The sequence below is a fragment of the Miscanthus floridulus genome, chromosome 11, assembly GCF_019320115.1.
Source record: "Miscanthus floridulus cultivar M001 chromosome 11, ASM1932011v1, whole genome shotgun sequence".
NCBI classification, from domain to species: domain Eukaryota; kingdom Viridiplantae; phylum Streptophyta; class Magnoliopsida; order Poales; family Poaceae; genus Miscanthus; species Miscanthus floridulus.
The window spans coordinates 57,665,030-57,736,837 of NC_089590.1; the positions used below are offsets into that span (position 1 = coordinate 57,665,030).

Below are 71,808 nucleotides of genomic sequence, written 5' to 3' on the forward strand. Positions count from 1 at the left end.
TTGAATCTTTGACACATACATGAAGCATTAAATATAGATAAAAAATAAAACTAATTACACAGTTTAGACGAAATTCACGAGACAAATCTTTTAAACCTAATTAGTCCATGATTGAACACTAATTGTTAAATAACAACGAAAATTGCTACAGTAACATTTTACAAAAATTTTCCCCATCTAAACACTACATGAAAGGAAACGCCCACTGCCACACTGCTTAGATATTTTGCAAAAATTTTCGCCATCTAAACACTACCTGAAAGGAAACGCGCACTGCCACACTGCTTAGATATTCATCTCGCTACTTCAATAGTCAAACCTTTTTTTAAGTTTAACTTTAAATATAAAAAATAATATCAACATTGTATCTTCAAATAAATTTATTATAAAAGTATACTCTATGCTCATTCTAATGATAGTTATTATGTATAAAAAAATTTAGTACATTTTTATAAAAATTTGATCAAACTTTAAAAATTTAACTCATCGGAAAATTTTTTAAAAAATATATTTATTTTAGGACAGATGGAGCACTACTCAACCATTGACAGGAACAGACAGCTCAGGACTACGCATACATATTCCCTCGCGCCTGCATCTCAGAAACGAGAATCTTCGTCATCCGTCAGACTGAAAACCAGCTCCGGAGGGCATAAATTAATACAGAGCAGAATCCTGGTAACTGGAAGTTGTGCAGGTCAAAGCTTGTCCTCTAAAAAACGGCACAATGATTCACTAAAATGAGATGTAACAGAGCTATGGGAACAGCAACCTATTTCTACTGCCAAAATGGCACAACGCCAATCAGTTCTCAAGGGAGAGCATCAGTGCACTACGAAGGTACTTCGGATTCTCAGCAGCAACGAATGTTTCAAAGTACACAGCTAGATTGGCAACTAGGGAGGTATTTTCACTTGGTGCGGAAGCTCAAGCCATGAGAATGTAGCAAAAACTCAGACAACGTAGCGGTAGGTGATGTATCTTCCAGCAGTCTCACTGGCTCGGGTGATCTTCACGACCTGCCCACGCTTCATCCCATAGTATCTTGCTATCGGGTCTGTAATCTGAATCCGGGGGAGCTGCATCATAGATAGTTTCATATCATCAGAACACAAAGCATCAGCAGGAATAGTGATACGAGTAGGAATCTATGGCGCAAGGAATCTGTTTCTTTTTCTGATCACAGAGCAGAGCCTTGTTATTAGAAATGTAAAGCTCGATGAAAGTAAGACAGTGCAACTAGGTGAAAGGGGTGTCTGACACTAGCCAAACTCAACTGCGAACATCATGAAATTAGAAAACCAGTTGCCTAGAGAAAAGAAAAATCCCCAAGCAAATGAGATCACTTGCAGGGGCAGAACCAGGACTACAAGGTACTGGCTGTTAATTAAGGTACATCACTTTGGTTAAAAACTAAGCTACAGCATATGATTTTATTTGATAGAAGGGTCTGTAACGAAAACATTGGACCATGAGAGGGCAGAGGCAGGGCCATCGCTACTGCAAGTCACCCCTAGTTTCACCTGAAAGCATAACTTGTTTTCCAATTACACTAGTACTAATAACATCTGAAAGCATAATTTTCCAATTACAAATTTGCATAACTTGTTTAAACTAACTCTGAGTTTAAAAATATATTTCTGCCTCAATAGATTTTTTACTACCACAGTTAGTGCCTCCCATTCTCACCTATTTTAGCACTGTAGTGCTTCAGATAACATCTTGCATACATAGTTTATCACTCTACTTAAAGTCTGAAATTATACACAACTCTTGTTATAGAGTAGTTAACGGTCCTAATCTGCAATGAAATTAACTGCAGTAACAAAACCAATAAGGCTAGCTATGGTCTGACTTATTCTCTTCACAATTTGGGTAAACAAATAGGAAGCCAAACTGAAAAATGTGCATGCCATAAGTCTATTCTTATGTCACAAGGCTAACTAAACGTTCAAACTTATATAGCAGACCAGTGCTTTCAATCTCTACTCATACTTTACCATAACACATGACATGTTCTTTTTGCTGTTTAGATGATAACTACTACAGATTGTCAATTTGGCCTGAACACATTCACATTGCCAGTTCTCAATGAGGTAGGTAACTAAAAAATCAAATGGACATTTATGCGTTTCGTCAGTTCCCAATGAGGTAGCTAAAATCAAATGGACATTCAAGCTAACAGGCTACAGCATGCAAACAAGCTGAAAATGGCTTAATACTCAGCAACTTATTGCTTCAGGAAAATCATGGGAGGGCAATTACTTCCCAATATGCAGACCCAGGCATAGTTTTATGCAATCACTGTACATAAAACCTTAACCGAAAGAATTGAACACAAAACAAATTTTAGAATCATTATGCTCCAATAGACACAAACAGCCAGGCTACTCTGAGGAAAGAATAGGCAAAATTATTCGACCTGGGTTTCCTTCACGGTGTACCGCTCTAGAAGAGTCTTCTTGTCTGCTGGTGTCAGGACCACGTGCTCTGGCACTAGGACATGGTTCTTAATGTTGACAAGAAGCTCAGCTTCCTGGACAGCATCACAATAAGAGTCAGCCACAGTTTTCGCAAGGAGCAGCGCACATACTGACATAGAGATATACCAATGCAATGAGGTAAAGAGAAATTAGAGAGTGGACCTGGAAGACCTCGAGGTGGTATTTCTGGGAGACCTCCTGAACGGCGCTGCGTGCGAACGCGCTGAGCGCCTGCTGCACGACGAGTATGCCAGCGAAGACGTTCTCCTGCTTCATCTTCTCGACGTAGCTCCTGATCGTCTTCACCCCGGGCTTTGCCTCATTGGGGTAGAACACGTAGATCTGCAGGGGTAACGCACGGCTAGGGTTACGCCGAGGCGGCGGCGGCGGCGTATGGGGGAGCAGCGGAACAGGGGAGGGACCTGGTCGGAGGAGCCGTTCGACAACTTCACGGCGCTCATGGCGAGGTCTTCGCGGCGGACGGGGTTGCCGTAGCGATCGATGAACACGTTCCTTGGGAGATTGATTTCTTCCTCGTCGACCTTGTATCCGCGGTCGCGCAGCATCTCAAACACCGTGCGGCGGATGCGGAAGAGACGGCTCGTCTCCTCATCCGAGGACGCCATCCCCCTCTGCTTCCTCTCCTTTCAGCTAGTTCCCGGTGGAAATAGAAGGGGAGTTTAGGGCGATGGAGCGGCGCCGGCGCGGACGAAGGCGGGAGCTGCGCGCGGGCGACGGCAGGTAGGGTTTGCCCGTTTGGGGTTTATAGCGGAAGGAAGAAAGAGTACGCGGCGGCACCGAATGACGAGGAGTGGTCTGTCGCATGCGTTCTTGGCTGGGCCTGTGCGGTCCTTTGGGTTTGACGACCCGGTCTCCGGCCCCTGTGGTCGCTGAACGGACTGATTTGGCGTCCATAGTGTCTGAAAATGGGCCTCATCATCCGATGGGCCGATTACTGAGGGTGCCATGGCCTGCGACCCCATCGATGCAGACGAGCTGGCAACTGTCGATGTGCAAACTGCTGTCGGCAGCCCACCTCCTTCAAAACTTCATATGGAAGGGTCGCCTAAAAAAAAAAACTTCATATGGAAGGGATACCTTTGTACGACGACGACACTTCGCATCAGGCATCCGTTTGCCCACCGCAAAGGCGGACCCCATCCGTGGAGAAAGCGGCGCCACCCCCGTCGCCAACTCGCCATGGCGACCGACCACCGCGCGTCGCTCCTCCCCTTCGCCGCCGCCCTCCTTGTGCTGCTCCTCGCTGGCGGCGCCGCGGCGGACGACGCCTCCAGCGACGACGACGCGGGGACTTCGCGGACGCCCGGCTGCTCGAACAAGTTCCAGCTGGTAATGGCTTTGCCCCTGCCCCTTGCTTACTCGATTCGCGGCCCTTCCTCATTAATTAGGTCACTGCCGGTAGTAGTTGGTTTTGGAGTTCCCGGAGTCCTGTAGTTGGTAGGTAGAGGTGCGATGCTGAGATCTGGCTGATGATCGGGTCGTGTAGAGGGATTTGCGGATGTAATAAGGCCTGTCTGCAGGCATATGACTAATTTTTAGCCAGCTATTTTTTTAGCTCTAGCCCATCCAAACATGGGGCTAATAGGTGGGCTATTTTTTTTAAAAGAGTTTTACCTCTGCTTTTAAGAAAGCATAGTAACCGATACAAGAATGGGGATACAAGTTTAGCCAGTAACAAAAGAACAAAGTGCTGAGCCTAGTACAGAATCTAAATTTCGAAGATGTCTGTAGACTCCAACAAGCTAGGCTTAAAATTCTTCATCCAGCTCATGATATCATCCTTCACATGCAAAACCCGCTGCCTCCTTTAGTAAGACGCCCCACTTCTGCTGTAAGGATAGCGCAACATATATCACATCAGTCAGAGCTTTTGGAAACCTTTGCTCAATAGCCATCTTGTTCCTAGTAGTCCAAATTGCCCAAGCAAAACCTGCAAATAGAAACATGATCAATCTAATGGGCAAGGGCCCCTTGCCCTACAGCCAAGTCTCAGATAAATGCTTCAACGATTTTGGACAGAATTTCCAGTGAAAGACTTCCCTCAAAACCCCCCAGATCCAGTGAAATGGATCATGTTAGGTGGTTGTTGCTTGGGCAAAAAACTAGTTTTTTTTTGAAATATTCATATATATTTAAGTAAAATTGGAACATCTTTTCAGTTTTCTAAACTTGTTTTGTCCTTTCGTATTCAATAACAAGAAACTCAGTACATGCCATATTTCTTATACTTTTTACTTCACTTTTAAAACAATCAAAAGTCCACACCGCTTTGAAATGTACCACTTGGTCTGTTATTCTATTTTTGTCGAAAATAGCCCTGATCCTGTTTCCCCTCAAATACCCAAAATACCCTTTTCTCTTTCTTATGTTCCAGCTTTTCTCCAGGTTAAGGTGAAGAATTGGGTGAATGGGACTGAAGGTACAACTGTTGTTGGCCTAAGTGCAAAATTTGGAGCTCCCTTGCCAAGAGATATTCATGAAGCAAAAAAATCATTTGCTGTCCTCGCAAATCCAATTGACTGTTGCTCCAACTTGACATCAAAGGTTTCACTTTAACACCATCAGTAGTAGGCTTTTTATTTCCCATGGTCGTGCTATCAGCATAATCCTAATAAAGAAAGCATGTATTCCATAAGTTTGTTCTAAGTTAATCCTTGTCACTGTAGTTAACAAGTTCAGTTGCTATAGCAACACGTGGGGAATGTGCTTTCACGGAAAAAGCAAATACTGCTCAGGCTGGTGGTGCGACCGGTTTACTAGTTATCAATGATAATGAAGGTATAACAAGAATGTGTCATGTATTTTCATTTTTCTGTCCAAATAGTTTGATATTCCAAATATACATGCAAGTTTTTTTTTTGCAAAAAGTAATCTGTATCATGTTTCTAGAGCTTTACAAGATGGTTTGCGGTGAGAATGACACTTCCATTAACGTGACAATACCTGTTGTCATGATACCACAGTCAGCAGGAAAGAAGTTGAAGAACTTCTTGCATCATGGAGCAAGTGGCAAGTTATTCTTAAATTGTCATTCCTTTTGTTGTAAAGTATAGCATGATTTTTTTTTCCTTCTATGTCGCTCTAGTGGCGGTGTTCAGTACTACCTCCATCCCAAAAAGGATGCAATTCTAGGTCTGGTCAATGTCAAATTATCTTAAGTTTGACTAAGTTTATAGAAAATATTAACATGTATGAATCCAATTAGGTATACTATAAAAATATGTTTAATGACGAATCTAATGATATTTAGTATGATAGATATTAGTATATTTTTATATAATAATTTTGGTCAAACTTCAAATCATTTGGTTTAACACTACTCTAGAATTGCATCCTTTTTGGGGCGGAGGGAGCAATTTCGTATCTAAACAATTGCTATGTGCTTTTTGTAATCATTCCATAGGTAATTGTCTTTTGCATAAGATATATATTGCCAACTGACAGAACAAAAAATAATGTTTCTTGAACTCATTGTGTGCCAGGCAAACCTGAGATATGATTTAGTAATCATGTTATAAGGTAGTACTTGTGATGAGACATCAACTTAAATTAGATAATGCTAACATGTACAGTATTGCAAGAAATTTGTATTTTATCTTTTTAAGTAAGATAGTTGTCTGTAGTTTGATGCTATTAATATCAGGTTTGACTCTTGTGTCCTGTTCATCTGTGATCATCCACTGATCTTTTAAAAAGGTAAATTTCTATAGAGCATAAGAGAAATATGCACTACGTGGGTAGCTCCTAGCGCCTAGTTGTTGATAAGGTGGGGACTTGTGCTAGGTGTCTTGGTGACCAATCATTAAAAGGGCAAAAAATATTCACAGATGAGCCCAGACTCCTTATTGGGACTACACGCTGATTATAACCAACCAGTGTTATCAAGTCATCCAATTAATCATGATTAGTCCTCCTAATCGCTACCTTGGACTCGACTAAGTGCTACGACCCGATTTTTTTTTTCTCGAACACGCAGGAGAGCTGCGTATCATTATATATTAAGAAGAAAAGGGGGTGTAAAACCCCATAACCCAAAGACAACAACACCACACACACCACACCACACTCAAGAAACCACTGCTCGCCTATTACATAAAAAAAGACTTGACCTCGACCGAGAAAGAGAGTCCTAGTTTGCACTTGGAACTAGAGCGAGGAGATGAGAAATTCCTCTAGCCCCAGCCAGACTACATAGAAGTATCTCCTCTCTAATGAGCAACAAAACACCATTCAGGTTGGGGGTAATCCCATCAAACACGTAGCGATTGTGATGATTCCAGATTGACCAAGCCACCAAAATTATGATAGAATTGAGACCTTTTTTAATCTGACCATCCACTCTAGAAACTGAACTTTCCCACCAGTCATTAAAGGAGGTGTCGTCAGGCTGAGGGGATTGGGGCTGCAAACCAAAACTCTGCAGGATGATGAACCACACTTCCTGAGTGAAAACACAAGATACTAGCAAGTGGTCGATTGTCTCCTCAGCTTGGTCACAGAGTGGACAGCATTCAGGGTGAGGCAGCCCCCTCTTGGCGAGGCGATCAGCTGTCCAACATTTGTTATGGGCAACCAACCACATGAAGAATTTACACTTGCCAGGTGCCCAATTCTTTCCCATGGTCTGAACTGAATTGCACCAATGAACAGCCCCTCATATGCAGATTTTGCAGAGTATTTTCCTGAAGACGAAAGTTGCCAAGTATGTGAGTCCTCGACCTCTGGCTGCAGTACAAAATCTGAAAGAAGGTCCCATAGGAAGAGGTATTCAGTCAACACAGCCACTGTAAATGCTCCCCGCCGTATATCAGAAATCCATCTCATTTCAGTAAGGGCTTCAAACACAGTCCTTTTCTTTGCTCTGTTGGACACTGTCCTGAATAGGTGAGGCACTAGTAGAGCCAAACTTTGACCATGCAACCATTTATCGGTCCAGAAAAACGTGTTCTTCCCATTCCCAACTGAAAGGATCTAGGATGTCGCCTAGAGGGGGGGGGGGGGTGAATAGGCGTTTATGAAAAATCAACACCTTTAAAAGCGGAAACGATTAGTAATAGGAGTTTTCAAAATGGAAACTCCAAATCAAAGTAATACAACCCCTCACAAGTTAGCCACAAAGTATATAAAAGATACTAGATAAACCTAGGGAGCCAAACAACGGCAACCAAAGAGTTGAATCAAAATGCACTAGTCAGTTAATGTCGGAAGTCCCGACAGTTTGGGTCAGAACTTCCGACGTGTCAGAAGTCCCGACGTTTGGGTCAGAACTTCCGACGTGTCAGAAGTCCTGACAGTTTGGGTCAGAACTTCCAACGCAAACTGTCAGCACTTCCGACCCCTACGGGAAATGAACTACAAGTGCTAAAATGAACTTTGTGATGCCGATAACTTACAAACCCACTTCCTAGTGGTAAGGTAAGGTGTTGGGTCACTCTCTTGACGTTGATAAGCCACCACTCCGTAGATCGAGGCCCAAACCCTAAGAAATAGCTAGAGAGAGGAAGATAACCAAATACATGTAAATTCGAGCAAATCACAACAACAACAAGCACGCGGGAGACAAGAATTTATCCCGAGGTTCGGCAGCCCCACAAAGGAGCTCCTACGTCCTCGTTGTTGAGGTGACCACTTAGGTCGGAGTCTCTTCCACCTCCTTGCCTCACTCAAGGATACCACAAAGGTCACTTGAGTTTCTTCACTAGAAATCAAGGGTAATACAAACTTCCCAAGGCTCTTCCACAAGATGGAAGCTCTTGGGCAACGCCTAGCCGGCTAGGGGAAAATCCCCAAGAGTAACAAATGCAAATCAAACCGGCTTGACGAAGAAATCAAGTGCTCAAGCTTGCTCAAAGTGTTTTTCTCACTCAATCCACTCCCTAATCACTCAAACCCTTTAGGAATTGAAGTTGGGAGCAAAGGAGTGAAGAGAGGGGAGCCTAGAATGCTTGGGGGCTGTTTTGGCCGAGTGTTCGTTGCAATGAAATGAGTGGGCAACGGTTAGAATGGAGAAGACGGGTATATATACTCCAAGGCAAAATCTAACCGTTCAGATCTACGTCGGGAGTTCCGATGCAGATCTCGGGACTTCCGACGTATGAAGAAAACACTGTTCATGCGAGGTCAAAAGTCCACTCGAGACAGCCAACGTCGGAACTTCCGACGAACGTCGGGACTTCCGACGGTCGGAACTTTCGACGAACGTCGGGACTTCCGACGTGCACAGCCAGCAGGTCAGTAGAACCATCGATGCCGGGACTCCCGGCTTGGGTCGGGACTTCCGACTGTCGGGAGTTCCGACTCACGTCGGGACTTCCGACGTCCACAGTCACCGCACAGGCAGTGACTGGGAGTCAGCACTTCCGGCAAGAGTCATGACTTCCGACTGTCGGGAGTTCCGGCTTACGTCGGGACTTTCGACATCGACAGTCACAGAAAATTATTCTTTGTGCTCGTGAAGTGCTAGAGTGTCTCTCTTTTGATTTAATTATTATGCTTGAGCACTCTATCTTCCTCAGACCACCTAAACTTGCATCCCTCTTAATAGTACGGCATACCTATTAACTCAAGATCAAAAGAAAAACGAAATTAAACCTTTTGAGTTGATCTTCTTTAAATTGATGCCGTGTCTTTCAATCTTCATCAAGTGAGGGTGCCAACATGTCAATATTGATCTTTTCACTTGAGCATAGCCATCTTGAGCATGTGACTTGATTCCATTCATCAAATATGAATAACTCCAAATGCATCAAGTCACTTTAATCAACTTGTCCAATATAGATTTGATCCTTCACATTAATATGACCATCTTAGCTTGATTAGTACCTCAACTAAATGGAAGTACTTTCTTCTTCACCCTAGCTAGGTTCTTCGGCCGCCAAGCCGTCGCTTGCCCTTCACCCTTGCTTAGTACCTCGAAGCCTTTCCTTGATATCTTCACCATCTCAAGCCATTAAGTCACATCTTGTGTTGAATCATTCATTCATATGTATTATTATCTTTTTCATTTCAATTTAGCAAGCTTCAAATATGAGACCATTCCATATGCAATCCCTCATGTCTCATTAACTAATACTCACGAGCTTGCTTTCACATAGTATATGGAAATCCCACAATAAACAAGCATTTGCATGAATTCCATTTGCATTGTTGTCTTGTGCTTGAACTAGATTGTTTATACAACAACACTTCATTTTGGCTTTCATTAAGTACCTGTGAGATAACCTATTACCTGTCCACACTTAGCAAACGGGTTAGTTCTTTAATCACGTTGTCATTCAATCATCCAAAACCCACTAAAGGGCTAGATGCACTTTCAATCTCCCCCTTTTTGGTGATTGATGACAACTTGATTAAAGCTTACAAAATGATATAAACATTTAAACTTTTGGGTTCAATGATTTATGAGAGGCTCCCCCTTAATATGTGCTTATGATTAGAATTCGCAAAATGACCTCAAATGTCAATTGCACATACTAAAACATATAGGAGACTCCCCCTAAATCATTGCATTCGTGGGGTGCATGTGTGTGTGACAAAGTTAAACCGTGATGCATATGACAAGATATATCACACAAGAATAAATATAAAGGCATCACATCAAATATTTTCATTCTAGCATGCATAGTCCTTATGAAAATAAATATAACACATGTAATTCACACATAGCACTCATTACACATTTTCTCAAGTCCAGAAACCACCGATATATAAAAAAGATCATGTCTCAAGAGATACATAGATAAAGCATAAGTGAGTCTCATCTCTCACATGATACAATCTATCTCAAATCCAAGATACATCAATGAAGCTCAAAAACAAGAACCGATAGCCTGCAGTACATATCTTCAGGTACAAAGATAAGCAAATGAAACTATCCTGAAGCTTTAATCAGTCTCTCTCCCCCTTTGTCATCTATCACCACAAAGGTCCAACAATGACATACTAAGGACAAAGGGGCTACAAGCTGTCACACAAAGCACAAAGGGTGCTTAAGGTTCAAACTTTGTACTAATCTCTCCCTTTGTATTAAACTCTCCCCCTTTGTCATCTTAAAGAGGTTGTACTTGTCACTTGTTTGCAATTCAAAATAGTGGTAGTCTATGAATAAAAAAAAAATTCATTTATAATGCATGATCCTATAAGCATGTACTATATGCACTAACCGCATACTAGTAAGGGATGAAAAATGATCATGCACAATACAATGATACCTTTGCTATATTGGAGAGGAAGATAGTCATATAGATTTCAATTCATTTCTCCAATAGCACCATGAAGTCCAATTATAAGCTTGGTGAAGACCAATAGATACCAATTCTTTGAATTCCTATTCTTCACCCATATGAATTGAGAATCACTAATGATCAAGTGCACTCTTCTTGTTGTGGTTGGCTTGCTTCTTCTTTGATCATTGCTTGCTTGAGAGAACTAAAAGATGCACCACTTGTAATACCACTTAAAATTTCATGACTTGTTCTCTTTTGGGTGTTGCTTGCTTTCTAGACCAATCTCTTGATTTTCTTCAACCAAGTACCTCAAATGTCCCTTTAGATTACCACTTTGATTTTAGCCATCCAAGCCTAGGATAAAGTGACCTCTCTCCAAAGAACCATCATTGATACTCACTTGAAATAACTTAAAAGAAAATCACTTGATCCACTTGAAAGATTTTGTTTGATTGATCCATATTGTTGGACTTAATTTGATGAATAACTTTGAATCTTTCTTTAAGTCCTTTTCTTTCTACTTGTTTAAGTCCTTTTCTTTCTATCAAAAGATCTCCAATTATCACTAGAACTTAAACTCCATCTTCATCTTCATCTTGGTCTTGATCTCTAGCTTGAGTACCAAATGTGTACCAGATACACTCTTCAAACAAATTGTCTTGTACTCATCATTTGTCATGCTTCTATCTCAAACCAAAACCAAAACATAGGTACCTCAATCACTTATAGATATGATTCTAATTTGAGGACCTTTGAATCTAAGTGACTTTTGATCAATCCAATAATTGTCACTTTCCTGGCAGATTCTGTACTCTTCAAAGAATAAATCATATCTCCCAAAGTACATATCCAAAAACCACAAAATTTGGTGAAGATGTGACACACTAAGCCTTCTAGTAGCTGTAAAAATTTTAGCTTCTTTTGACTTCTATATTGCTACCAGATTTCATATCTTTCCACACTGCTACATGCTGAAAACTGCTGCACTATAGCTGACAAGATCTACTCCAAATCCGAAGTATCACTTATCCAAATCTCATGAAATTTGCACAGCAACTAATACCATAAGTGTAGAGCATGCAGACCAAGTTTCAAGCCAATACAAATAGATTTCATGTCAATGATCACTGCTAGCTCAGATTTTCAATATTGGACAGATTTCAATAATTGAGCTATTTTTCTCCAAATTGAACCAAACTTGAAATCAACTTGTTTGAATACTCTCACAAGACATATGTCCATTCAAACCACTTACTAGAAGAAATCTTATGAACATATCCAATCAAACCAACTTCAAACTTGATTACTTAAGCATTTAATCCATTCAAACATCTCATAGCAAGCAACATATGCATATATATATCCAATTCAATTAACTCATATGCACCCAAATAAACTATCAACAAGAGATATACCTTGATAGCTTATGATCATCTTTGCAAGCTGCAACTCCACTTATTTGCAGGCCTTCAAATACATCAATAAATTCCCACAACTTGAATATGACACTTGTATGTTGATAGCATATGGACTTCAATCAATTTTGACTTGGCATTGGGATAGAATTGCACTAGGTTTTAATACTTGACTCAACATAAGATGAACAATAATAATTTCATTGAATCAAGTCTCCAATGCCATGGTACCTACAAACGATCATCCACTTTTCGATGGTACCCCAAACTAGTTTGGGTCCTCTCATGTTAGATGCAACATATTTAGGCATAGCCTTAATATGAATAGCGGAATTTTTGCAATACTAACCAATAAGGTACAATAACAAACCTTCCTAGGCATAATATTTGCATCAATTGAAATAGGCTTAGGATTCTCACTTAGGGGACATGAATTAGCCAAGAATTGATTTTCTCTTTTACGAATATTTGGCAAATTTATGATTTTCAAAAACTTGAGAGAGAATTTAGACGGACATAGGGATTTTTATGGACTTGAGAGAACCATGTCACATGTGACTAGGCAAATAATCAACCAAGGGTAGCAATAATCACAATATGACATGACTAGGTCACAAAGACCCAAAACCACATGATTTTCAAAAAACCACACCACCTACACATGCTAGTTAGGGATTTTGAAAAAACATCTATCCTATATCACATAAATGCACACACTAACATATAAAGGGCCTTAGATGCACTTACAATGCATGTATGTAAATACATACCTTTGCCTTGAGCCCACAATATCACCACTGAGATAATACATGGCATGACAACATCATGTTGACCTCACTTGTCAAATAATCATACCATATATGAAATCAATTTTCATCCAAAGGACTACAAATAATACTAGATAGATTTGTTAGTCCACAATATCACCACTGAGATAATACATGGCATGACAACATCATGTTGACCTCACTTGTCAAATAATCATACCATATATGAAATCAATTTTCATCCAAAGGACTACAAATAATACTAGATAGATTTGTTAGTCCACAATGGTGCAAAATAGAAACTAAGCTCCCCCTAAATAAGTACCACAAGTAATTTGAATGACTTTCAACAAGCACTTTATTCTTTTAAGAATTTGGGAGTCAATTTTCTATTTTGATCAACACAAAGTAATTTGCCATATTTAAATTTCATTGAGACATACTCACAACCCACTTAGGTTTGATAGATCACAAGCTTCTGAGCAAATTAAGGATATATGAAATCGTATGGATCAAACCTCAATTACATCCCAATTAGTGCTCTGGTTCCTGCCATACCAGACACGTCCGGTAGACATACCGGACACGTCCGGCATGTGAAGAACATAAACACTTTTCCTTTCTGCCCTGGCCATACCGGACATGTCTGGTAGGCATAGGACAGAAACAATTGAAGCGCTGCTTGTGATTCTTCGTTTTAGCTCTAGTACTTCTTGTATGCCTGCATCTGAACAAATGCATTGCTCTACTAGAGAGCCATTAAAAGCATCACATGGCAAATATGATAATGATTAAATAAAACTAATTAGTCACTTCCAATTATTTCACAAATATGCTTATTTGTGAGCCATTGAGCACTAAACACAAAGTGGCTATCCTATAAGGTCTTTAGATACTTGTTACCAATGGTAGAGATGAAGTAAACGATATGGTCATTGATTTATCTTCGGGTCAACCATATATGAGATTATGATAAGAATTGATTGATAGATTGAGTGAATATTTTCAATTTACTTGCTCAACCACCCCGAAGCTTTCATCTCACCACCAAGTACCTACATTATCAACCTAAGCACATTTTGGTACCCAACTCTTGTTGGGTCCTTTTGGGTTAGTCAACAAGTGCTTAGGCACCCAAATGGCCTTAGTACTAGTTTGTGGTGAACACATCACCTTGCTAGTGCTAACTCCTTTTGTGGTCTTCCTAAGCATATTATTATAAACAAATGTGTTCGGCTTAGGGATGTTACCATTTGGGCAATCATAGCTTAGATGCCCCTTTCTTTTACAAGCATAGCATATGCGACCTTTGTTTGCTTTATGCTTGTTTTGCTTGTATGGACATCTATCAACCTTGTGGCCCATCTCATTGCATCCATAGCATCTTCTTGTTGCAACTTGGGCTACCTTTCTTGACTCTTGATATATTGGGCATTTCTTGGTAGGATGCCCCAATTTCTTGCTCATGAGACAAGCGCTTTGTCCATCACTCTTCACTTGCTTGGCCTCCTTGATTGAAGCCTTTTGAGTGGCGGCTTCAACCTTGTCGGCCCAATTCTTATGTGGACACGTAGCCCACTCATGTCCATACAATCCACAACCATAGCACATACTTTTTCCATGTTTCTTGCTCTTAGTTGTGTTGGCCTTGCTTGAAATGTGATTCCTTTGTTGGGTTTTGAAGGAAGCAAGGTTTGAACCCTTCTCAAGCTTCTTCACCATGTTATCACGGTTATCTTGAGAAGGTTGTGCTTTCTCCTTACCCTTCAATCGAATCACATCTTTCTTTAATCTTTTCACCTCTTCTTTGAGCTCTATGTTTTCTATAAATTTTTGCTCAATCGAAGATTGGCTTGCTTGAGAAGCACACTCATTAGCACAAGAAATATTCAATTGAGATTGTGTACAAGTGAGTGTGTGAGTAGGAGGTTGAGATGATTTTACCGTTGTAATCACAACCTCATGAGCCACCTCAAGCATGATGCTTGATTCTACTAATTCTTCATGAGAGCACTTGAGATGAACATAGTTTGCTTATAGCACATTATATTTGCTTGAGAGTTCATCTAATTTTGCCTTGAGCTCAAAGTTTTCCTTCTCTAGTTGTGAAACACTAGAAGAGGAGTTAGTAACTAAAGCATGCTCAATTGATAATTTTTCATACCTCTCATTTATGCCCTTTAGCTCTTGCAATTTGGAGATGAGAAACTTTTCTTGATTTTGAAGAGATTGCTCTTGTTTCTCATTCTCTTCCTCTAGCTCATCATTCTTCTCAACTAGCTTCATGAGAATGAGCTTGTCTTTGTTGCTTAGATGATCAAGAGTGTAGCTATCTTCAATTTCAATATCACTCTCTTCTTGATCATCTACTCGTGCTATCTCCTTGGCTTGATCTTTCTTGCTAGCCTTCTTCTTGCTTTTCTTGGCCATGAGACACAAGTGATGAGTATCATGAGATACTGAGGTTGACTCATCACTTGGCCGCCACCGGGCTTGAGCCTCATCATCACAGACTGTCTGCTGTCCGACTGCCTCGGCCATACCGAACGTGTCTGGTAGGGATACCGGACACGTCCGGCATGCGCTTGCAGACATCGCAGTCACCTCGGCTTGCACCTCTTGCTCCGGCTCGGCGCTCTTGAGATCTTGTGAGGCTTCTTCGCTGCATGAAGACATAATGGACATATTTTCCATTGACTCGACCTCAAGTGCATCATCGCATTTGGATTTTCCATATAACTCAATGAGTTTGGTCCAAATGAGATGAGCACTCTCCGGAGGTGGTTGTCCATTGAATATTGCCTCATCTTGAACCTTTGCACTCAATGTACTCAAAATGATATTAATAGCTTGAGCATTGAGTTGCACGCATATTTCTTCCTCTTTTGATAAATTCTTATAGTTGCTCCAATCAACTATAGGAAGAGGTATGCTTGCAGACACAATATGCTCAACAAGAGGACTAATCTTTCTAAAAGCATTGAGTACATGAATTGACCAAGGTAGAAAGTTTGAACCATTATTTTGGAGAAGCATCGGCTCCAACTCGATAGGCGTCGACATCCTGTTCTCACGGCGGTGAAGCTTTAGGTGAGAACCTCGCTTTGATACCAATTGAAAGGATCTAGGATGTCGCCTAGAGGGGGGTGAATAGGCGTTTATGAAAAATCAACACCTTTAAAAGCGGAAACGATTAGTAATAGGAGTTTCCAAAATGGAAACTCCAAATCAAAGTAATACAACCCCTCACAAGTTAGCCACAAAGTATATAAAAGATACTAGATAAACCTAGGGAGCCAAACAACGGCAACCAAAGAGTTGAATCAAAATGCACTAGTCAGTTAATGTCGGAAGTCCCGACAGTTTGGGTCAGAACTTCCGACGTGTCAGAAGTCCCGACGTTTGGGTCAGAACTTCCGACGTGTCAGAAGTCCTGACAGTTTGGGTCAGAACTTCCAACGCAAACTGTCAGCACTTCCGACCCCTACGGGAAATGAACTACAAGTGCTAAAATGAACTTTGTGATGCCGATAACTTACAAACCCACTTCCTAGTGGTAAGGTAAGGTGTTGGGTCACTCTCTTGACGTTGATAAGCCACCACTCCGTAGATCGAGGCCCAAACCCTAAGAAATAGCTAGAGAGAGGAAGATAACCAAATACATGTAAATTCGAGCAAATCACAACAACAACAAGCACGCGGGAGACAAGAATTTATCCCGAGGTTCGGCAGCCCCACAAAGGAGCTCCTACGTCCTCGTTGTTGAGGTGACCACTTAGGTCGGAGTCTCTTCCACCTCCTTGCCTCACTCAAGGATACCACAAAGGTCACTTGAGTTTCTTCACTAGAAATCAAGGGTAATACAAACTTCCCAAGGCTCTTCCACAAGATGGAAGCTCTTGGGCAACGCCTAGCCGGCTAGGGGAAAATCCCCAAGAGTAACAAATGCAAATCAAACCGGCTTGACGAAGAAATCAAGTGCTCAAGCTTGCTCAAAGTGTTTTTCTCACTCAATCCACTCCCTAATCACTCAAACCCTTTAGGAATTGAAGTTGGGAGCAAAGGAGTGAAGAGAGGGGAGCCTAGAATGCTTGGGGGCTGTTTTGGCCGAGTGTTCGTTGCAATGAAATGAGTGGGCAACGGTTAGAATGGAGAAGACGGGTATATATACTCCAAGGCAAAATCTAACCGTTCAGATCTACGTCGGGAGTTCCGACGCAGATCTCGGGACTTCCGACGTATGAAGAAAACACTGTTCATGCGAGGTCAAAAGTCCACTCGAGACAGCCAACGTCGGAACTTCCGACGGTCGGAACTTTCGACGAACGTCGGGACTTCCGACGTGCACAGCCAGCAAGTCAGTAGAACCATCGATGCCGGGACTCCCGGCTTGGGTCGGGACTTCCGACTGTCGGGAGTTCCGACTCACGTCGGGACTTCCGACGTCCACAGTCACCGCACAGGCAGTGACTGGGAGTCAGCACTTCCGGCAAGAGTCATGACTTCCGACTGTCGGGAGTTCCGGCTTACGTCGGGACTTCCGACACCGACAGTCACAGAAAATTATTCTTTGTGCTCGTGAAGTGCTAGAGTGTCTCTCTTTTGATTTAATTATTATGCTTGAGCACTCTATCTTCCTCAGACCACCTAAACTTGCATCCCTCTTAATAGTACGGCATACCTATTAACTCAAGATCAAAAGAAAAACGAAATTAAACCTTTTGAGTTGATCTTCTTTAAATTGATGCCGTGTCTTTCAATCTTCATCAAGTGAGGGTGCCAACATGTCAATATTGATCTTTTCACTTGAGCATAGCCATCTTGAGCATGTGACTTGATTCCATTCATCAAATATGAATAACTCCAAATGCATCAAGTCACTTTAATCAACTTGTCCAATATAGATTTGATCCTTCACATTAATATGACCATCTTAGCTTGATTAGTACCTCAACTAAATGGAAGTACTTTCTTCTTCACCCTAGCTAGGTTCTTCGGCCGCCAAGCCGTCGCTTGCCCTTCACCCTTGCTTAGTACCTCGAAGCCTTTCCTTGATATCTTCACCATCTCAAGCCATTAAGTCACATCTTGTGTTGAATCATTCATTCATATGTATTATTATCTTTTTCATTTCAATTTAGCAAGTTTCAAATATGAGACCATTCCATATGCAATCCCTCATGTCTCATTAACTAATACTCACGAGCTTGCTTTCACATAGTATATGGAAATCCCACAATAAACAAGCATTTGCATGAATTCCATTTGCATTGTTGTCTTGTGCTTGAACTAGATTGTTTATACAACAACACTTCATTTTGGCTTTCATTAAGTACCTGTGAGATAACCTATTACCTGTCCACACTTAGCAAACGGGTTAGTTCTTTAATCACGTTGTCATTCAATCATCCAAAACCCACTAAAGGGCTAGATGCACTTTCACCAACTTCTGAGATGATGGCCATAGAGAAGAAAGCCTTGACTGAAGGGTGAACTTGGATGGGGAAGGCTGCCCATGGACGATCTGGTTCTGTTTTTTTAAGCCAAAGGCAACGCATCCGTAATGCCCATCCCAAATTCTGAAGATGTGAGATACCAAGCCCTCCAAGTTCAGTTGGCCGAGTAACTTTAGGCCAAGCCACCAAACAATGACCACCGTTAGCTTCTTTTCTTCCTCTCCAAAGAAATCCCCTTCGAACTTTATCAATAGCTTTAAGAGCCCAAGGTGGGAGGTCTATGGCCATCGCCAAATAAACTAGCATGGATGTGAGCACAAACTGAACAAGAATTCTTCGCCCAGCCTTTGTGAACAGATCAGCTTTCCATCCAGGGAGCTGATCCGCTATTCTATCAATAATCGGCTGAATTTGAGATCTTGTCAGCTTACGCAAGGAAAGGGGAACTCCGAGATATTTGCATGGGAAATCCAAGGACTGGCAGGGAAGACATTCTTGTATTACCTCATTGTCAGATTCTGTACACTGAATGGGAAAAACATTACTCTTCTGTATATTTGTTTTCAGACCAGAAGCCTCATCAAAGAGATCAAGTAGGTCCAGTGTAACACCAATGTCGCTGGCAGAGGGGCGTAGAAAAATAACCACATCATCAGCATACAAGGAGATTCGATGTTGCAAAGCTCGGCTGGCGAGGGATTGTAGCAGACCCTCATCAGATGCTTTTTTCACCATGTAGCATAGAATATCCATAACCAGTATGAAGAGCATCGGGGACAGTGGATCACCTTGCCGAAGCCCGCGTCGATGCAAAATCTCGAATAATTTTCTGGTCGTCCGATTAGTCGGACAACTATGTGGTGAACGACCAAAAACATAAAGGGGCTGGGCTGGGCAGCTGATGAGCTGCATCTGGAATGGCTTGGGCCACTTGGTCTTATTTGTTTCAGCCCAATTTGGAATCCTAGTTGGAGCCACCACCTGAACCCTCGGTCCCTCACCCTAAGCAGCTCAGGGCCTGTTTGGTAGAGCTCTTCTTGCTCTAGATTCTATGGGGAAGCTGATTCTCTGAGGGAAGTGATTCTTTGACTGAAAATGTTTCTCTATTGTTCTCTCTAGAAATGTTTCTCTGTTGAAATAGTCACCTGGCAAGAATAGGTGAAACTTTGGCTATTGATCCAGATTCTCCTTGAAATGAACTATAATCACTGCGAAACACCCATTTGGGTGATTCTCATTCCTAGTTCAAAACAAAGAAACATTTCTTGGTGTTTCACGGAGAATCGCTACATTAGAGAATCCAAAACGTTTCTGTCATCCAAATGCACCCTTAACAATGTTGTCCCTAGTGTGTCCTTGGTAGTGTAGACTGTAGAGGGTGCAGAGGGACCTAAGGTAGGGGCACCTGGCGTAGAACTGGGGCTCATGGGCTCCAGACTCTAGGGTTGGTGTTCTTGCGCCTCAGTTGTTTCCTTTGTTCAATTGTGTCTTAGTCTAGGTTGTGTTGTGTCGTGTGTGTGGCATTGTACATTTAGTACTCTCTCTTAATGATTTGACATGCACCTGTTATGTATCTTTTGAGAAAAAAAACTGATATATTTTTAAAATGGGACTGATCTAAGATGGAGCCAGATTTTAGTGGTGCCCTAGAAGATGAACCATGTTTTTCTGCTGTCTTCTGGTAAAACTGGAAATTACTTTTATCATTCCTCTTTTTTAATGAATAGTTGGTCACTACTTTTTATTGTATTCGCTCATCCTGCACAATTGAGTTTGCCCAATAATATTTGTTTATGGGTATGAAGCTCTCAAGTGATTTCTGTTACTTCCAAAATTGACACAGCTGTTTGTGGCAGGTGGTCCTGTAGAAATAGTGACTAGCCTAAGTTATATGTTCCTTTTGACTTAACTATCCTACACCAGAGTATGCATGATAATGAGAAATGTTTTCTATCGTTGCAGTGGAAGTACAGCTATATTCACCAAATCGACCAACTGTGGACCTTTCAGCATGCTTCTTATGGATAATGGCTGTAGGCACCATAGTCTGTGCTTCACTCTGGACTGAATTTGTTACATGCGAGCAGGTTGATGAGCGTTATAATCAGCTGACCAGAAAGGTTTGGACTTGTGCCTACCCAAAGTGAATGGACTTTGATGTTTGTATTTTTATATGCACTCAAACGCATTCATTCCCATTCAATGTTTTCAGGTCGTCTAGTCGAACCTAGTCGCTATAGGACCGACCAGGCGACTAATCGTGATTAGTCGTCGACCAGGCCAATTAGTCGAGCCTAGTCGACCCTGGTCGTCCATATAATCGTCCTATGCATCAGGACATATACATACTATATATATACCTATATGTACTATATAGTGTACACAATATAGCAAGCATCAAGACTACATTAGTGTTTAGCAAGTGACTTACTTGTGGGAGTTGTTTTCTTGCCTTTTCTTCACTGTCCAACTGTCCCAAACTCCATTCCTTTGCTGACTTGTTGCTGGAAGCCTGCAATACCAAAGAACACCATAATTAGCAACACTAATGTAGTCTTGATCTTGAGTTATTGACACATATCAATAGCAGCACTGCTGCAGTAGCAAATATCTAGCATTTAGCAGACCATGGCAGCCACACGGGCAGCATATTACATAACCAAATTAGTTTAGTACAGATAAGCAAATTAGTTTAGTACAGATAAGCAAAAGTGTTCAACACAAAGTTGCAAACATCAACACACAATAGTCCAACAAAAGTAGGCAACTAGTAGCCATCTAATAAAGCAAATCATCATTGAAATGGAAGCCTCCATGTCCATCTGCAGTTGCTGTTGGTGGTGGTGCAGATTCTTCATCCTCATCCATAGGTGTTGCTGAATCAGATTCTACTTGCTGATCTTGTTCTTCATCATCTATTTCATCAAGATCTTGAGCCACTGTGTTCCTTGGACGCTTCCTAGCATAAGTATGCCTCACAGGGGCAGGAATAGCAGTACGAGCAGCAGCAGCCCTAGGCAAGTTACGGCCCTCTAGACCCTGAGTTGCACCAATAGCATCATCCACATTAGCCCAAGTAATAGCATTGGCAGCACCTTCATGAACTGGTTCACAATTGTCATTGACCCATTCATTTTCCCAATGAAATTCATCAAGCAAGAGTGGATTTGATCGCTTTCCTTTGGAACCCAGCTCTCTAATGTTTTTAAATCTGTTTTCCATCTTGCGGTTGTAGCTGACATATACCAACTTATTTAACCTTTTGTGCTCTAACCGGTTTCTCTTTTTTGTATGGATCTACACAAAAGATTGCAGAATTAGATACCATACTCAATTACTTAGCACAACAATAGCTGTAGCATAGCACTTACAGTAGAAAATTCACTCCAATTACGCTCGCATCCAGATGCAGAACAACAAAGGCTAACAATCCTTTTTGCTAAACATTGAAGTTCATATGTCAGGCCACCATATGCACCCCACCAAAGAACTGCAAATTCCATTCCAAAGTATAGAAATCCATTATTAGTTCATTGCTGATATCTTTCAGAAAAGGTAAGGAAATAATTATACAAAATTTCAGATTGGAGAACTTACTAGGATTTTTTCTATCTCTGTCTCTTATTGCTCCTGGCTTTGAGAAGGATTGGCCTTCAGACCTCTCATAGTCATCTGCTTGCTTGCTTATCTTGTTTTGGTCCTCATCATCACTCACCATCTTCCACATAACTTGATTAAACATAATTCTCAGCTTTGTGGCTTGTCTCCTATCTTTTTCCCTTATGGCAAAGTACTTGCTTGGATTCAAGTATAGGGCTGCTCCATACAACTGCTGCTCCATTTGGTTTTCCCATCTCTTGTCAAAATATTCTAGTACCTCTTTGAGTAAATTTGGTTTGTCTTTCAAAGAATCCTTGATTGCAGCCTTTGCATGATCCATGGCTGCCATAATCTCAGGAGCCGCAGGTGTCTCATCTCCATCTGCAATCCTAAGAGCAACAAGAAGTGGCTGTGTAGCTCTTATGCATAATTCCACTTTATTCCAAAATGGCATTGAAAGGATAATGTTCTCAACTTGCCGGCCTTCTGTAGTGCTAGAGAAATTGGTAGCTTGCCATTCCTCACTAACCACTAAATTCCTCAATCCAGTCTTGTTCTTATGCATGCTTGCTAATGTGAGAAATGAAGTGGCAAAGCGAGTTATAGCTGGCCTCACAAGATCTCCTCCAATCTTATCTCGCATGAGATCTAGAATCCTCCCATGCTTGTACATGAACCTACACACCTTCTTTGCCATGTTGATGCAAGTGTTGAATTCCTTGATCTTCCCAATGTCCTCTAATAACAAATCCAAGCAATGGGCAGCACATGGTGTCCAAAATAGATGTGGGATCCTCTCCATTAAAAGCCTCCCTGCAGCCTTGAAGTTGGCTCCATTGTCAGTGACAATCTGTACCACATGTTCCTTCCCAACCTTATCTATTTGCTTCTCCAACAAATCAGCCAACAATGGTCCATTTGCTATCTCACTTGAAGCATCAACAGACCCTAGAAAGAAAGTCCCTGCTGGACTGTTAGCAAGGAAATTGATGAGATGGCGATGGCTTGTGTCAGTCCACCCATCGGACATTATGGTGCAGCCATATTCCTTCCAAGCCTCCTCATGCTTCTTCCTCAACTCTGATGTCCTGTTCACAGCCTTTTCAAGCAGTGGTACCCTTATATCATGATATGATGGTGAGCGGTACCCAGGGCCGTATTGTCCAATTGACTCAATCAAAACTTCCCAGCTTCTAGAATTAATGACTTTCAATGGAATGCGATTCTCATAGAAGAAATCTGCAACATGATCATCAACAACTACTTTGGCCTCCTTACTTTTCTTTGTGCAATGCTCAAGTGTAGGTTGACTATGCTTGGATTTGTGCCTCTCTTCAACTACTTCTTCCGGTGACTTGCAAAGCATTGAGCTCACTGATCTGGACATTTTTTGAGTGGCTGGTTTTGGTGCAGCAGTGACAGTGAAAGAAGAGATGGCAGCCTGAGCAATCCTCTTCTTTTGCTTGACTTTTGTTCCAGAGCTTGGTTCTGGTACAGCTGCTGGTTCTTCTGCAGCAGTAGCATCATCTTGTTGCTCTTCATCTTCACCTAATGTAGGATTCAAAGCTAGAATAGTTCTTGAGTTCTTTTTCAGGTAATCAGCCATCTCCTTCTTAACTACTTCTGGAGCACTAGGACATCCAACTGCATCTCCATACCCCCCGGCAAGGTGCTGCTTGAATCTTTTTATTCCAGAGGGGACAATCTTTTTGCAAAATATGCACTGCACAAAATCCTTCTTCGAAGCATCTGGCCACCACCCATACTTCCATCCTGGATCTTGTGATTTTGCCTTCCTCTTGGTGTCAACAGCTTGGGCAGCAAGCTCTGGAGGTAGCTTTGCAATAGCCCTCTCAACTAGTGTTGCAACATCTGGACTAGCTGAGGAAGCCGTGGCAGCTGCACCTGACCCAGATGATGAATGTAGAACACCTCCGTCAAGGTCAGGCATCGGCATTATCACTTCCACGTTTGCACGTCGTTGCTCCACAGCTGTACAAGCACAAGGCTGATAGTTAGCAGCATTACTAGCAGAGCCAGAGAGGATGCAGCCATGTAGGTCAGGAGAGCAGATGGGGAGGGAAAATGGACATACAGTCGTCAGAGCAGCTCATCACCAACGAGCAGAGGGCCGGCACCTTCAGGCCTTCAAATCAGAGGAATGCAGCTCTAACTCTGAGCCCCTGACCCCTGAGAGAACATGAAGCATCCAAATCAGAGGAGCAGAGATGAGAGGGCAGAGGAGCAGGGGATGAGGGAAGGACCTGAACGGCAGGGAGGCAGCTGCGGCGGGAATAGATCACCACCTGCTGGAGCAGAGGGCGGCGGGAGGAGATGGCAGGCGGCGGGAGCAGACACCTGAGCAGAGGGCTGAGCAACCAGGCACCTGCAGGAACAGAGGGCGGGCGGGCGCAGAGCCGCAGATGGCCAGCCACCGCAGAGCAGAGGGCGAGCGGACTGGCGCAGATGGCCGCCGGCGGGAGCAGGATGCAGAGGGCTGGGCGTCTGGCCACCGCGGGAGCAGAGGGCGGGCGGGACCGCCGGAGCAGAGGGCCGCCGGCAGGAGCAGGCTGCAGGGGCGCCGGCCACCGGCGGAGCAGAGGGCGGGCGCGACTCGCGAGTCGCGAGCACAGGGCCGGCGGCGGCTGTTAATTTCCCGTGAAATTTTTGTCGCTACCAGCCAAAACCCCTTATCCCTCCCACGCTCGCGCGCGCCCGTGACCCGCGCGCCCGTGACCCCGCGCGCGCGCGCTCACGCAGCTGCGTTTTCGCGCTCTGGCGCGCTCGCCCAGTGGCCCGCGCGCGGCAGCCAAAAAAAACAGCCAAACTAGTCGTCCCACCCCTAATCGGACGACTAATCGCGATTAGGCGACGATTAGTCGGACGACCAGGCCCCTAATCGAGCTAATCGGGTCGAGGTCCCTAATCGAGCACCCAGGACCGATTAGGACGATTAATCGCGATTAATCGCGATTAATCGGACGACTTGAAATCATTGTTCCCATTGCTTCAGGCCATTGAACATCTATAAGTTAATATCAAAGGGACATTAGTACGATCTTAGGTGAAGGAGCTTGAATTCAGTATTTTGCATGAGTGGGTTGTATGCAAGGTACATAATGTTATACCTACCACTAGGTATGGTATGGACAAATCCATGCTTGTCCATGTCCATGTCCAAATCCATGTCATCATGATCCATTCGTACCCTCCCCAATATTGCCCATTCCCATTGGGTAATAATCAATCTTATACATATTCATTGCTTTGAGTTGAACTACTGGCTTCTATTACTATTTTATACATATACGTACATGTGAGCTCCACGTCAAAGCTGACCCTTGGAATGAAAACCTCGCGTTCACACCTTAAAATTTTAGTGAAATTGATTGAATACTGTAACTTTGTGCAGATTTACAAGACTAGATCTATATGTGGGACCCATGTACCCTAAAATTAAAAACCTCATGTTCACACTTAAAAATGATCAAAACTGATTGTTTTTATTTTTGAGATGCCTCGGTATGATAGCAGGCTACTTTGTATAGACTCGTGCGACTATATTCAAATGTGGGCCCAACGTCAAAAGCTTGACCCTAAAATAAAAAAACCCGCTCACACCTTAAAATTTTCATGAAATTGACTCAAATTTGTTGGAGATGACTTGTTATAATGGGTGGCTACTTCATGCAGATGTGTGGCTAGATATATATGTGGACCCCACATCAAAAGCTTTTGTACACACATTAAAATTTGAGTGAGATTAAATAAAATTTGTTGCAGATGATTCAATATAGCAGTCTGGTTCTTTGTACAGATTAATGCAGCAATGGGTCCCACATTAGAAACCCAAAAGTGAAACGAACTGTGTATTATTTGATCCACCCATTTCTACTAATAGATTATTACTTGAGCTGAAGACTTACCCATGGATAATTCACACCCCATGGCCCATACCTTATCTTTTCTATTGGATTAAAAAAATTTACCCATACCCTACCCAAATGAGATGGGTAAGGGTTTGAATATGGATAATGGGTACCCAGCAACATGTATAATTGATGTGCTGCTAGTCAAATGGATCATGTAGGAATGGGCTAAATAAGACATACAAACCAGAAGCCATGCAACATGGTTTACTCTTGTGCTTTCATCTGAACAAGTTGCCCTGAGCAATGACATTGTGACTCCAGACGACGTTGTTATGAATTTTGGATTTCGATGTGAACCAATTGTATTCTTGTCATCATCACTTGGTACTTTTTCGTAAACCCCTGTATTTTTGCAGGCGAACAGACAAAAACTGAAAAACATATCTTGTTCTCAACCATGTATTTTGTGCTTACAAATGCTCCTTGTGTAACCACTGCATATGCCCTCTCATGACAAATTTATCCCTTCATATTAAACAGGATGGACCTGATACGGGAACAAACTACAGAGAAGATAAAGAGATCTTCGAGATCAGCGCCAAGGGTGCTATCGTTTTTATTATAGTAGCTTCAGTTTTCCTCCTCCTTTTGTTCTACTTCATGTCATCTTGGTTCGTTTGGGTGCTAATTGTACTATTCTGCATTGGTGGTATTGAGGTATTCCCTCCTTTCAGGCACATAAATTCCTATCTTTGACTCTTTGTACTAGTGCATGTTGATATGTATTTTTCCCTTTTGTTGGGGAGTTCAGCTCTGAGTTTAATGGTGATATTTTCTTGCAGGGTATGCATGTTTGCTTTGTCACACTTCTAGCTAGGTACCAAATATATCAATTTTGATAAAGCAATTCAGTCAATGCTCCCTTTATTTTTATACCATCATCCTATATACTTCATATAACAGGATTTTTAAGGACTGTGGACGAAAGACAGTACAACTCCCTTTTTTGGGAGAGATCTTGCTCTTATCTGTTGGAATTGTACCATTTTGTGTGGTGTTTGCAATTCTCTGGGCTGTGTATCGCCATGCTTCATTTGCTTGGATAGGCCAAGACGTTCTTGTAAGAAAATCTTAACTTACAACCTTTCTTGTGTTCTGTTCCTTTGTTCTGTTCTTTTCTCCTGGTGCTGCATGATAGTTTCCATACTTCTCTTCGGTGGCATGCATGGTTATTAAGGCGTTGCCTAGGCGATAAGGCATGCTGGAAATCTGGGCGTCCCTGTCACCATGGCCAAAAGTCAGCGAAAGAGAGGAAGGGAGAACAGAGGAAGAACGAGAGGGTAGAGGGCAAGCAAGGCCAAGAACCTGCAGCTGCTGCCGTCCTCGCTGTCTCTGGCGCCGGGGGCCAGCGCAGCACTTGCTGCAGTCAGCTGCAGCACAGCCGATCTGGAAGGGGACTACAGAAATGGTTGATTTGAGGGTGTAGAGCAGTGAGGAAGAAGCAGGAGGGAGAAGTTTTGGGCGGCGGTGTATCTGGAGAATGAGAGAGAGAAGCAAGCTGCACCAATGGAGGGAGGGAGCACTCACATGAGGCAGAGGGTGTCTGATGTATCCATGTATGTCACGACAGGGGAGGGTAACGTGGGCTGGCTGATGGGCTTGGGCGCCCTTCTTACTCCTTTTTTCCCCCTTTTTTTCTCAGCCACCCTGTTGTTTTGCAATTTGTTAAATTGGTATGGTGTCGCCTTTCCTCGCCTTATCACCGCCTAGGCGATTGAAAGGGGGTGGCTCACCACAGCTTGCCTTACCGCCTTAATAACTGTGGTGGCATGTGATGGACTGCAATGTACCATAAAGCAAAAGTTCATATTCAAATGGTGGAACGATATAAGATAGACGTTTTTTCTCAAACACCAGAGTCGTAAATAACGTATTGTCAGTTCTAAGGCCAATGGTAATCCATTTCTTGAATTGCCAGTTTAGTCAGATATGATATGATGAATTGATGAGGTTTTCATGTATAATTTTCATCATGCCAATGAGGTGGCTCCTTTCAAAATATTTTGTGTTCGAAGAACCTTGCCGCACGTATATATAAGAATGGGTTTGCATTTTCTACAAAATCCTATTATCCCCAAAGGTCAAATTACTTGATTGGTCACTACTGTATGAAACTATCATGTGCAATAAACATAAGCATGATGTTGTAATTCTAATGTGAATCTATATGAATCAGTTAGAGATTGCAGGTTGCTTAGGCATGTTGGTACAACATAACTTCCTTTCAAATGGCCCGCTGTGGGTGTCTATATGTACCTTTTGCCATGGAATACAACTCATATGTTGAGTTTCAAACATGGTATTCGTGTTGAAGACAAAATTCTAGCTTCTAACTCAAAATCTGCTGCCTTGATCCACCTTTGGTGTAATTTGCAAACCTCTTACTAAGAAATCCCAATATAATCTGTACATTAGATATGGAGATGCAAAGCAAAATGTTTCCACATTTGCTTGAATTAGGATGTAATACCTTATTTCAAAGCTGGATATCATGCATGTGTGAAAACTTAAGAGTATGTTATTTGAGTATTTTAAACTGTTGGATAGTTTGTCTAAAGAGGATGATCTCATTTGTGCTTACCCTCTATGGTTGGACCAGTTTAATAATTTTCATATTAAATGCTTGCTATTTTCAATTTGAAATCATACTGCTTTGACCATTGCAAAACTAACTACATGTTATTGGTCATGTTTTCTGCTTATTTCTCCCAGGGTATCTGCTTGATGATAACTGTGCTTCAGATGGCACGCTTACCAAATATCAAGGTATTGGCATGTCTATTGGCAACAGTTTGCTGATTTTTATCAAGTAAGAATTTTAGTGATCTTATCTGCACCATAAAAACCTCGAACTGTATTTTGGCAGGTTGCATCAGCACTTCTTAGTGCTGCATTTGTGTATGACATCTTTTGGGTGTTCATTTCACCTCTTATATTCAATGAAAGCGTCATGATTGCAGTAAGTGTATTGATCAATTCTTTCAATGAAGCTTCTCTAAATGGTGATTCTTTAGTACCACAGGTTGATATATAACATAGCTTTTGTGGTTAATTGATCAAATTGTCTTGCAATTTGCAACAAGATGGGAAGGCCTGTTCCTGTCAATCTCAGATGTTTAGGGTTTAGGGTACATTGCAGAAAGTACTCCAAAGTCCAAATGATAAAATATCATGTTCCTGTGTTAGTTCTTATTCACCATGGTCCATGGATTGCGATGTACAATCAAGCAAAAGTCCTTATTCTCAATTTGAAGTAAATGTTTTAGAGTTTCGACATCAATTATGAAAAAAGCCTGTCTTTGAGACAGCCTCAAAATCATATTTTATGAATTAAACTAGCATATAATTAGAGAATGTGTTTTTCAAATGTGTGCATAGGACATTGTCCAAAATGTAATCTGTCAACAATTTGGGAGTTGATATAATACAGTGTAGTGAAATTGCACTTCAGCAAAAACATGCACAATGGCACACTTTTAATGGCAGCATTAGATGCACCGGCCGCCTTATCTAGTTGTTTTTCCACCAAAGGTGATTTACTGGGGTTTGGAGCCCATTGGTGTCTCAAGTCAAATCTTCGCTTAGCGCAGAACTTGACCCGATGGTCATAGTTGAAACAGTAATAGCATCTCAATTTATTTGTGCAATCCCGGATAACGTGGCCATCACCCAAGCATTTATAACAGACACGACTATAAAGTCTAGGTCGGTAGTTTAAGTGTCCACCTTGATCTGAGACTCCCCCTAGTAAACAGACAGGCGACGCCGTGCTGGAGATGCTCACAGCCTTGGTGTTAATGAGAAGATCTCCTTTGAGATTTTGAAAGACCCTCTTGACTGAAATATCCATGTTGACATGATGACCACCAAGAATCCCCTTAGGAGTTGAATCTGAATGATGCTTGAGGCATGAAGGGATGGGGGAGGGTCCAGCCCAATCATTTTGTGAAGGTTGAGAGGAGCCAATCACAGATGGAGAACTATCAACAATAGGACAGAACATGATTCCAATCTTTATCACTGAGTGAAGTTCCTTGGGCTTGGATTTGAAAATGGGCGAATCTTGAACAAGCTTCTCATGGAAAACATAAAACAACCATTTTTGATGAATTCTTCTTCATGTTATGCTTGCCAATAATAGGTGACCAGCTTGCCTCTTCTTCGAGTTCCCATTTCTTTCTTTCTTTCTTTGACCCCATCTTCACCACCATCTCTCCATAAGTGAAAATAAACATCCAAATGATCTGTGGTGATTCTTTTTTTTAAAACAAAGGACTGTGGGGGAGATCCCCACAGTAGATTTTATAAATAATTTAAGCAACAGTCAAGATTACAAACCTGTTTTAACTGAAAGCATCTAGCCAAAAGCAAAAGGAAGACCTAAGGTCCTCCCTGAGTCTTAACAGATTGCAAATTACATTGATGCTTGAAATTTACAAGCCATAGAGAAGGAGTTGGGTCTCGACGCTGAAAAATCTTGTCGTTTCTAAGTTTCCAGAGCTCCCATGCTGCAATTAGGGATGCTTCGACGAAGAAGTCCAAAGCATGCACCTCATTGGCCCTCATCAATCTTTCAGCTAGTGGCAGGGAGACGTCCCAGGAGAAATTAATTGAGGTCCAACACTGACCCACAAACGGGCACGTAAAGAAAAGATGATCAATATCTTCATCAGCACCTTGGTTGCACATAACACAGAGTACATCATCTTGTATGTTCAGGTGCCTTATTCTTAACATCGTCTTCGTATTTAGTCGGTCCATCAACACTAGTCACGCAAAAAACTTCACACGAGGTGTGCACTGAGATTTCCAGAGTACCTTGAAGTAAGGAGTCGAAGCCATGCCACTGAAGACATGATTGTAGAACCGCCGTGATGAATATTGGGGTCCCCATAGCATTGTCCAGAAATCTACGGAGCTATCATCATATTCCAGGGTGACAAGGTGATTCTGTAGATCCATCATCTCCTCATAAGCCTGGGTTGATAGTGGAAGCACAAAAATGTCATCAAGGTCTTCATGCATCATTAATTCCTGTACCGAGATAGATTTGTTCCTGGCATACGAGTGGAGTCTTGGATATTGAGCAGACATGATCGAGTCTGACCATAGATCATCCCAGAAAGAAACTGTTGAGCCGTCTCCCAATGTGCAGCGTGCAACACCTCTGTAGATGGTGTTGAGACGCATGACGTCACGCCACCAGAAAGAACCCATTTCTCTGCATTCATGGGGCACTTTGCCAACATAATACTTATTCCAAACAAGCTTCACCCATGGAACATCCACTTTGTTATAAAACTTGTGGAGCTGTTTCAAGAGGAGAGCATCATTTTGCAAATGCAGATTGATCACATTCAAACCACCCTTGTCCTTAGGCCTCATGACAGTCGGCCACGCCACAAGGTTGCTTCCTCGCGTGGTGTCATCATTTCCCCTCCAGAGACACTGCTTACGGGCCCTGTCTATGTTGTCAATGAAGCCCTTTGGAACCTTGATAGTACAAAGAGTGTAGGTGACTATCGGCGTAATAGTTGAATTAACCATCTGCAGTCTACCTGAATAAGAGAGCCATGTGGAGCACGCTGACAGTCTTCTCTCAACCCGGTCCATGATTGGTGTAAGGTCCTCAATGCATGGCTTGGTGGTGCCCATCGGTAGCCCTAAATATGTGAATGGCAGTGATCCAACCTGACAGCCAAACGTATTGGCAAGATGCTGCATTCTATCATGGCTGACATTAATTGGTAGGATCTGTGACTTGTTGTAGTTGACCCTAAGACCCGAAGCAGTCTCAAAGCTGTTGAGTAATGCTTTCAGGAAGAACAATTGACGCGCATCAGCCTGAAGAATGAGGAGGGTATCGTCGGCATACTGGACTATGGGGAATTCACCATTTTCACAAGGGATGGGTGCTGTCAGTAGTGCAAGTGCCGACGCCCTGTTGACGAGATACTGAAGAAGTTCAGCTGCAATGACAAATAACAAGGGGGATAGTGGATCTCCCTGCCTGACACCCCTCTTGCATTTGAAGAATTTGCCCGGGACACCGTTTAGGAGCAGTGCAGACGATCCCAACGATAAGATACAGTGGATCCAAGATATCCATCTATCTGGGAAGCCCAAATGCTGCAACATCAGTAGGATAGTAGAGTGCTCAACTGTATCAAACGCCTTTTCGAAATCCAGTTTGAGAATTATAGCCTCCCTTCTTGAGTGATGACATTGGTGAATATATTCAAAGCTCCAGGCTAGACAATCTTGAATGGAACGCGAACGAATGAAACCATATTGGTTACAATGAATGAGTTTGAGAATGACATTCTGTAGTCTGTCCGCCAGGATTTTTGTCAACAGCTTCAGACTAATATTCAGCAATGAGATTGGCCTAAAGTCATTGACTGTCTCTGGGTTACTGGTCTTGGGCACAAGGGTGATGTAGGAGCTGTTGATACACTCTAGGTTCACTGTGCCATTATAGAACTCATCACAGAGGGAATAGAAATCTTGCTTAATAATCTGCCAATACCTTTTCATGAACATGCCATTAAAACCGTCAGGACCCGGGGCTTTATCGATTGGCATGCGTTTGACGACAGAATCAATCTCCTCATGTTCAAACGGTAACACCAACTCATCTAGATCAGGTACCGCAGTGATAAGCAACTACAGATCAAAGATCATGACCGGGCTGGTGGTTACACCCATGCGCTTTCTGAAAGAATTCCAGAGCAGCCCCGCTTTGCCTTCATGGTCGTGGACCCAAAGACCTTGCTCATTGAGGAGTTGGGGAATGGAGTTTTGCCTATGCGAGATTGTTGCCATCGCGTGGAAAAATTTGGTGCATTCATCCCCAAACTTAACTCTATTCAGTGTATATCTCTTTCTCCAGCCAAAGGGCGCCTAGCTCAAACGGTTAGGTGACCCGGCGGCACTCCTCAGGTCCTGGGTTCGACTCTCCGTGGGAGCGAATTTCAGGCTAAGGTTAAAAAAATCCCCTCGTCCGTCCCCATAACCAAAGCACTGGGGGGGGCACCGGCCCAATTCTCACTTGGGCGACGGAAAGCCACCGTGTAAGGGTGGGGGCGGGGGTTCGGGGGTTTTCTCGGCCGGGTGAGAAGGTCCTTCTTATTTGTAATGCTGCGGAGGCAATCTTAACCCCCCCCCCCCCCCCCGGTCGAGTTTTTTTTTCTCTCTTTCTCCAGTAGACATTCTTATAATGCAGCAGAGTAGCAAGCTGATTTTTTATCATGATCCAAAGATTGAGTTCTGGATTATAGAGAAACCTTCTATCTTCCAGAGCATCAAGGAAAAGAATGACCTTGTTACAGTTGGCGATCAAGAGGGATAGGTTGGATAGTCCTCGGCTCCAGGTCTTCAAGGCACTGCGCAAAGCCTTTAATTTGGAGGAAATAGTTCTAGATGCCGATGACTGTTGCTGTGAAATAGTCCACTGATTTTGAACTGTGTCAAGAAAACCTGCATGCTCCAACCAAAAATTTTCAAAACGAAAAATGTTGGAGCGAGGTATGTTGGTGCCAATTGCCACTTTGCAAGGGATGTGATCAGAGGTTATCTTGGCCATCGGTAGAACTTCAGTATTAGGATAGTCGAGTGTCCAGTTTGGCGAAGTAAAAAACCAGTCAAGCTGCTCTAGGAGAGGGTCTTGCTGCATATTACTCCAGGTGAAGGCCCTCCCTTTCAATTGAAGTTCAATTAAGCCCAGATGTCCAATAGCATCATTGAAGATCAGGGTATCAGATAGGTTTCCTCCCGGCTTGTTGCGGTTCTGGAGGGATCTATAGAAATTGAAGTCACCAAGGAAGAGCCAGATATCCGAATCTGTGATAAGATGGCCCCTGAACCAATTGATAAATTCTGACCTATCTGGTTCGGTGCAAGGTCCATAGACCGTGGTGAGACGCCAGGTGTCCATGTTATGTACTGAGGTGAAAGAGAGGGTGATGCCAAACTGCTTTTTGTCAAGGACCTGCCCTCTGAAAATAGAGCTATTCCAGCCCACTAGAATGCCACCCGAAGCCCCCATCGAAGGCACAAAATCAAAAGAATCAAAACGCTTGGGAGCAAGTTTTCTGATGAAAGCATGATCAAAATGTTCTTTTTTCGTCTCGGGGAGGCAAAAGATTGAGCACACACTTTCTTCAATCTTATCTCGTACTGCGTCCCACTTACCAGTTGCATTGATACCTCTTATGTTCCAACATAGAATTTGCCATCTTCTACTACTCATTGAAACAAGGATGGTTGTATGACAGAACTGCGATGGCTAGCACACGCAGATAACACATAGTTATGATGCAGCAGTAGGATTGGGCATAAGACAGTGAGCAATAACTCAACTGTTGATGGGATAAACGATCACAAAGTTTAACAGGTTCGACATCACAATGCAGATTAAGCAACTTAAAGTTTGAGACACAAATGACCCAACAAAAGGTAGAGGGAGACGCCGCTCCAGTGTAGAGACTAAAGCGACTATTCATTGATAACGGTGCTGGAAGAAGCAGGCGCTTGCATAAGCACGTCTTCAGAAAGCTCCGCAGGAGCTATTCCACAATCTATTCCCCAACTCTGGAGGATCTCCAGCGGGATTGGCCCAGCTTGCCCTGTAGCTTCATCAATTAAGACCACTGCAGGTTTCTTCCTCTTCTTTGATGGCTCTCCATCAAGTCTGACTGTGCGGAAGTGGAATCCTTCCTTTGCATTGTTTAGTCTGGTGCTGCGTCTAACTGAGCTTTCAACCAAAGGCGTGGATGAGTTGCCAGGGGCGGGCAGAGACAGTGTCTTCCTGCTGCGGCCTCGCTTTGCCTGTTGGCCTACACTGGTTGGTGGGCTGGGCTGAGCTTGGGTAGCTTCAAATTCAAAATTTCCTGGGCTAGAGCCGGTTGGGCTTTGCTTCATCGCTTGCTCATGCAGTTGCTCTGTTTCCTTATCTTCTTTGTGCCCCAACATGTTGCCATTCTTGGGCTTAGGACGCCTCTTGTAAACTCGAGTGATTGGGCTGGGCCAGGATGCCTGAGCGTCGAGTAAGGTGCTAGCCGAGCTCTGGAGGGATCCCTGCTGATCATGATCCTCTGTCCCTTGATATTCAATGCTCCCGCAAACAAACTGCAGTGCCAGCGCTGCTCCAGTAGGCTTCCATGGCACAATTTCCATTCCATTGGGGATGTGAACCTTCTCTTGGTTTGCAAACAGAGTGGAGGTGTCAATGACAATTGGCTTGAAGAAGTCTGGGGCTTGCATCTGCTGCTGGCCTTGACTAGAGCTGCTAGCACCAGGAGCAAAAATGCCCCTGAGGGTGAAACCAGGGATGGGCATGAGGTGGCCAGAGCAACCCCTGTTTGCAGCCCTGTGCTCTGACAATAGTGAGGTTGCATCACTTGACGAGGAACTATCATCATCGGAGTTAACAGTGACGTCAATTGGAATGTCAGACCCTTCTCCACGCAGGAACCTCAGAGATGAACCAGAGAGCTCCAAGTTGATGACATCTTGAGGATTTAGTGGGTGGTGCAGGGGCTGACCCTGTGCTCCCGCAATCACATTCCCCTCTGTCGGTTGCTGCTGCTGAACTGCATTGGGGTTGACATTAATGTTTGCTGGCTCCCAAGCTGGCCAGTCAGCAATGTTGGCTGCCGGTGCAACATCACCATGTTGAGGATGGACTGCCTGCTGAACCGGGTTAGGGTGTGCATTGCCACCGTGCGCTCCATGAGCAACGTCTGCACCTTGATGCTCACCTTCCCAGTTTGGGAACACCGGGTTGGCTCCCATGACAGGTGGTCCAAACTCTGGGTGAGGCTCGCTGTCGAATGGGACTGGATCCTCTTCGCCTTGGAATACATCTGGGAAGTTCCCGTTCAAGATATACACTGGCACTGACCATGATCTGCCTAAGCCGCCCATGATTGATCCTCTGGACACAACAAGACTGCGAGGAATTCTGTTCGGACTGAGCAGGAGAACACGAGCCAGGAGTCTAGATTTATTGTCATTGGTATACCAGGCAAGCACACGGCCATAAGGTGCTACTGCAGCTTTGACAAAAACATCTTTCTGAAAATCAAGTGGGAAGGCAAGGAACATGATCCAAGCTAATCTGGTATAGGAGCAGAATCTACTATTGATGCCTTCATCATGGTTCACAACATGCACGACATGGTTGTTGAAATGCATTGGACTGTTGCGCACAAGCTGATCTCTCTGAAGAAGAGCTCGAACCAGAAAACCCACATCCTTGGAAGCAACTGAGAAGCAAAAATGACGATCTTGCAGATACGTGGCATGAAAACTAGCCGGAGTGCCTCCGAGACAACAGTGAAGCGCCATGCTGACAGACTCTTCAGTCAGTCTGAAGAGATAGCGGCATAAGATGGCGACCAGGAAGAAAGATCCCTTCAGCGAGGACGAAGGATGGTGAACAGAAGAGGCAAACTTTCGGAACACATTAGCCTCAAAGCGCTTACCGACTGAGAAATCCCAGTTACGGACCAGCTTGGCAGGGTGCACATCCTCTTCAAGTTCCACAAGAGCACCAGGGGAGCTAATCCGGCGATTCATCAAGAACAAAATCCAAGAAGAACACAACCAGGGATGGGGGGACGAGGCAATAGCAGAGCACAGAGGTTGGGCACGACAAGGGGAGCAGCAGCGGAGGAGGAGAGGAGAGCAAAGATGCTTACAAAAAAATCCATTGGGGGTGGCGAGTGGGTACTCATCAGCGTCGCGTTGCACCGACCAGTCCCATCCCTGGTTGACCCTCAGCAGCAGCGTGGTGGCAAGAGCGAAGGCCCCTCGCTGGTTGGGGCGGCCTGTGCGCCGTGGGCGAGCCGTGCATGGTCATCCACAGAGGTGGCGCGGTCGAGCAAGAGGTAGACGTCGCGGGGTGGTCAGTGGCGAGGAGCAGCTGCTGGAGTTGGTCGGCGTCACCCGCAGATCCTGTTAGGAGGAATGCGAGCGTGGGCGGGGCTGGTCCCGCGGAGGCGACACCCCGAAATTTCAGTATCCTTAGAAAGCTCTGTTTTGGTTTAGAGTATGCTTGCTTTTGACTGGTTATATGTGTGCATAATATAATTGCGTAGATATCACCTGTCCATTCATCTAATTATCAACTTAATTACCTATACAGTGATTGTGATCAGCCAACATTTGCTATACCTTCTACCCATTGAGTCCTCTGATTATTTTTGTTGTATTTATGCTTGCTTTGGAAATTACTCAGGTTGCTCGAGGTGATAACACTGGGGAATCAATTCCTATGCTCCTAAGGATACCCCGCTTCTTCGATCCATGGGGTGGCTATGATATGATAGGCTTTGGTGACATTATCTTCCCTGGATTGCTTGTTGCATTCAGCTATAGGTATGCGATTTTGCCATATACATTATTTACTTGTGATCCATTAGTTCCACTAAGGCTGCACGTATAGAACAATATAGTTGAGCGCTAGTAGTCTATCACAGCCGGACCCTGATTGTTTCCTGCTAAATGCAATGTTGATGTTAAGAAGCATAGTTGAGCATTCAAATTAATTTATCGGTTACAACACCTAGGATTTTAAGGGAAGCATAGCTAAACTAAATTCAGGATTAGTAGATGACTTTTCTTTATTTTCTTATATGGATTTGTCTTTTCCAGTTTTAGGAAATGTGTGGAATACTACTCTAATGAACTGTCATTATGCTTGTAACGTGGGGTTAGTGAGTTTTGCCTTCAGTGTAGTAATTGTTCACCAAACTTGTAATGTCTACCTTTTTTATTTTCTTTTTGGTATTTGTAGTTATTTCCATCATTCACATTCCTTTGATATATGCTGAACAGATTTGACAGAGCAACCAGAAAGGGTGTCTTGAATGGATATTTTCTGTGGCTAATTGTGGGATATGCAGTTGGTATGTGCTTGTATTTGAGATAATTTCTGTGTTATTTTTCTATTGTGGTATAGCTTATGTTCCTTATTCAACTATGCAATTTGCTGCAACAATTATTTTTTAATGATCTTCATGATGGTGGATTATATTCTGGTTCCAGCAAAAGAATGAATTTTGATTAATGGCCAAGTCTCCAAAAACCATGTTAGGATCAGTTCAAACCATATTATTTGTAGATTGGAACAAACTATACCTCCTGCTCTAATGGAATACTACTGTTTAGGTTCAAGTATGGCAAAGGGGCAAAGGGCTACCAATACTTGAACCTAATATTATTGGTAGCCCTTTGCCCCTTTCAAAAATATTGTTGGTAGGAATAGGATCAGTTCAGTTCATATATTATTTGTAGCTCTTTTCAGTTTAATTTGTATTGGGACAAATAATCTCCTCCAGATCTAAAGGAATACTACTATTTAGTAGGGATGCAAGCGGTGTGGGCCTGCAGGCCCGCTTTGCCCGCCCCGCAGGAAAGACCTATTGGGCAAATGCAGCCACCCAGCTTAGTTATTGCTGTTTGGAGCAGGCTGACCTGCAAAGCCCAGTGGGTGATCAGTGGTGTCATGAAACCCCGCTTATACCTGTAAGGCCTGCTTCAAGCCTGTGCCAGAACGCTACGCTGGTCGAGGATGAGCAACGCCACCTGCAGGCTGGTCGTATTTGGTGCGGACGTTGTCCTTTGCGGTGAACTCGTCGAGATAAAACTTGACGGAGGTGGACTGGATGAGCCGGAGGATGGTGACGGCGAGCGACAACGCGAGTACAGGCAGAGTTGCCACGGTTCATAGCGGTGGCGGTGGTGCGTGGTGCGGGGACGCCATGGAGGTGCGCGGAAGAAGGCGGAGTGGTATGAGGACACGTGGTGCGCCTTGCCGCGGCAGCCCAAGAAGAACACATGGGTGGCCTCCCTGTGCGGCAGCAGGGCAGAGCAGCTCGTGCAGGTAGCGCCTTTGCCCGCTCGGGGTCGGCGGCAGCGAGCTATTGCGGCAGCATGAGGTACTTGTCTATGACGATGGAGTTGCTGTCCTGCTGAGGCGGCGGCGCCGGTGCCTGTGTCCATGTCAGGGGGTTCCACTTGTTGCTCCTTGCAGATGGACGTAGCGGGCTCCAAAGGCTCCTCCAAGCCTGCTAAGTAAATTCCTGCCAGGGCTACTGGATTGACGCTATCAGCTGCGCATGCAGTAGCGGCTGCAAAACCTGCAAACTGACGAAGCCAACATTATGGGTAGCCCTTCCAAAAATATTGTCAGCAAGTCTGAGTCAAACCTTAAGTTTTAATATGTAACTGAAAATTAGATAACAAAATTGAAATTTTCCAAGTTTCTTGACATGTGGGTGACTTATGAGTGCCTTAAATAAATGTTTAGGAGCTCCTAGTTAAACATTTTTTCCTTGAATCAACAGGAACTGCCTATTGCTATACTAATGTTTTGGTTAACATTTGATCCAGAGCCACTAGGCGTTTTAGTCACCATGTCATTAATTGTTTCCTTGTTGGGCATTTTGTATGGAAGTTCATATGGCATTTTGTTCTAGACAACCTTTTTTCTGACCTTCTCTGTAGCCAGCACAAACTAAATTCATGTTGCAATAGGTGCACTGTGACCAGAACATGCTATTTGACTATAGAGAAATAGTTGTATTGTTGCAAAGAATACATGGTGAGATAGTACCATTTACATCTCCCCCATGCAGGCCTTTTCATAACGTATCTTGCACTGTTCCTGATGGACGGGCAGGGTCAACCTGCGTTGTTGTACCTTGTGCCATGTACATTGGGTAAGTATGGACGGTTTCCACAATCCTAGTTTCATTCAACTCTACATTGTGTTTAATGATGCATCATTTTTTATGCCAGGGGTTATTGTTATTCTTGGTTGGTTAAGAGGCGAGCTTCATGAATTATGGAACTACGGAAAAAGTCGAGCAGAAAATTTGGTCAACGAACCATGACAATAAAATCCAGGGAAGATTGGTATGTGAACACATGTAGCATCCATTGAAGTGATTAAATCGATGGGTTGACGAACACAATTACCTGGGCCAAATGGTTTATGATGTATTTTCTATTCTTCATCGTAGTAGATAGTTTTAGGATGTTTATACGAGGCACGGTGTATTGGAAGATTTATGTTCATTACATTATTTCAAAAAGGATGATATTATGTGTTCCAGAAAAAAAAAAAGAGGATGATATTCATATAAGATTTAATCATGGACAAGCTTCGGATCTGAGTCGCTTGAATTTTGGACCACAGCTTATAACGGACCAAAAGAATAGAAGCGTGTCCAATTGTAAAACTGACAAACTGGACCCATCGACTGACCTTTCCCGCCTCCCGTCCTGCGCTGAACCTAAAAACACTTCATCGATCAGGTTATAGACACCCAAACACAATTCCGGCCATTGGCATCGGCACCGGAGGCAGGGGCGGAGATAGGGGGCAGGCCCCCCGCCAACATTGGGTGTGTTCGTTGGTCTGGTAAAACTAGACTAGCCGGCTGATCCTTCTTAGCGAACACTGTTTATTAACCAGTTGCTATAGTGTTTCTCTCTCATAAAACCAGCCAAGTTTCAGACCAGCGAACGGGCTCAATATTATATGGTCTTTATTACGATAATGACACATACTGATATTGGACGGAAGGACGCCTCCGCACATTTCCGCTCATTCCTCCCACGCCCTTCCTCCACCGTGGCATCTCCGCACCCATACCGCAACGCTCCTTTGCCAAGCCGCGCCCCCACCCTCACGCGCGTCGCACAAGCCGCTGAAAGGTTCTAATATGGCTAGAGGGGGGGGTGAATAGCCTATTTAAAAATCTACAAATTAACTAGAGCAATTTGATTAGTATGACAAATAGCGTAATGCAAACTTGCTCTAGCTCTACTAGGGTTGCAAGCCACCTATCCAATAATTCTAATTGCAATGATTACTTAGGCACACAAACTTGCTAGTCTAAAGAGCTCAACTAGATGAATATAAATAACAAAGCAAGCTCTCAATTCTAATTACACTAAAGAGCTTGTATCAACTAGTTTGCAAGAATGTAAACAAGCAAGTAGGGTGATTATACCGCCGTGAAGGGGATGAACCAATCACAAGATGAAGATCAAGCCAATCACCGGGAGAATGCAAATGACAAGAGACAATCGATTTTTCTCCCGAGGTTCACGTGTTTGCCAACACGCTAGTCCCCGTTGTGTCGACCAACACTTGGTGGTTTGGCGGCTAAGAGGTGTTTCACAAACCTCGTCCACACGATAGGACACCGCAAGAACCGACCCACAAGTGAGGTAACTCAATGACACGAGCAATTTACTAAAGTTACCTTTCGGCACTCCGCCGGGGAAGGTACAACTCCCCTCACAATCACCGAAGGCGGCCACGAACAATCACCGACTCGTGCCGATCCTCCATCGCTGCTCCAACCGTCTAGGTGGTGGCAACCACCAAGAGAAACAAGCGAAATCCGCAGCGCAACACGAATACCAAGTGCCTCTAGATGCAATCACTCAAGCAATGCACTTGAATTCTCTCCCAATCTCACAAAGATGATGAATCAATTATGGAGATGAGTGGGAGGACTTTGGCTAAGCTCACAAGGTTGCTATGTCAATGAAAATGTGCAAGAGTTCTCCCTTGAGCCGGTCATGGGGCTATAAATAGAGCCCCCATCAATTAGAGCCGTTATACCCCTTCACTGGGCAAAACGCGCTCTGACCGGACGCTCCGGTCATACTGACCGGATGCTGGCCCTCAGCGTCCGGTCGCCCGATGGACGCCACGCGTCACCAGCTTCAAACGCTGTTCGTCAGATTTCAACGGCTACGAAGCTGACCGGACGCTCCGATCAAAACTGACCGGACGCTGAAGCCCCAGCGTCCGGTCGTTTCCAGTAAGCTCCCCAAGGCATATTTTTTCGACCGGACGCGTCCGGTCCACCTTGACCGGACGCAGCCAGCGTCCGGTGCTTAACCCTAGCCACTGTGCCGTCTGACAGCTCGACCGGACGCAGCCTTTCAGCGTCCGGTCGCTGAGTGACCCAGCGTCCGGTCAGTAGACCGACGCCAGCATCATTTCGACCAACTCCATTTCAACTCTAACTTCTTCACCCTTGGTCAAATGTGCCAACCTCCAAGAATTTTACATCCAGCGCAATAGAAAATAGGCATTTCATTTTCCCAAAAGCGCCGAATCCCCCCAAACCCATCTCAACCCTGCAAACACCACCTCCTTTGTAAATGTGCCAACACCACCAAGTGTATCACCTTGTGCACAAGTGTTAGCATATTTTCACAAACATTTTCAAGGGTGTTAGCACTCCACTAGATCCTAAATGCATATGCAATGAGTTAGAGCATCTAGTGGCACTTTGATAACCGCATTCCGATACGAGTTTCACTCCTCTTAATAGTACGACTATCTATCATAAATGTGATCGCACTCACTAAGTGTCTTAATCACTAAAACAAAATGGCTCCTACATTTTATACCTTTGCCTTGAGCCTTTTGTTTTTCTCTTTCTTCTTTTCCAAGTTTAAGCATTTGACCATCACCATGCCATCACCATTGTCATGATCTTCACCATTGCTTCATCACTTGGAGTAGTGCTACCTATCTCATAATCATCTTGATAAACTAGGTTAGCACTTAGGATTTCATCAATTAACCAAAACCAAACTAGAGCTTTCAATCTCCCCCTTTTTGGTAATTGATGACAACCCTTATACAAAGATATAAATTAAAGTTCATTTGAATCCATGTTGGTTGTCCAAGCATATTTACCATGTGTAAAGAATATGGGCAAGTTTCATGAACTCCATATGATAGCAATTGCTCCCCCTACATATGTGCTAAGAGTTTGGATTGAAGCTTTTCACATATGATTAGATAGGAAATATAGGAGTCAATTTCTACCAAATGATGCTAAGGTATAAGAGATGGACCTTTGAAGCGTGATATCAATCGGAGTGCACCAATATACCATCCTTAGCACCATTAGTAACTAGACATACACAAAAACTAGAATACCCCATGAGATCAATATTACAAATAAGGGTCTAGTTTCCATGGAATGAACATAGGTCTAGTTACTTTTGCCTATGTATGCTAGTTTTTTATTTCAACATTCAAACCTACAACTAGCATACACCACACAAGCATGGATTTTTGAAATTAAAACTTATGCCATGCAAGTAAACATATGTAATGCTCATTCAAATGCACCATACAAGTTTATGAGCTTGCTCCCCCTATTTGTATGCTCAAAATTTTAATTGATCCCCTTCCTTTGTCATATATTATCTTTAATTGATCCCCTTCCTTTGTCATATATTATCTCCTCCTTTGTTTCACTATCTTTATACACTATTTCTCCCTCTTTGTCATCAATGACCACAAAGGCTTAAAGTATAGATAGGGTATGATTATTAATGTCAACAATTTGCACAAAAGATATGTTGGGGTGAAACTATGTGAAATGAGGATCATTTTCCCAATTTGGTTCAATCTAGATTACTTGCAAAAGATATTTAACTCGGTTTGATCCAAGGACAAGCTTCTTCACACCTCCAAATAAGGGTTATCTTATACCATGTTGAGTTAAACACTTATAGCTCATTTTCTAAATTGAACACTAGGTTTGCAAGCCCACAAACATGTCATATGCTACCACTAGATCATTTCAAACATACAAGCAATAGTGGTACCATACAAGCATCAAATTTATTTGATTTTCATGAATGAGCCTAGGACATGATAGGAATGACTAGATGCACTAAACAAGTCCTTAGAAATGGATGGATGACATGTCAATCAACTTTACCTTGGATTGCTCGAAGGAGAGGCATGCATATAATGGGGGTGCATCAACACATATTGGAGAAGTCAAGTATGTTCAATTCATTCCTTAGCTTGCAAAACCTCTTCTCATCAAGTGGCTTGGTGAATATGTCGGCAAGTTGATCTTCGGTGCCCACACTCTCTATGCAAATATCCCCTTTTTGTTGGTGATCTCTTATGAAGTGATGACGGACATCTATATGCTTTGTTCTTGAATGTTGAACCGGGTTGTTGGTGAGCTTGACGGCACTTTCATTGTCACTTAGCAATGGCACTTGCTTGAACTTGATTCCAAAGTCACTCAAGGTAGCCTTCATCCAAAGTAATTGAGCACAACTACCGACCGAAATGTACTCCGCTTCGGCGGTTGAAAGTGCTACACTATTTTGCTTCTTTGATGACCAAGATACAAGTGATCTTCCCAATAGTTGACATGTGCCCGATGTGCTCTTTCTCTCAACTTTGCATCCTGCATAATCGGAGTCCGAATATCCAATCAACTCAAATCTTGCTCCTTTGGGATACCATAATCCAACATGTTGTGTATGCTTCAAATACCTCAATATTCTCTTAGTTGCCTTCAAATGACTTTCTCTTGGTGAGGCTTGAAATCTAGCACACATGCATACACTAAACATCACATCCGGCCTTGATGCGGTCACATAGAGTAGGCTTCCAATCATAGACCGATATATCTTTTGATCCACCATGTTGCCACTAGCATCACTATCCAAGCTTCCACTTGTCCCCATTGGTGTACTAATAGCTTTACTCTCATCCATTTCAAATTTCTTGAGCATGTCCTTGATATACTTGCCTTGACTCACAAATGTGCCATTCTTCATTTGCTTGATTTGAAGACCAAGGAAGTAACTAAGTTCTCCAATCATAGACATCTCAAACTCACTTGACATCATCTTGCCAAACTCCTCACAAAATTCTTGATTTATTGATCCAAAGATGATATCATCAACATAGATTTGCATTACAAACAAGTCACTTCCAAGCTTCTTGGTGAAGAGAGTGGTGTCAACCTTTCTCATCTTGAATCCCTTAGAGAGTAGGAAATCCCTCAATCTCTCATATCATGCTCTAGGTGCTTGTTTCAATCCATACAAAGCCTTTCTCAACTTGTAGACATGGTTGGGTTTTTTCTCATCTTCAAAACCGGGAGGTTGCTCAACATACACAAGCTTATTGATGTACCCATTGAGAAATACACTTTTCACATCCATTTGGTACAACTTGATATTATGGGCACAAGCATAAGCTAGCAAGATCCTAATTGCTTCCAATCTTGCAACTGGGGCATATATTTCTCCAAAGTCACGACCTTCAACTTGAGTGTAACGTTGAGCCACTAATCTTGCTTTGTTCCTTATTACTATCCCATCTTGATCTTGCTTGTTCTGAAAGACCCACTTAGTTCCAATCGCATTATGATCCTTAGGCCTCTCAACTAAATCACATACTTGGTTTCTTGTGAAGTTGTTTAGCTCTTCATGCATAGCATTTATCCAATCAACATCCCTCAAAGCTTTATCTATCTTCTTAGGTTTAATGGATGACACAAATGAGAAATGCTCACAAAATAAGGTCAATCTTGATCTTGTTTTCACACCTCTTGAAATATCACCAATGATAGTGTCCAATGGATGATTTCTTGCAATATTGGTTGGTTGAAGCACTTGCACTTGATTGCTAGTATTTGATTGATCACTTGGTTGAGATGATGAACTAGCCATTTGTTGATCTTGCACATTGCCATTACTAGTGCTTGCTTGGATTTGATCATGAGAACCACTAGCTTGCACATTTGAGTTAGAGAACACTTGATTCTTGTCATCTTCAATACCAATCACCTCTCTAGGCCTTAACTCACCAATGTCCATGTTCTTCATTGCATTGATCAATTGAGTGCCTCTTACATCATCTAGATTCTCATCTTCCTCTTGGGAGCCATTTGTTTCATCAAACTCCACATCATGAACCTCCTCAAGAGTACCACTAGCCAAATTCCAAACTCTGTAAGCTTTGCTAGTAGTGGAGTAACCAAGCAAGAAACCTTTATCACATTTTTTTTCAAACTTGCTCAATCTAGTGCCTTTCTTCAATATATAACATTTACAACAAAAAACCCGAAAGTATGCTATGTTGGGCTTTCTTCCATTCAAAAGCTCATAGGGTGTCTTCTTCATCATGGGGTAACAATAGAGTCGGTTGCTATAATAGCAAGCCGTGTTGATTGCTTCGGCCCAAAATGAATGACTCACATTGTATTCACTCAACATTGATCTTGCCATATCAATCAAGGTTCTATTCTTTCTTTCAACTAGCCCATTTGATTGAGTATACTTGGTCGAGAATTGATGTCTAATTCCAAATTCATCACATAACTCATCAATTCTAGTGTTCTTGAACTCACTACCATTGTCACTTCTAACTTTCTTGATGGTTGTTTCAAACTCATTGTGAATACCCTTGACAAAAGATTTGAATGTTGCAAACACATCACTCTTGTCACCAAGAAAGAATACCCATGTGTATTTAGTGAAATCATCCACAATCACAAATCCATATTTGTTTCCACCAATGCTAGTGTATGTGGTTGATACAAACAAGTCAATATGCATCAACTCAAATGCCTTGGATGTACTCATCATGCTCTTCTTAGGATGTGTATTCCCAACTTGTTTTCCGGCTTGACATGCACTACATAGTTTGTCCTTCTCAAATGTGACATCTTTCATGCCTCTAACTAAATCATGCTTAATCAATTTGTTCAATTGTTTTATTCCAACATGACCAAGCCTTCTATGCCATAACCAACCCATGCTAGACTTAGTGATCAAACATGTTGACAATTGAGCTTCTCTAGCATTGAAATCAACTAAGTATAGATTCTCATATCTAAATACTTTGAATATCAAGTTAGAGCCATCTACACTTATGATCTCTACATCATCCACACCAAATATGCACTTGAAACCAAGATCACACAATTGAGCTACCGACAATAGGTTGAAGTTCAAGCTCTCTACTAGTAGCACATTGAAAATGCTCAAATCATTGGATATTACAATCTTATCAAGCCCTTTGACCTTGCCTTTGCCATTGTCACCAAATGTGATACTATCAATCCCATTGCTCTTGCTTTCATTGATTGAATTGAACATTCTTGAATCACCGGTCATGTGTTGTGTGCATCCACTATCAAGCACCCAATGCCTTCCTCCGGCTTTATAATTGACCTACAAAAGAAGATCAATTTCTTTTAGGTACCCAAACTTGCTTAGGTCCTTGTAGGTTAGTTACCAAGGTTTTTGGTACCCAAATGGCCTTCTTCTTTGGGCCCATAATTGGTGTACCAATGAACTTAGCCTTCACACAATTGGTACCCTTATAAAGCATGTAACAAGAATCAAATTTAATTGAGGATACATTAGGTAGCTTGTTCTTGTTGGTCTTGCAATTTTGCTCTATATGCCCAACTTGCTTGCATCTATTGCAAAACCGACCATTGCCCTTCACAAAGCTAGCTTTGGGAGTGACAAAGGCCGCCTTGCCTTTCTTGGGAGTATAGCCTAATCCCTCTTTGTTGAGAGAAAATCTTTGACTACCCAAGCACTTTAGCAAGTGGACTTCTCCACCATAGGCATTGCCTAAGGCACGAGTGAGCTCATTTACCTCCTTCCTGAGGTTCTTATTTTCCACCATTAGTGATGCATCATTCATAGGTGGAGTAGTAATGATTTTGCTACAAGAAGTATTAGTGGGAGCAATAAAAATAGATTCATCAATAAGATCACATGTTAGTCCCACATCACATGATATGGTCACTTGCTCCTTCTTGGCTTCCTCCACTTTGACTTGCTCAATGAGAGAGGAGTGAGCCTTTTCAAGCTTAGAGTGAGCTTTGCCAAGCTTCTCATGGGCTTCCATTAGCCTCTCATGAGTGGCATTGAGCTCATCAAAGGATTGCTCAAGAGATTTTAGCTTCTTGCGTAATTCTTTGCACTCCTTTCTCTTCATCTCATTGCAAGCGTGCACTTGCTCACACATATCCAAGAGCTCCTCCTTGGTGTGCTCCCCATCATCGTTATCATCATCCCTACAAGAATCACTTTCACATTCATCATCACTCTCATTATATTTTACCTTGGTAGGCTTTGCCATGAGGCATGTCGATGGAGTGTCGAAGATGGATAGCTTCTTGTTGATGGCGATGCTTGCTAATGCTCTCTTGAGATGTTTCTTGTCATCATCACTAGAGCTATCATCATCCGAAGAGCCATCACTATCTCATGTGACCACATAGCCTCCACCCTTCTTTTTCTTTTGGAAGGTCATTCTCTTCTCCTTCTTCTCCTTCTTTTCTTTCTTATCCTCCTTGTGCTTCTTCTTCTTATCCTCATCATTGTCACTATTGTATGGACAATTTGCTACTACATGATCGAGGCTCTTGCAATTGTAGCATCTTCTCACATACTCTTTCTTCTTGGTGTGATCTCTTCTCTTTCTTGCACCATAGCCCTTTTTCTTCATGAACTTGCCCATCTTGCGCACAAAGAGAGCCATAGCCTCATCATCAATATCACTTAGATCTTCATCATCACTTGATTCTTTCTTGGATTTGCCCTTGTTTTTGTATGATGATGAACTAGCCTTGAATGCTATGCTTTTCTTCTTCTTATCCTCTTCTTCCTTCTTGTCCTCCTTGTCATCCCCCTTCCTTTTCACACGGTATGTATTTTGTGTCATGACATCACCTAGTACTTGGTTGGGGGTAATGTCCTTCAATCCTCCTCTTATGATGAGCAATCTTAACATCTCAAATCTTGGAGGTAAGCACATCAAGAATCGATGGGAGACATCATCATCCTTGATCTTCTCTCCTAATACCTTCAAGTCGTTGACAATGACTTGCAATCGATAGAACATCTCCGGAATGCTCTCATCTTTCTTCATCTTGAAGCTTGTCAATTTATCCTTGAGGATATACAACTTGGCACTCTTCACCGCCGGTGTGCCCTTATATGTTTCTTCCAATCTCTTCCACACCTCATTTGCTCTATCACAATCCTTGATTTACTCAAACACCTTGGAATCAATGGCATTGTATATGGTGTTGAGAGCCATTGTATTGCATTGCTTGTTGATCTTATCTTGATTGGTTGGATCATCGGGATCAATGATAGCATAGTCATTTTCGGTCACTTCCCATACTTGATCATTGATTGAACCAAGATACATCCTCATCTTTCTCTTCCAATAACCATAGCATGTGCCATCAAAGAACGGTAGTTTGCCCCCCACATGGTTGAACACAACTTGAGCCATAATTTGACACCGAGGTTGTTAAGCCTTTAATCAAACGGTGACCACGGCTCTAATACCACTTGAAAGGTCCTAATATGGCTAGAGGGGGGTGAATAGCCTATTTAAAGATCTACAAATCAACTAGAGCAATTTGATTAGTATGACAAATAGCGTAATGCAAACTTGCTCTAGCTCTACAAGGGTTGCAAGCCACCTATCCAACAATTCTAGTTGCAATGATTACTTAGGCACACAAACTTGCTATGTAATTACTCACTAAGAGCTCTCAACCTTGCTACTCTAAAGAGCTCAACTAGATGGATGTAATTAATAAAGCAAGCTCTCAATTCTACTTACACTAAAGAGCTTGTATCAATTAGTTTGCAAGAATGTAAATAAGTGAGTATGGTGATTATATCGACGTGTAGGGGATGAACCAATCACAAGATGAATATATAGCCAATCACCGGGAGAATGCCAAAGACAAGAGACAATTGATTTTCTCCCAAGGTTCACGTGCTTGCCAACACGCTACGTCCCTATTGTGTCGACCAACACTTGGTGGTTCGGCGGCTAAGAGGTGTTTCAGAAACCTCGTCCACACGATAGGACACCACAAGAACCGACCCACAAGTGAGGTAACTCAATGACACGAGCAATTTACTAGAGTTACCTTTTGGCGCTCCACCAGGGAAGGTACAACTCTCCTCACAATCACCGGAGACGACCACAAACAATCACCAACTCGTGCTGATCCTCCACCGCTGTACCGAGCCGTCTAGGTGGTGGCAACCACCAAGAGTAACAAGCGAAATCCACAGCGCAACACGAATGCCAAGTGCCTCTAGATGCAATCACTCAACCAATGCACTTGGATTCTCTCCCAATCTCACAATGATGATGGATCAATGATGGAGATGAGTGGGAGGGCCTTGGCTAAGCTCACAAGGTTGTTATGTCAATGAAAATGTGCAAGAGTTGTGGCTTGAGCCGGCCATGGGGCTTTAAATAGAAGCCCCAAAAATTAGAGCCGTTGTATCCCTTCATTGGGCACAACGCGGGGTGACCGGACACTCCAGTCAGACAGACCGGACGCTGACCATCAGCGTCCGGTCGCCCGATGGACGCCATGCGTCACTAGCTTCAAACGCTATTCATCAGATTTCAACGGCTACGAAGCTGACCGAACGCTCTGGCAAAACTGACCGGACACTGAAGCCCCAGCGTCCGGTCGTTTCCAGTAAGCTCCCCGAAGGGTATTTCTTCGACCGGACGCGTCTGGTCCACCTTGACCGAACATAGTCCAACGTCCGGTGGTTAACCCTAGGCACTGTGCCATCTTATCAGTTCGACCAGACGCATGTAGCCAGCGTTCGGTGCTTTCAGACCCAGCGTCCGGTCAGTTGACCGATGCCAGCGTCTTCGCGACCGACTCCATTTCAACTCTAACTTCTTGACCCTTGCTCAAATGTGCCAACCATCAAGTGTATCACCTTGTGCATATGTGTTAGCATATTTTCACAAATGTTTTCAAGGGTGTTAGCACTCCACTAGATCCTAAATGCATATGCAATGAATTAGAGCATCTAGTGGTACTTTGATAACCGCATTTCGATACGAGTTTCACTCCTCTTAATAGTACGGTTATTTATCATAAATGTGATCATACTCACTAAGTGTCTTGATCACTAAAACAAAATGGCTCCTACATTTTATATCTTTGCCTTGAGCCTTTTGTTTTTCTCTTTCTTCTTTTCTAAGTTTAAGCATTTGACCATCACCATGCCATCACCATTGTCATGATCTTCACCATTGCTTCATCACTTGGAGTAGTGCTACCTATCTTATAATCATCTTGATAAACTAGGTTAGCACTTAGGGTTTCATCAACTAACCAAAACCAAACTAGAGCTTTCACTACATCACAAGGGTTAGCAACAATTTGTGATTTATCATTTGATCCATGTGATAAGCTCTCATTATTTTTAAGTTTCTTTGTAAACATTTTAATGAGAGAAGCATGTTGTTCTAATAATTCATCATGAGATGCAAGTAGTGTCTCATGATTCAATTTTAGCTTATCATGTGAAGATTTATAAGCATCAAGTAATTTCTTATGTTCTTCACAAGAATTCTTTAGAAATGAGTTTTTATTTTCTAATATCATTGTTTTAGCTTTCGCATTTTCTAAAGACATGGTCATGCTAGCAAGTCTACTAACAAGCTCATCATATGAATCAACATGATCAACCATATTATCATTTGATACCTTGGTGTCACCTTGTGACATGAAGCAATGTGGTGATGTAGTTGGAGAGCTTGTAGTAGCATTTTCATCATGGCTTGAGCATGAACCATCATCACCAACAAGTGTGCATGGGGTAGCATCATCACTTGTAATACTTGTGGCATCATCATCAACCTTGTCAAGTGAACTTGTGGTAGATCGATCATCATCATCACTTGACCATGAGGTGGAGCAATCTTCCACAATCACCAAATTGTGGTTATGCTCAACACACTCATGAGCCTCCTTCTTTGGTTCATCCTCCTTCTTGAATTTACCATCATCCCATATGGAGGAGTCACCGTAAAAGGCTTGGAGTGCTAGCCACATATCATGAGCACTCTCCAAGTCCCACACACGTCTAAAAGTATCATCATATATAGCACACGTTAGATAATAAAGAGCACGATGATCAAGTTGTAAGCAATCCTCTTGCACTTGGGTGAGATTATCCTTATCCAAGGCATCACGAGAAAAACCAACAACAATGATCCACCATGCCTTGGGACCCAATTCATAGAAATGATCAAGCATATGACGTTTCCACTGTGCATAGTGTGTGCCATAAAAAATGTGTGTCACAAACAACTTCTAGCCTAAAGTTCGCCATCCTCTCGGGTCGGTAAAGACCACAAATGAGAGAACGGGCTCCGATACCAATTGAAAGGGTCGAGATGGCAACTAGAGGGGGGGTGAATAGTCCTTTTTAAAATTAATCGCGTCGGCTAACCGAAACAAGTGCGGAATTAAGAACTATCGGTCTAGCCAAGACTACACCCCTCTATCTATATTTTCTAGCACCTTCCAAAGATACTAATTAAGCAACAAAGGTGCCGGGCTAGCTAGAGCTCACCTAACCAATTATAGGAGTAAGGTCACACAAACCTATGCCTCTAGAACTTTAAGCAACAAGGGAGCTCCTACACATGCTAGTAAGCAAAAGCACAAAGCCAACTAAGCTCACTAGCAATGCTCAATAACAAGGCAACCAATGCCAAATTAGAGAGCGCAAATACTTAGCTACACAAACTAAGCAATGTGACTAACAAGGTTACGCAAACCAAATTAGCCACGCAAGAGAGCTACTTCTATGCTACACAAACAAGAAGGTAACTAGTAAGCTACACAAGCTAACTAATTACAAGAGCAACAACATAAGCTTAATGTATATGAAAATAATTGCAAGCTTGTGTAACGGGGATGCAAACCAACGGGAAGAACAAGGTTGACACGATGATTTTTCTTCCGAGGTTCACGTGTTTGCCAACACGCTAGTCCCCGTTGTGTCGACCGCTCACTTGGTGGTTTGGCGACTAATTAGCATCACCCGCTAAGCCCGCACGTCGGGCGCCGCAAGAACCTACCCCTTGAGTGAGGGTAGCTCAATGACATGCTTTACTAAAGTTGCTCTTCACGACTCCCGTAGGACGAGCACAAGTGCCCCTCACAAGCACTTCTCCGGAGCACCACACAAGCTTCTTGCGGGCTTCGACGGAGACCACCACCAAGCCATCTAGGAGGTGGCAACCTCCAAGAGTAACAAGCACCACCGGCTTGCAACTCGATCACCTAGTGCCACTCGATGTAACCTCACGATGCAATCGTACTATAATCACTCACTCATACAATCGGATGATCACTATCAAGTATGTGTGAGATGAAGGGCTCCTAAGCACTCTCAAGCATGGACACAAAGTCCCTCAAGGTGCTCAGCTCCAGCCATGGCCGAAGGCCACTTCTATTTATAGCCCCCAAGGACTAAACTAGCCGTTACCCCTTCACTGGGCGTTTTTCGGGTCGACCGGACGCAGCACCGGACGCATCGGACGCGAATACCGAACGTGTCCGGTCGCTATACCAGACGTGTCCGGTAGCTGTCTAACCGCCACGTGTCCTACCGTTGCCTCCAATGGCTCTCTGACAAGACGACCGAACGCTCAGCACGAAATGACCGGACGCTCAGCCTCTGCGTCCGGTCGAGTCCAATAAGCCTCCAGGGCCGACCGAACGCGACAGTTAGAAACTGACCGGACGCTGAGCCTCAGCGTCCGGTTGAGTACAGTAAGCACCCACCGACGACCGAACACATCCGGTCACACCGGACTAGACGCTACCAGCGTCCGATCGACTGCACTACCGAACACTGCTTTTTCTGATTCACACCGGACATGTCCGGTGTGGCGACCGGAAGCGTCCGGTCGCTGAGTACGCCGCCAAATATCGGACGTGTCCAGTCACCATACCGGACACGTCCAGTCACTCTATAACCAGCGCGACTAACTCCTTTTCAACTCTATCTCCTTCACCCTTGCTCAAATGTGCCAACCACCAAGTGTATCACCTTGTGCACATGTGTTAGCATATTTTCACAAACATTTTCAAGGGTGTTAGCCACTCAACTTGCCACGCCACTCGATCCTAGCGACGATGCAAAGTTAGATCACTCGAGTGGCACTAGATTACCGATATGCAAACAAGTTTGCCCCTCTTGATAGTACGGCCATCTATCCTAAACCCGGTCATAAACTTCTCTACACACCTATGACCGATAAAATGAAATGCCTTAGGTTATACCTTTGCCTTACGTATTCCATTCTATCTCCTTCAATGTCGATGCAACACATGCACCAACACGATCAACAATGATATGATCCACTTCATATCATCACGTGATCATATTGGTTCATCGATCTTGACTTTACTTGCTCTTCACCGTTGCCATCGTCCATCGGCGCCAAGTCTTGCTCAAGCTTCACCGCCACGTGGTCCATCACTCCAAATCCTTTGACTTGCCCTTCACGCTTGCAACCGGTCCATCAAGCCAAGTCTTGTCTTGATCTTCTCCACCTTGATCACATGACTCAATGTTATGTCTCATGTGCATTTAAGCTCCTTCATCATCACTTGTTTGAGCTTTGCAACATCTCCAAGCCATTTTCACCTTCATGGCATATGTTGCTCACACACATGTACCTGTGGACTAATCACCTATGTATCTCACATAAACACAATTAGTCCACGTAGTTTGTCACTCAATTACCAAAACCACATGAGGACCTTTCACCTGCTCGGCCCATGGATGGCGGCGTCCCTGCCCGACAATGCCTCGGACGTCACGGATGGGGCTCCGCCCGCCAGCGCATCTCCGCTCGGGACATGGACGACTGGCATGAGGTCTTGTCGTAGGGGTCGTTAAGCGGTGCCAGAGGGGCTCGCCCCGTCCGCACTGCATCGGCGAACCAGTGGCCCCCTACCCGTTATCCGACGGATCTACACGGAAAGTGCTTCAACTATCTCTCCACCGCGCACAGGGTGGCAACCTGCAAGCTGCCCCCACGCTGCCTTCGATGCAATGGGTTCCACACCTCGCACGGGACTGTAAGCAGCGGCGGAAGGTGTCTCCTTCCAGCTCTGGCACAGTTGATGCCCCAGAAGGTCGACAACGATGCCCTATCCGAGAGCGTACCTTGGGCAATCGGCCGCGTACCCAGGGCAGCACGTCGAGCGTGGCTGGAGCTGTGTCAGGTGCGACTACGCACGGCGACGGTGGGCGGAGACGTCGGAGACATCGACGCCGACAAAAGGGGGACGACACCGCTGCGGCAACGAGTGTCGCCACCGACAGTCACGGCCGGTCGACAGGGGCCGCCCAAGCGACACCGAACTTCACCTCGGTCGCCGCTGGTGCTCAGGCATGGCACGGTGGACCGACCAACGCGACGGGCATCGTTGAGCCTGACCCGTTGACGCTCACACGATACCCAAGCGCCACGCGTGTTCGCGACATCTCGAAGGACCTGATGGTTGAGGAGTTCGCAGCCTCGCTCGTCGGTAGTCCGATCGACGCGTGGCCTTCCCTTCGGCGTCTCCCGTCAACTTCGGTGACCCCCAGCTTCCGGCTGTGGCCCCGATAGTGGCAGCTCCCCAGCTGGAGGATGGGGACCCAGCGGTGGTCTCCTGTGAGCTGCGAACACCACCGCCGCGCCCCATTCAGTGGGCGGTGGACTCGCCGATGACACAACGCTCGACCTCACGGTGGATGGCCCTCCTAGTTCACCACCGGGGGTTACCCACCAGGCTGTGGACAACAACGACTCCGTCAAACGACGCCTCGACAATTTCATCAGCAATGTCACGTGTAAGAGGAACTCTCCGCTGATTCGTGAGCCTCCCAAGCAACCTCCTGCTAAGCCGGTACTGTCGTGGCGGAGCAGGCGGTTGGCGGCTCAGAGCCTCTCTCGAGTGCCAGCTTCCAAGCGAGGTGAGGTGTTGATCATGCAGCGTATGTGCTACACCAAGGATCCATCTGTGCCATCCGCTTCGGAGTTCGAGACCTTTGACAGGGTTTTTGACGGCAACCTGATTGCGTCCGAAGCCGAGGCGCTGGACGAGCTCTTCCTGATCGTTGGAAAGGCACCGTCCAGGCAGTTGCGAAGACGTAAAGCCACCTCCTAGGTCACAAAGCTACGTCTATATTGATTGTTTTCTTTTATGTAATATCGAATTAAGAGGTCTTTTACTAGGATGGTCCACTTTCGGCTGTATTAGGTCGATCTCCTTCGGCGCTCAATACAAGATGTTTGTTTAAACTCTTGTTCTTGATACAATGATGCACAAGTCTTTTATATATTCGAGAAAAAAAGAATTCAGATCAGAGAACCCCAATAGCAATATAGGGAGCAATGCGCAGGAACATGATATTATAGGCCGAATACGTGGGAGTGGAGAATATTTTTAGAATGCATGTGGTGCTGTCAGCCGGTCACTCACCGAGGCGCTGGCGGAGGCGGGAGATCGGCCGGGCGTCGGACCCCGTCGCGGCAGGGCGGCTGCGCTGGTGGCTTGGATCGGGGCGAGGCGGATTTCCCGGGAAGCAGTGGACTGCAGCGGGAGCGGGGTGGGATGGTTGCGTTGCGCGCAGCTCGCGTGGGAAACGACCAAATTGCTGGAAATGTCGCAGGTTGGGGGATCTCTGAGATCATGAGAAGACTGCGACTGTGGAGCGTGGAGAGGAAGAGGAGCGACGCAAAAGCGTCTCGCCGCGATGCGATGCGACTGCCTATGAGTCAAGTGGAAGGCAGGGAAGCGGTCGGGAGGGGGCCGTTGAACTGGAGAGATGGATGGGCCAGTCCGTCTGGAAGCTCAGATAGGGCCGAGCCCGTGGCCTCGCGCAGCCTCTCGTTCGTACCGGACTGCAAGGCAGGGGCATACAGCCCAGTCGCTTTTGTATTCCGGAGAGATCAAGAATTTCATCCGTTTTATTTGAAGGGGACGCCAAATTGCCTCAAAACGTAATCTTCTCCTTGCAAGGCTAATCTCAGCGTTTCCTAATCTCGTTTCTTGCTGCAAAGAGAACTTTGGGGACATGTTCACAATTTTTTTCTTTGATCTTTGTTAATTAATGTTTTGAAAATAACTTGAATGAAAAATATATCTAATCTTTTTTTTAAGGTAAAGACAGGAGCTCTGCCGCTCAATTAAGTAGGAAAAGAGCTTTACGTACACATGACAACCGCTATGCCGAACACATGGTCCTAGGACCAGAGTAGAAAATTTTCCAAACTCCACTAATTTGTTTGCTCACCCATTGCCATCACCCTATGTCTCTGCACTATGCCCTCTTTGGTCATGGAGGCAACTTGTTGCACCGTCTTGTGCACGTTTTGAAAGATCCTCATATTTCTTCCCTTCCAAAGGTTCCACATGATGTATATGCAAACTTCATTGAAGCGTCTGCGTTCTTGTTTTGGCACCTTGTTTGCTGTATGCTCCCACCATGTGGCAAGTGTGGCAGGGTCTTGCTGAGGCAGCTGCAAAGCGAAATTCTCCCAAGAGGCCAAGACAGCACTTGATGGGGTTTATTTGGATTCTAACCTTTTGGTCTAAGAAACCCCGTGTGATAAAAATATTCTGCCACACCACATGCATTCCGAAAGCATATTGTGGATAATCCAAACTCCAATTGGAGTCTGCTGGTTGCTTTGCATAACTTAGATGGGGTTTCTTTGGATTTGGACAGCGTATGCAGCAAAAACACTGAAAACAATCTCTGCAATAGTTGCTCATGAACTGAACAAGTGAACTGAGCAATTTCTGCAAACAAATTACATTACATCTTCAGCTATCGTAAGTCTTATGTAACCAATAGCAGGCTATCAGCTGTACCGTATTCACCTGGAAGCTGGAATGTAAGAAAAAAAACTCCAAACAGCAAAGCGCACTGCAAGATTTTCTTGAAAATTATTAATTGTATTCTTCAGTTCAACTGCCTTTTGGCAGTAAGATAGAGCCAGTCCATTAACCCGTGTTACATAGCCTAGAAACATCTCCAATTAGAAGCTAGAAAAAAAAATACTCCAAACAAGCAAAGTGAAGCTTGTGGGTAGTATGATATCTACAATTAATCAAAATTACTTCTCTTTGGCATCTCTCTTACACTGAATTTTATTGTCACAGTATGAACCCTGAATTGCACTGCCCTTCTTACACTGAAATATCAAGTCTGACTGAACCAAGAAACATCACTAGTGATAATTACACTGCTGTCACCGAAAATTATTGCGCTCCATATTTGCCACGAAATGAACTGATTATGTCTGATACTAACAGTATATGAGAAACTTCATCAACTGACGAAAAATTTGTGGAGGAACAACCGAACAAATAGGCAAGCGCAGCAAGCTGTTAAGTAACTCAAGTCTGATTAGAACTAAGCTTTGGCAACAGGAAATTAGGAACAATATGTAGGTACAAACATGGCATCACAAGCAAGATATCATAGGAGATTCAGATTTAAACCAAAACCTGCTCACATCCTCCTGAAATTCAACCGCCCTGTTCGTTTCGCTGAAAAGACAAACTGAAAAGTACTGTTCGCTGATTTGTTGTGAGAGAAAAACATTGTTCCTTCGCTGAAAAGTATGTCTCAAATTGATCAGGCATTGCATACAGCCAAAAAACTGAAGAGTATATTGATCTTCAGCTACCATACATTCATAAAAGGTATAATACCAGCAGTAGCTAGAATGCAAGAAAAATGAGGTAAAGCAAACAAGCAGGTCACAAGATATTCAGAATATTAACCATATGTTCAGAAACTAAACCGTAGGTTTTTGTCTCTCAAGAAAAGGATTAGTAGATGATGAAGCAACTGATGTCAAGCACTATTGCAAGAAATTAGCAAACAATGATGCCAACAGTTTATACTGAAATCACATTCAGAGTACCAGAGCAATGAACCAAAGATCTATTAGCTTCTATCGGAACATTATAGCTGATCCAAGAACTAACATATGATCGTTTCTTGGCATTCGGACATTTGGTTCGTTACAGGTGGACGCAGCTCTGAACAAAAGAACAGGAACACAGCTAAGTTCGATCAGTTCCAAGAAAGCAAAAAAGGAAACAACCTAAGGGGTATTTCAAGAGCTGATCCAGACCATCAAAAAGACGAACTACCATCGATCAATTCCAAGAACAAGAATGCAGAAAAAGAAGGACGAAATAATCCTTGAAGAACCTCTCCAAGAGCTGATCCAGTTCCAGACCGCCCCACAGGAGGCGTCAACACTGTCCCATCCAAGCTCGATCGCGCGTGTCTACTGCGATGACGACGCGTCCGGTAGTATTTCGTCGTCTGCAGGAAGCGGCAACACCTCCGCCAAATCCGGCGTCGAGGTCCGCGGCAACTGCGTCTGCGCTAGCGGTGGCGCCGATGCTGATGACGACGCCTCCGCTAGTGTCTCTTCGTGCGCCGGAAGCAGCAGCGCCTTCTCCAAGTCCAAATCCGGCGTCGCCGACGTCCGCGGCAACTGCTGTAGCGCTGGCTCCAATGCTGACGGTGAAGGTGCTGGCGACGATGGCGGTGGCTGCTTCCACGGCAGCACGGGATAGGGACTCTTGCGGGCACGCCATCACCTCCGCAGTGAGAAGCCATTGGTCGATGTCCCTCTCGCACCTGGCGCTGCCGCCGCAGTGGAACGCGTGGTCGCAGGACAGCGTGCGGACCTTCTCGCCGGCCTCCATGCTGTCTTGGCACATGGTGCAGGTGTAGTTCAGCGTCGTGTCAGGGTGGTGACGCCGCCGAGCGTGAAGAGGCGCATCCGTCGCCATGGGCACCAAATGATAATGAAGACGACGCACACGGCCACAGCGACGACGGGAAAGAAGACGACGAGCACGGCGCTCCAATAGTCGTCGGGGTCGGCCATCGGTCCTTCGCTCCCCTGAATCTTTCGCCTTCTCCTCTCGATGGCTGCTCTCTCTTGCTCTTGCTCTGGCTTTCTCGCTCGCTCTCCCACGTCGTTCTTTGGATTGTGTTGTGCTCGTTTGAAAGTGAAAGGCTGGCCAAATTGGCGGGGCGGCACGGCTATTTGTAGGGAGGATGCTCAACTGGGAACTGCTGATAAGTCGGTTGGTCAGTTTGTTACAAGGTGGGACCCGCGGTTAGATTCCCCACGGCGGCGGTTCAAACTGGAGTAGCAAGGGCGGAGGGGGCTGGAGAAGGAATGCTAGCAGATTCCCAAGTTTGGTTTGCGAAATCTTTAGAAGTTGGATGTTTCATACAGAGCTCATTGACATTGGTGAAGCCATTAGTAACGGCAAGGCAATGTGCATGGACTACAGCAAGTCGAAGGCAACAAGGCAATTGATGGGCCGAGTCATTCGAAGGAGCCTAGGCCCAGAAGGAATTCCGAACCTTTTTATGGCCGATCGCCCCAAGTTGTCGGAACTGTTACAGCCATTGGTGGTGCCTGGCAGAGCTTGAAAAATCATTTCTCTTAGGGCTACTTTGGCAACACTGTTTCCCAGAGGGATCCCTGCAATTCCCTTGGGCCGACAAACCCGTGCCAGTCTCCCCCGGGGCAATTCTTCGCGCTCTTTGGAAGCCCACCAACTCAGGTATTGAAGCCCGCTTCCCTGCGTTTTCCGAGTGGAAGGAAACCACGAGTCCTGACGCCGAGAGGGTTTCCCTGACCCCGTCGATTCGTTCGTTCGCGCACCTTGCGAGTCGCGAGGCCGCCACCGCCGCGGCCGCCGCCACCCAGCATCCCGTGGCCAGCGACTAGCGGCACATCTCTCCCTACGGCCGGCGACGCATCTCCCGGCGCTCGGTGCTGACGTTCCTCCCGAAGTTCACGGCTCCATGTCGATCTCTAGAAATCACATCGGTGGCTGTACCGGCGCCGCCTCTCTCCTCCACCGCCGTCACTATCGCCAAATCGGTCCTCCTGCACCTGCATTTCCTTCCCCAACTGTAGTTTCTTGACACGCTAGGGTTTCACCCAGATTTCCATTTCTTTTGCTCCCATTGTCCTGTTCGGGAGCAAGAGGTTAGTTCTCCACCTGCTACAATTCGCTGCATTCTGTTTCAGTGGTGGGACATGGATTCATGGCGGTCTGATGTGATGCTGTAGTTTTCTGTGTTGTAGCTTCATGTGCAGCGTAGGAGATGGTCAATTTGTTTGTAGACGTAGCATTGTCTCGTTATGCAACATATTGAGCACTGTACGTATATTTAATTTTCCTTTAAAAACTGCGGCTTGTGTACATTCGAAATGTATAGGGCCTGTTTGGATGCTACTCAAATATACACCTGTAATTGTTTACACTTGTATTTTACTGTGCACAAGAAAACCAGGCAATAATTATCCGCCTGTGAAATGCTATTTGGAAGAACAGTATGAGACAGGGGTAACTGGGTCATCCGTACGAATCAAATTGAGATGATAGCTCCAAGTTTTGCAATCGTTCAAGATAATCAGAAATGCAAATCAAACAAATGGATGTTAGCATATCATCCTAGCAACTCAACACCACATATGTATATGACAATCTCGACCAATCTATGTAGTACAGTACTAGATAGCTGCTAGTGCAAAGCACTCGTCGCTGAAATGGCAAATGTGAATCTTGAGGTCAATCAATCCAGAATGCTCAGGTCTCGCTGCAGTTAAGCCACACTGCTGTCGATCGATCTCCAGCCAGCCAGTGATCTACTAGTCTAGCCCACAGAACTCACGAAGTCAAGATTCATCAAGCAACCAAAGTTTCTCACACAAGGAGAGATGGGATCAGGAGTGAAGGGTACCTGAAATCTGAGAACGAAATAGATGCGCTCCTTGTGGATCTGGCCACCGACACCGTCGATCTGACTTCTATAGCTACGGATTTGAAGTTGTCGCCATGGATATATTCGCACCTGAAATTGAGAACGAAATAGATGCGCTTTGTTGTCGTGCAATGAAGTGTATGATGCGGAATGCCGCCTAGGACGTCGCCGATACCGGCTCCGCTCCGCCGCCGCCCTGGTAGCCCTCCGCGCCGCTATTCGTCGCCAGGTAGCGCTCCGCGCCGCCACTTCGCCAGGAAGCGGACCTCCGTGCCGCCGCCGAGACGAACGCACGACCCGATATCTGTCGTTTCATTTTACAGGCCTCGGTAGACGTCTTTTTTTTGTCCGCGGCGCAAACCGAGTGTAAACTTACGTGATTGGTTGCTTTGACGGGAGAGAGTTCGGATGGGGAGTCCGTCTAGAATGGTGACATGTTTAAGTCGTGCACTTAGTTGTATTTAGTTATTTTTGTTGTTGGTCTAGTATAAAATGATATCTTGTTTGGTTGCATGTATAGATGTGAGTTTTGAGTGTATGACACATGGGTCCCTGCATCATGCCTGAATCAAGCCATCCTGCATAGAGAGGGAAGTAGAAATTGAGAAGATGAAGTAGTGCGGGATGAAGGAGGAAAGATGAATGAAAGGATACCAGCGAAAGATGTGAGGAGGGCAACCAAACACGCCACATGAATAAGGTCAGACAACTAAATGGTGCGGGGACAGTCCGGTTCGGACAACTAATCAACCCCTTAGTAGCCTGACCGGGCATCCAAACAGCAAAATACAGTTTGCATCCGAAAAACTTACGGACCCGTAATTTACAGGGTTTTCTTGACATAATACATTCCTTCTAAACAGGCCCTTAATTTTGCGGATTGAGATTGTACATATATTATTATTTTACGGTTTGAACTTGAAAGTTAGGTTATGTTTTCCCTTAAGCATGTAACTCAAGCCTCACACAACTAAGGGCCTGTTTGGAAACTATGGCATCACAAAACTGTGGTTTTGTAACCTAAAGAGATAGAAAATCATGATTTAGAAAAAAAGAAAATTTAGTGAAGTTTTTAAAACTCCAAAAGACTACAATTTTAACAAAACCATGATTTAAAGCTACAAAGTTTATTTTATCCAAAACCTAATAACTTATGAAAACTAAAGTATTTTCAAAAACCATGGTATTTCTCCAATACTTTGTATCCAAATAGGGCCTTAAGCTTTTGAGTAAAACATTCTGCTGCTACTATTCGTACAAGGAATTGAAAAAAAAACATAATGACAACCAGAAATTGAGAACAAAAGGTACTCATAATGGCTCCGATCGTGGTGATTGTGAGGGGTTCTTGACCTTTCCCCAGCGGAGAGCCAAAATGTACTATAGTGGATTGCTCGTGGCTTGTGTGATCCTCATCTTGTGTTGGTTGTTGTTGACGGTAGTTAACAACCATTATAAAACATCAATAAAACATGCATAAGGGCACAATTGAGATCACCAACAAAGGTCTAGGGGTTTAAACTAATAAATTCTATGAGTTTTTGTGGATCTGTGATTTCTACAGGGTTTATTCAGAAAACCGTCAAGGTGGACCTACATATCAGATTTAATTACGCTTATCCACCGCGAAACGGACACTAGAAGGTTCTAGAAGACTCGAGAGGACTCCACACCAAAGCGGGAGCCGAGACATCGTCAGGTGGGGCCGGTCGGCCCCACCTAGAGGCTGCCCGGCCCCTAGGGTCCCACTTGTCAGCCTCGTCGCAATGTGGGTTTTCCACAGCCTCCTAGGTTGCATCTACGCCGTTCCTTAAGTTGGTTTAATCCAAGGGCTCACGTTGGACGCTCTGGCCTATATATATCAGCCCCTGTCCCCCTAAAGGCATCAAGTCATTTGAGAAGACAGAAACCCTAATCATCCTCAGAGTTCCACCATATTCTAGGGCATAGCTAGTTAGGCTAGGTCTAGAGGGAGGCAAGCAGGCTTCGCTTGGATTCCCGATCGTGTCAAGAGCGTGGTTTGGTATAATCTTTGTGCCTCCTCTCTCTTTTGTATCTCTATTATTTTTATATGCTTGCTATAATTGTTATGACAATATTAGTATTCATCTTATTCATGTTCTTCGTTATAATGTTCATCGTCTACTTTGATTATATGCTTAGTATAGTTGGATTATCATCATGTTCATACATAAGTTCGTATAGCGCCCACTCTAAGGTACCATGGGTGGGTGGTCGATATTGTGTAAGTGTGGTGCTTATACATTGTTTACCTGCGAATACACCCTATATTCTGGGTTATGTGATAGATCGCGGACGTGACACTCCTATTGCATCCTTTGTAGTCCACTCCCCGATGTAGGAGCACGTAGGATCTGATTACGAAGGAAGATAAGTTTTGTTCTTACTCTTCCCTAGTAATATCCCTTATGTGTAGATATGAAGATGATCTCAGCAATGACTATTAGGTATAATTGCACTAATCAATGTATGCTTTGACTTATAATTAAGGATAACTTAGAAATTATTTCTCTAATATTCTACCTAACCATGCTAATGCCATAGAAAGGAATACTCTGAGTGATTTATCATTATCATTGATCAATACTTATTATATATATATATATATATATATATATATATATATATATATATATATATATATCTTATCCTATGACTTACCCCTGTTATGAGTAGAATATTGGTTATGGTTTACTTCTTCATCAATAGTATAAGTCATCAATACTTGTCTATGCTAGACCTTCCCTGTGATAAAAATATAAATAACGATATCTAAAATACTCTCGGGTGAAGTGCTATAATGGTATATTATCTGTGCGCTTACAGATTATTATTTATTCATATCTATATATTCTTTCTAGTCACATAAGATGATAAAGAACTACTTAGTATCATTCTAGTAGTGATGCTAGGCTGCACCAACAAGCATCTCTGGCACCATCACTAGGGATGACAACCTAATAAAGTAATGTTAGGAGATGTAGGTAATTAATAGGTGGCTATTAAAACAAGTGACAAGTTAATAAATACCAACAAGCATTTCTGGCGCCGTTGCCGGGAAAGGTAGCTAGACAAAGGAAGTATTGATAAACTTATACTTATTGATGTGATCGAGGAAAACCATTGATCTCTGCTCAAACATGCTTACCCTTGTTTTGTCTACTTGTGTATCTTATGCAGGGTAATGTATGATCGGTTTTGACCTTCCGACAAACTACGTTGATGATCCATAAGCACTACTTAAGAGGACTAAGGCTAAACTCAAAAAAGTTTCAGCTTTAGAGTCAGAAGACAACCATATAAGGCGAAGTTTAACACCAGAATTTGAAGCCATAGCTGACAGGACTCTCCACGAATTCTCTGCTCCAACCACTGCCAACATCCGTACTAGACCCACAGTCAATGTAGGAGACAATGGATTCGAGCTCAAGCCGGCTCTCATCAACATGGTGCAAGCGAGCCAATTTTGTGAAAAGGCACATCAAGATGCTAGTGCTCATCTCCAACACTTCCTGGAGATCTACAACACTTTCACCATCAAGGGAGTAACCAAGGGCGCCATACTATTTTGCCTCTTTCCATTTTCACTTTTGGGGAAGGTGAAGTAGTGGTTCTACGCCAACAAAGATAGAAATACTACATGGGATAATTGCTCCACTGCCTTTCTAGCAAAGTTCTTTCCCACGGGTAAGACCAATGCTCTGCGTGAGAGAATTTCAAGTTTTCAGCAACAACATGATGAATCTGTCCCTGAGGCATGGGAACACTTTTAAGACTATATATCATAATGTCCTCATCGTGGGATGGAGAATTGGCTAATCATGCAGATGTTCTACCACGGGTTGACCAACAGTACCAAAGTTCATTCACTTTGTCCTTTGCTACAAGTTACCTTTGCCTTGAGCCATGCTTGTATAAAACATAATCTCTATACTAAAGTAATCCCAAAACCATCTTTTTATTAGCATAGAGGGAAATTATAAAATTTGGGACAAACAACCCGTGTTTCGAAATTGTATATTCCCTCAGGTATGTGTTGTCCACTAATCCTTTGTAAGCATAAAACAATGAGTGAGGCAAAAGGTCTAACAAAGTGTCAGAAGATCAAAGAGCAGAAAGATGGCATGACAAAAAGATGAGAAAGAAAATGTGCAATCTAGAAGATAAGAAGCTCATGAATAGCTCAAGATACGAGGCTAGCCGAAAAAAAGGAAAACTTCAAGCAAAAGAGAAGGACCATCATGAGTCATTTATCCTTCGTCATATGGTGACATCACGCTTCAATGACAAAGGTAACCTCCTAAGGTAAATGGTCATCATTTAAGAAGTTTTTTCTTAATTCTGGTAGGCACATAAATAAGAAACAAAATATGTTTGAGTTATAATTTACTTGATCCAACCTGATTAACTAAACATGTTTAGTTCTTTAAGCTTGTTCCTAGCACCACTTCCTTAATCTTATAGTCTTAACCAAATGAGCTAAAACATTGCACATCTTATCTCTGGAAAATGATAGATACCTTATGGACAATCCTTCCATATGTTAAGCAACTCAATCTTTTCTGCCAAATGAACTTAACTGCTACATTCATGTTCAATCTTCTTATCACCTATGATATAATTGAACATAGCATATAACATCAACTTCATCTTGTTCAATGTGCCTAAGGTTAGAGAAGAATAAGTAAAGTTTTGGTTCTATTGGTGTTTTCCCACCAACAGAGCCCATGCACTTGATCTCTATCTTGTTTTATAGTAGGACACACTTCAAGCAAAGTGTGGGGAAATCGATTCCCCAATTTCTATAAGTGAAGGTCCTAAATCTGTCAAACCAAAATTAAAACTCAAAACCAAGACAGGCTTTGCGAAAGAAGGTGACATCACCATTAGAGGCATCATCACAAGAATCTTCGTCTTCAGGACAAACCAAGGTATTAATGAACTTCATAAGGAGAAGTCCAGTTCGAAGGACTTACAACACCGAACCCTCACCGAAAGAGCTAGCTTGGGGAAGAAGCATCTCCGTGTATCCAGGTAAGTATTCTTATCCATGTAAGTATTCTTATCCAGGTAAGTATTCTTTCTCTTTTTAGTTTTAGTTTCTTTTAAATAGTTAAAAATAATGAATGAAACAAAATAAAAAGTTATCTTTAGAATAAATATATATAGCTATAGTAATAATGTGTGATCTAGTGAAATTAAAAACAAAATAAAAGGCGTGTCTAGTTTATTTTAATTTGTTTTTAAGAGCTCAATAAATAAAAGACTCTGAGATAATCTCTTGCAATGGAAATGATAAATAGTTGCTCTGTTGTAATTCCTTTCAAGTACCTAGTTTCCAGCCTTGAATTCTCCTGAGTTTTGGATACAACTGATTTGATATAAGAATTTACTCTGAACTTGTAAGTCATGGGTAGCATATGCTTGATCTAAGTCTAGGTAATTGACGGATATGATATAAGGTCTGAGCTGCTATTTATCTTGTTTCAAGTGATACTAGAGTTCCGAAGATTTGTCTTTTGAAAAACATAAAAATACTTCATGATAAGCTTCAGTATGACAAGCTTAAATTCCTACCAGAACCATATATGATATTTAGATTAGGAAAACTTTCACTCTTATATGATGCTTGCTTTTGCATTGAGTTTAGTCAATCTTTGTTGACCCTTATGAGAGGTTTGTCATGCTCTTAAAATCAAGACCACGTACACACCACCCACATATGCACTACTCCTACACTGGGGGTAGGCGCAACAACATGCCATTCCATCTAGATCCACCTAAAAATGTTTTACTCTTACACTGGGAGTGAACACAAAAAATATACCCTATTCCTATCCACAAAATAAATGCTCCAAGTTCTTATTGTTGTCTCTCAAAAGTTTTATTGCAGAAAAGAAGCATGTGGCTATGCAAAAGTTATTCATAAAAAAAGAAAATGTATTGAAAAAATGAACGAGTATCCGAGATATTTAAAACAATGGGTATTTAGATGCCCGCCTGAAAAGAAAAAAAGATGAATAAGATAGCCCATGTTTTCTTACAAAGTTGTTTCCAAGTTTCAAAAGAGAGATGTTTTCAAGGAGCAAAGTAGAATTAGGTTTGCCACCATAGACATCCACCATAGACATCCTCACACATTCACATCTTGATTCAATTGTATGACTCAACTCTCTTTGGATCCGAGGTTTGACTTTACAATATATTTATTGCAAGTATGCTCTATACTTTCACCCTACCTATGAACTCCACATAAGCTTTAGTTGTAGGAAGAGAAAGGCATAGCATCACTATTTTCTTGGTGAGGATCCATAAATATCACATATATTGAGAGACTTGAGAGTGTCATACAATAGAAGCTCTGAGTTTTATTTTAAAAACCTATAAAAACTCTAGAATAATGGTTGAGCAAAGAACTTGAGACATAGTGCTTGACTTGATTATTCTGTCTTTCAATTTCTCAAGACCCAAGCGAAGGCTAAGGAGCCCCATAGTTGAAGGTAATATGGGTAAGTTTGAAAGTCAGATCGGTTTATTTTAATCCGGAGGAGAATTCACTCACTGCTAGGATCCAGCCCTGTCGTGACGCCTATATTGGGTTGCAATATGACTATTTTGGTTGCAATACGGATCAATTGCATATATGTATGGTTGTTGACAAGTGGTTGCATTTGGAACGGTGCAATAGGTTCTTGCATCCTTTTGGATGTGGTGTTGCAATATGGTGGTTTTGCAATGCACATAAAAAACTAACGCAACCACGATTTGGTTGCAAGCACAGGTATTGCGACCAGCTGAATGGTTGCGTGAGTTACTGTTGCGACGAAACATGTGGATGTAATATGACAGTATTGCCACGAACGAACTTGTCGCAACATGGCTTTATTGCTACTCCATAGTTACGTGGGAATATGGTCATATTACCATGCAATGTGCTCCATTGCATCAAAGAAATGTTGCAATGTAACAAATTTGGTGGCTAGAATCACAACTACCACGCTCATTTACTGGTGGCAATAAAAGGTAATGCAACAAATCATTGTTGATGGTAATAGATGGAAACTACAACGAATCATTGTTTGGGGTAATAGATGGAAGATGCAACGAATCATTATCAGTGGTAATAGATGAAAGATGCAACGCATCATTATTGGTGGTAGACATGTCCTATAGCAACAGATAAAGTTTGTGGCAATAATGTATATTGCAACAACAAAGAGTGGTTGCATAGTAGTTTATTGCAACGTGGGCATTTTAGCCAACGCTTTTTTCATAGCTAGATATTTAATTGTTGTTGCAAAATAATTGTATCATGAGTATAGATTTCATCATCACATAAAAACTCGAGCCTTCATTAACTTCAAACATATGTCTCAACCAAAGTAATAACACAATGACCAAAATATTGCTAAAGTAAACATGACCACACCAGAATAAAAACATCATCTCTATCTATAAGTTTGCAACTATGTTTAGCATAATAAAATAGAACTAAATATGAGTTCTCTTATTAATTTCTTCATGGTCCATCAGCATCAGCGTTCACTAATAAATCTTTGTCTAATTCTTCTAGCTATCCATCACCAACATTCAAGCATAAAGCTTTCTCTAATTATTCAGGTCGTCCATGTTTTCCTGCAGTTTATGAACAGGCATACAATTAGATACCATTCTGATTGCTATGAGAACAAGCTCTATCAGTCTATCACATGGGAATAAAATTACACATACAATTGGAAGTGGAAAATCAGTGTTTATACTATTTAGACTACAGAAATGTGCAGAAACTCAATAAAGACTGAATGTGAGATCTGCACTTCAAATGTCCCTTAAGATATGAACAAACACAAAGTCTAAAAAGCCATTGAATTATGGGATTTGGATGGTTCATGGCCAAAAAAAGATCTGGAAAATACTATGGACCGCTGGTAATACCACACTAGATAGAGTGTAGCTTACCTAGTTCCTTTGAACGGCTAGCATCAAAGTAACCTCTGGTTCGAGTTCTTCTATGGCTTTCTCAAGAAATCCTGAGCCCTTGTGTAAGATCCTTTCAATGCCTTACTTCAAATCTCCTTGAAGGGCTTCTCAGTGGCCGTTCCGGCATCTATAGATTAATGCCAAAAGTCAGGGAGCAGGAAAAATATTAAAAGTGCATTGTGGTTACATGTCTAACATTAGATATTAGGACTTACGACAACCAAATGATGTGCAAGTAATATGCAAGGCATGATCTGGTATTACATTTAAATTCAGCTCTGAAACCTTTCGGGAAATAGAATTACTTCTCTTTGTGCTTTCCAGAATGTAGTGTATCTATAACTTATCAAGCCAGCAGTTCTATTTTCTTGATTTTGACCACAACGTGTGCCATAAAAAATGTAGCCCCATATTAAGCTAAGGTAATTTCAAAACCATTTAGGTAGACAATTAAAGTATATCTGCAATGATGAACCATCTATTTGCCGTGTTATAATCTAGTAACAATGAAAGCTTCAAAACCAAACCATTCAGACTTTGCGTTAATCACTAATCAATGAGGATGCTACCCATTACTTCGTGAGAGAGCCTAGACAACTCAAGGAAGCTACTGCACTTCTGAAACTAGATGGCATTTCTACAATCTGCATACAAAAACTTAGGCTAAACATGAGAGCAGATAGCTAACCGTTTCCTCTGCTTATATCCTTCAATTGCAGGAAAATAAGAATGCTACAGACAGCAGGACAACATCATGAACGGGAGGAGTACGAACCACTTCACTATGGCACTTCTACAATGCTTGTCGCCGACCAGATTTGGCAGCTGGCGGAGGCAGCGTCAGGACCAACTATGCAACTAGCCGAAGTGGCCTCCTTCTCGGAGCATAAATCAAGTGGCAGCGGCTCTCCCTTCCAAGAGTGTAGACAGGACACGGAGCGCCGCCGCCACTGCGGTGAGCCCCACCCTCCCAATCATCGCCCCTCGAGCATCACACAACTACACAAGTAAAAAAAACCAAATCATGTTTAAGAAGACAGTAGATCGAGAGAGATAAAATGGAGATCGAGAGGGGTGGAAGAGAATCTGACGGAATCGACCGAGAAGACGGGGTGCCGGGAGGTAGTCGAGTGCTTTCACACGCGGAAGTCGTCGAGGACGCGCGCGAGGTGGGTTCGGGCGTCCGGATGCCCAAATCCATGCGCCCCTCCTCGGAGATGCGACTGTAATTGGCGGATCCATGCGCCGAACAGACATTGATCCGCATCCCCGAAGTCGAGCTGCTCATCGCCGTTGCAGCCGCGCCTCGAGGAGCCCGTAGGGGTTGCTTGCGCCGCCGTTCCACGGGAAGCCTGGACCAACGGCGCCGCTGCCACTCTTGCCGCTCAAGGCACCGCCTTGCCATGGATCGAGATCTGGTGATGGGAGAGAGATCGGAGAGAGGCACCTAGAGAAGTGAAGAGAAAGAGACAGAGGCATCTCCGCTCGAGTGATCGGTGGCGCGACTGTGCTCGGAGGAGATGCCGTTAGGGATGAGGTGCTTGTGGATGCCGACCGGGTCATATCCTCACTCATGAACTCCTAGCAGTGATGTGGAGCAGCTCTAGGGCGGTGCGGTGGGGGCGGATCCGGCGAGGTGCGGTGGCGGTGGCGGCAGGGGTCTAGTCATGCGGCGGCGGCGGTGTGATGGGAGATAGAGAGGAACGATTTGGATTTGTTCTGGAGTGCGTTTTGTTTGTTTTAGAGAGAGGGAGGAAGGTCAATCGTGCGGGCCATACGACCGAGACCGAGCGCGTGAAATTTGGATTTTGGTGGGCGCGAGTTAGGCCCCCCAATTATTTACTAGATGGTCAATTTCTTTTTCTAAATCAATTCTTATTGTGGTAATTCGATTTCTTTCTCTAAATTTCTGAAAATATGGGTGAGCTGTACATTTGCAATTAGAATTTTAAATGACCATGAAAATCACCCGTATGCTTGTTCTTGAAATTTCTCCAGAATAAAATGCTATAAACAATAATAAAATAGGCAAAATACATTTAAACAAATAGGAAACACAACACGACAATAGGTACTCCCTTCGTTTTAAACTATAGGTTATTTTGGTTTTTCTAGGTCCATAGCTTTTGTTATTATCAGGTTCATATGTTTATTTATGTAATTTAATAAATATTTTTGGTAATAATATACTTTCTTCCAAAATTTACTTGATAAGTATCATGCGTTACAACTTAAATATGTTTTGGAATTGCAATTCTCCCATATGACCTTGCAACAAAATGGTATGTTCCATTGCAACGCACATATATTTTTGGTAGTCTCTTTACTCAATGTAAAGAGTGAGGCGGTTCTTCCAACCCATATTTTGACCTTGGTCCATTCCCCGCATGCATCTGA

At 43.4% G+C, this 71,808-nt stretch overlaps 3 protein-coding genes, 1 long non-coding RNA gene, 1 other non-coding gene and 1 pseudogene across 6 annotated transcripts; 1 reads left to right on the forward strand and 5 right to left on the reverse strand.

The window, feature by feature from the left end:
• Nucleotides 1-547: 547 nt before the first annotated feature.
• Nucleotides 548-3,277, reverse strand: LOC136493392 (DNA-directed RNA polymerases II and IV subunit 5A-like). 2 transcript variants are annotated; one of them, XM_066489473.1, is made up of 4 exons: nucleotides 2,906-3,268; nucleotides 2,646-2,825; nucleotides 2,423-2,536; nucleotides 572-1,079 (listed from the first exon to the last, which is right to left on the reverse strand). In XM_066489473.1, the coding sequence occupies exons 1-4, from the start codon at nucleotides 3,107-3,109 to the stop codon at nucleotides 954-956; spliced, it is 624 nt and encodes a 207-aa protein (XP_066345570.1). In that variant the 5' UTR covers nucleotides 3,110-3,268; the 3' UTR covers nucleotides 572-953. The 2 variants fall into 2 exon arrangements, with proteins under 2 accessions (XP_066345571.1, XP_066345570.1); XM_066489474.1 differs by lacking the exon at nucleotides 2,423-2,536 and having other exon boundaries at nucleotides 548-1,079; nucleotides 2,906-3,277.
• A 299-nt stretch (nucleotides 3,278-3,576) lies between these two features.
• On the forward strand, nucleotides 3,577-40,069 carry LOC136490849 (signal peptide peptidase-like 2). The gene is made up of 14 exons (XM_066487034.1): nucleotides 3,577-3,833; nucleotides 4,890-5,048; nucleotides 5,171-5,282; nucleotides 5,394-5,513; nucleotides 20,330-20,487; nucleotides 26,380-26,556; nucleotides 26,682-26,716; nucleotides 26,803-26,959; nucleotides 28,612-28,665; nucleotides 28,766-28,858; nucleotides 37,142-37,281; nucleotides 37,741-37,811; nucleotides 39,543-39,626; nucleotides 39,706-40,069. The coding sequence occupies exons 1-14, from the start codon at nucleotides 3,684-3,686 to the stop codon at nucleotides 39,798-39,800; spliced, it is 1,605 nt and encodes a 534-aa protein (XP_066343131.1). The 5' UTR covers nucleotides 3,577-3,683; the 3' UTR covers nucleotides 39,801-40,069.
• LOC136490848 (uncharacterized) lies at nucleotides 20,657-24,261 on the reverse strand. Its single transcript, XM_066487033.1, has 4 exons — nucleotides 24,063-24,261; nucleotides 21,965-23,959; nucleotides 21,739-21,857; nucleotides 20,657-21,664 (listed from the first exon to the last, which is right to left on the reverse strand). Exons 1-4 carry the CDS (start codon nucleotides 24,079-24,081, stop codon nucleotides 21,146-21,148), a joined length of 2,652 nt encoding a protein of 883 aa, XP_066343130.1. The 5' UTR covers nucleotides 24,082-24,261; the 3' UTR covers nucleotides 20,657-21,145.
• An 18,819-nt stretch (nucleotides 40,070-58,888) lies between the features above and the next one.
• On the reverse strand, nucleotides 58,889-59,538 carry LOC136491444 (uncharacterized; annotated as a pseudogene).
• Nucleotides 59,539-65,127: 5,589 nt separating this feature from the next.
• On the reverse strand, nucleotides 65,128-65,236 carry LOC136494982 (small nucleolar RNA R71). The gene has a single exon (XR_010768772.1). It is a non-coding gene; the product is annotated as a small nucleolar RNA R71 (small nucleolar RNA).
• A 3,526-nt stretch (nucleotides 65,237-68,762) lies between these two features.
• On the reverse strand, nucleotides 68,763-71,117 carry LOC136494021 (uncharacterized). The gene is made up of 4 exons (XR_010768468.1): nucleotides 70,503-71,117; nucleotides 70,187-70,410; nucleotides 69,391-69,538; nucleotides 68,763-69,066 (listed from the first exon to the last, which is right to left on the reverse strand). It is a non-coding gene; the product is annotated as an uncharacterized lncRNA (long non-coding RNA).
• Nucleotides 71,118-71,808: the final 691 nt, after the last annotated feature.

Excerpts from the sequence above, each read along its gene's own strand:
- LOC136493392 (XM_066489473.1), bottom strand. The coding sequence starts at position 3,109 with ATGGCGTCCTCGGATGAGGAGACGAGCCGTCTCTTCCGCATCCGCCGC. Across the intron at positions 2,826-2,905 it reads CGAACGGCTCCTCCGACCAG|ATCTACGTGTTCTACCCCAA; the intron begins GTCCCTCCCCTG and ends TTACCCCTGCAG. Across the intron at positions 1,080-2,422 it reads ACACCGTGAAGGAAACCCAG|CTCCCCCGGATTCAGATTAC; the intron begins GTCGAATAATTT and ends TCTATGATGCAG.
- LOC136490849 (XM_066487034.1), top strand. The coding sequence starts at position 3,684 with ATGGCGACCGACCACCGCGCGTCGCTCCTCCCCTTCGCCGCCGCCCTC. Across the intron at positions 28,859-37,141 it reads ATGAAAGCGTCATGATTGCA|GTTGCTCGAGGTGATAACAC; the intron begins GTAAGTGTATTG and ends GAAATTACTCAG. Across the intron at positions 39,627-39,705 it reads CCTTGTGCCATGTACATTGG|GGGTTATTGTTATTCTTGGT; the intron begins GTAAGTATGGAC and ends TTTTTATGCCAG.
- LOC136490848 (XM_066487033.1), bottom strand. Across the intron at positions 21,858-21,964 it reads CAGAGATAGAAAAAATCCTA|TTCTTTGGTGGGGTGCATAT; the intron begins GTAAGTTCTCCA and ends TGGAATTTGCAG. Across the intron at positions 21,665-21,738 it reads ATTGGAGTGAATTTTCTACT|ATCCATACAAAAAAGAGAAA; the intron begins GTAAGTGCTATG and ends TCTTTTGTGTAG.